This window comes from Malania oleifera, chromosome 11 (genome assembly GCF_029873635.1).
Source record: "Malania oleifera isolate guangnan ecotype guangnan chromosome 11, ASM2987363v1, whole genome shotgun sequence".
In the NCBI taxonomy this organism is placed as follows: Eukaryota; Viridiplantae; Streptophyta; class Magnoliopsida; order Santalales; family Ximeniaceae; genus Malania; species Malania oleifera.
The window spans coordinates 78,436,810-78,508,898 of record NC_080427.1 but is presented as its reverse complement, the minus strand read 5'-3'; the positions used below and the strand labels follow the sequence as shown (position 1 = coordinate 78,508,898).

Below are 72,089 nucleotides of genomic sequence, written 5' to 3'. Positions count from 1 at the left end.
GCCCAGTCTACTACCGCCTCAATTTTACTCGAATCAACAGAAATACCACCCCTGGATATAACGTGTCGAAGGAAGGTAACCTGTTCCAACTAGAGCTAACACTTCTTGAGCTTCCCATAAAGCTTCTTCTCTCATAATACCTGAAACACTATACTCAGATGCTCCTCATGCTCCTCTGGGCTCTTCGAATACACCAGTATATCATCAATAAACACTACCACAAACTCATTCAAATACTAGTGAAAAACCCTATTCATCAAATCCATAAACACTGCAGGGGCATTCGTCAAACCAAACGGCATAACCAGAAATTCATAATGACCATACCGTGTTCTAAATATCATCTTTGGAACATATTCCGCCCTGACTTTCATCTGATGGTACCTAGAGCGTAAGTGTATCTTCGAAAAGATCTGTGTTCCCTGTAACTGATCAGACAAATCATCGATATGTGGGAGCGGGTATTTATTCTTGATAGTTGCTTTGTTTATTTCTCGATAGTTGATGCACAACCTCATCGAGCCGTCCTTCTTCCTCACAAAAAAAAAATCGGTGCTCCCCAGGGTGACACACTGGGCCGAATAAACCCCTTATCTAATAGTTCCTACAATTGTTCTTTCAATTCTTTTAACTCTGCTGGTGCCATTCTATACGGTGCCTTCAAAATCGGCGCTGTCCTCCGAACCAGATCAATAACGAACTCTACCTCACGATCAGGAGGTAGTCCCAGCAAATCCTCAGGAAATACATCAAGAAAATCCCTCACCACTGGGATCTCCTCCACCCTCAACTCCCCTTCTGATACTGCCTTCACACAAGTTAAATGTCCCTGACAGCCTTCTAATAGCAATTTACGTGCCTGAATAGCAGATAGTAACTGAGGTGGGGTGCGCACACGTGATCCCATGAATTTGTACTCACAGCCCTCTAGAGGTCTGAATACTACCACTCTCTGATGGCAATCAATGCTAGCATAGTGGGCAGCTAGCCAATCCATACCCAAGATTATTTCAAACCCATGCATGTCTAGAACCACCAGATTAGCTAACGAAGACCTCCCCTAAATATCCACTAGACAGTCCCTGAGTACCTTTCTACATATCCCAACAGCCCCAGCCGGCGTAGCAACAGACAAACTAATATCTAACTGCTGAGGCTCAAACCCACACAACTTTACATAATCCCGGGTGATAAAAGAATAAGTCACCCCAGAATCAAATAAGACAATAACTTTAAATGATAGTATTGAAACCGTACCTATCACCACATCTCCAACTGCCTCAGCATCTCCTGGTATTAGTGTATAAACTTGTGCTAGAGCAGTATTCCTCTGTTGTCCACCTCGAGGTGCCTGATAGCCTCCTCTGTATGGTCGAGGAGTAGCTGCTACCGCTGGCGGTGCCTAACAGCTCCTCGTGATATGCCCAGGCTAGTGGCACTGATAGCAAACAACCTCCATCGTTCGACACTCTCCTAGGTGCCTCCTCAAACATCTAGGATAAGGAGGGGGCATCTGTCTGCCCTACACTACTCGCTTTCCTCCTTCCGGTCGTTGTCCCCCTTTGCTATCATATCTCTTCCATGGCCCTCGACTGGGCCCTGCCTAAAAATCAAAAGGAGCTGGCATCTTCCTCTGGCTTTGTGCTGTTGCGCCTCTCTGTATGCTACTTTCAATCACCGCAGCCCTGTCCACTATCTCTGAGAAGGTCTAAGCTCGGAAACTTACCACTTGCTCACACAAGTTTGTCTCATGCCCTCCTCAAACTTCCTCACTTTCCTCTCCTCGTCTGGCACCATATACATGGCAAATCGAAACAGCTCAACAAATCTCGCTGCATACTACTGCATCGTCACAAACCCTTGTGTCAAATACAGAAACTCTGATGCCTTTGCACTCCTGACCATAGCAGGAAAGTATTGCTTAAATAAAATCTCGCTGAAGCGACTCCACGTCATGGCTACAGAGTCCGACCTCTGCTCCTCAAGTAGTCTCACTGACCTCCACTAGCGCTTTGCTTCCCCAGTCAACTTAAATATAGCAAATAACACCCTCTGCTCGTCCGTACATGAGAGGACTGCCAGTATGTCCTCTATGTCATGAACTCAGTTCTCTGCTACCAGTGGGTCCACTCCTCCAGAAAAAAGACGAGGGACGCATACGTGTGAACTGCTCGGTCGTGCAACTTCGCTCCCTCGAGCTTTTAGCCATCTTAGCCATCACCTACTGAGTGACGCTACGCAAAACTACATCAGGGTCAGCACCACCTATACTAGAAGGTCCTACTCCATCACCTCCCACACTCATGTTAGTATTCCCTGGATCCATCCTGCAAAGGAAACAGCTAATCTCAGCATACAATCACTATCACATAATCCATACACTGTAATAACTCATAAATTACTCTTCTATCCACATCCTTAATCCCCATTTTAAGATTCAGTCCTACCACTCAAAAACAAGACCCAGCGATAGTATCCATAGTTTTCCTGAAATCGTCACCCCAAGAAAAACACAGAAACGACCCCAGTACTCCTTTCTCTAGGCCGAAAGATAGAATCTTAAATTCTCACCTCATCCTCTAACAATCACTAACTCACATTTCAATCTGCCCATCTCCTATTTCCCTTAAAATCCACTCCTATACTCTGGTATTGTATTCCGCTATCTGCTAAAGTCTACAGAACCTAGCAACCTAGGCTCTGATTCCAAACTATGACGCCCCGATTTTCATACAAATTTTTTTTATAAACAATAATAAATAATTTACACGTCACTGAAAACATCCATAAATTGGCCACATCAACCACCATATTATTCATATGACCCAACCTGCATTGGGTACCGAGTTAAAAATTATTTCATTATACAACCTAACAGCGGAAGACAGTATATACATGTCAGTTAGAATACAATACCTAGAGTATCAACATACGTCTATAAACATCACCATAATAGACTCAAAAACAACTCAACTCTAGGGGAATTACACCTCCCCTAGTCCAGAAACTCACCCTGTGTGTTAGGGTCCCAGCTCCCAATGATCATGGAGCTCTATTGCCTGACCTATCTCTGTACCCTGAAAAATTTAGATAATTTGGGTGAGACACATCTCAGTAAGAAGGAATAAATTATTTACAGTGTGTGGCCATAAGAGTTCAGTTATAACATGTTTTACTTTTCAAAATAACATTTCACCTGAGAAAATACATAGGCAAATATATTCTTAATCATATAGATGTAAGAACCCGAACCGTGATAATGGGTTTATATATATAAATAGAGGGACATTTTGGTAAAAGAGCAGGTTCTTCGACGAAGCTAGATTTCGTCGACGAACCCTTTGTTCTTCTCGTTGAAGAAATTTTGAGCCTCGACAACGAGGAGAAGCCGAGGAGTTTCAGAAATAGGGAAATATCAGGATTCGTCGACGAGGCCATAGATTCGTCAACGAATTTAGTGAAAGATTCGTCGATGAAGGTACCATTTCGTCAACGAAATTGGCCGGGTCAAAGGGCTATAAAAGGGAATTCTCGTTACTTCACCATTAAGAAATATCAATTATATCTCTCTCTCTCTCTAAACCTCTCCCTACTTCTTCTCTCTAGAATTCTTCGCTGATCGTTGCTAGAATCGGGAAACAGAAGTTACCACAAGGAGCGTGGAAGGATTTTCTACAACTTCTACGGATCAGAATCTCGTTTCGAGCGTTTTGGGGTTTCGGGCTAAAATCGAGGTAAGGCTCGGTTTTTGTTTCTGATTCAATATATGTGTAGAAGTACGGATTGTAAGTATGTATTGTACTGTGGTTTGTAGGTTTTGGAGTCTCGGTTCGTAGTTTTGAGGACCGTAGAGTTCGTAGTTGGATTTCGGGTTAAGGTAAGGGGATTCTGTTTATATTAGTCCATTTTTGAAATTAGGATCGGTAAGCCTATAGGCTACGATCATATGTACATTTTGGCTACTTATTTGGGAAAATTTATTGGGTAAAAATGCAGGATTTTCGGGTTACAGTTTTTGGGAAAATTTGGGATTTCAGGTATCATCTCTATTTTGTTTGAAAATCTGTTGGTTGTGTTAAAACTGTATTATTGAGGTGACCGTAATCCATATTTGCATAAACTGTATACTTGAATTAGTAAACGATATGATTTGCCGTAAACCAAATAAGTGTGGTATGTATGGATGTATGTATTTGTTCCAGGTATTTGTAAAACAGTTATGTGGCGGCTAATTACCGTACGCTGAAATGTATAGGGACGTGAGTTCCAAAATGATTCTAGGTTTTGTGAAATCGGCTAGTGACGGCTAATTACCGTACGCTGAAACAGTTATGTGGCGGCTAATTACCGTACGATGTGCCATGGATCGGTTAACTACTGTAGGCAAAAGTGTCCGGCTCTATATCCGAGGGTCTGAAATATCACCAGTCTAATTTTGGTTGGTCACCAAAGTGGCGTGAGCTATATGCTACATTGTATGAAGCAATGGATTCACTATTGGCATTGTAATCGTGGTGAGGTTAGGTGACCTTGTGTAGTTGCGAATATAGCAATGTAATCACTATTGGGCCTGAGTCGTAGATTTTCGTAGTTGCACGTGTGGTAATGTATCGCTGTGAGACTAGGTGACCTTTGTGTAGTTGCATATGGAGCAATGCAATCACTATTGGGCCTTGATCGTCGCAGCGTATTTACGTATGTAGCAATGTAATCGCTGTGAGACGAGGTGACCTAGTGTAGTTGCGAACTAGTGTGACGACACTGACCGTATGTATGTATGTATATATGTTGGGTATCGTATGAATTGGAATGGTTTTTGTGAAAATACTAGAACTGTATGAAACTGTACGAATTGTTTCAAACTGTATCGTATGTATAGTGTTATGAAGTATGTAAAATGACACTGGTATGCCACACACTGATATAAACTGTTTTCTTCCTTACTGAGAGGTGTCTCACCCCAAATGTACGTGCAATATTTTCAAGGCCTTCGGGTAGCGGTAAGTAGCATCCTAGGGTCCGAAAGCAAGGGGTGTTGTAGTTACTACTAGTACCTTTTAGGCACGAGTTTTGATGCCCAGGTTGTCTGGATAGTTTGTAGACACCTGGGGTATGTGTTGTAAATATGAGAATGTATGTCTTAGTTTGTATAGACTCTGGTATGATCTTGTTTATGTATAAAAGACCATATTCTGCTGTGTATCTGGTGAGTATGGATTGGTATGAGTATGTATATAGGGCAACCGTGTGCCCCACGGGGCCGGACCCTCTTATTTGAATTCTATCATGTATGTTTAAATTGATACAGAGACAAATTAGGTTATTTAAACTTACACCTGGGACCCACTTGCGGATTCGGGGTGTGACAATAGATATACAACACAAAATTTTATAAGTTTTAAAATCATTTATTAAAATCAATCATTCCAACACGTTTTTACTTGCGAAGTTCCTGAGAATAGGGAAGATTTTCCACCCTTACAGGTAGTTTCCCTCTGCCCTAACACGTCATGCAGCCAGGTATGGCCACATCTGATACCTATCAGGGCACTCACCTTACTCAGTAAGCCCTCAGGCGAAGAGTTTCACTTCGCCTCAATTATTTATATTATTAACTCACACAGTTCCATTTCTCAATTTCCATTCTTTCTTTCATTTCTTATTTTAGCCAATTTTATCATTCTTTCACTTTTCGTTTCCATTTTACTTTCCGGCTCATGAGTATCCTCGGTATCAAATACCAACATCGTGTCTGTAACTCATGGCCACCCTGAGGATCTTTCTATCCATGCCATGCTTCCCCCCATGGTCAAGGTTATGCAGCTCAAAAGCTGGATCTAACCGTAGTTGGCCGACCCGGTTGCGATTAGATCAAAGTATCATATCACATATCGCGTCTGTAGTACGACTAGCCGGCCTATAACCCTGATCCGGACTCAAGGGGCCTAACAACCCTACAAAATGGCTCAGTCAACTGTCATGCCACACGCTTCAAGAGTCCGTGTGGTTGCACTAACACCACTAGCAACGATGTCATGCTCAATATCATAACCATCCATCAGGGTTCACTACCACATACCTGCAATCATTATGCGGTATTGACATTTCATCAATCATATTTCAGTATATCACAATTCAGTTCAATATAAACATTCTCATCATTTTCTATGCACATTTCATCATCTCGTAATAATATATATCATATTTCATGTGTTTTCACATTTTCCCAAAATACTCATATCGGTAATTTGTACAAACTCATTTCTCATGCACATAATTTCCACTCACATATAAATACCATATTTCAGTATTTTCCACTAATCACATCAATCATTCTCATTTCAATATTTTCTCAAAAAATACCCATCGTTATATTTCACATTTTTCAGCACATGTCATGTGCCACATAGTTTTCATCTAATATTCATAATATATTCATTTCAGACTCCAAAGCATCACAAATTAATATTACTCAAATGCCACATAATTTATGTTATATTTATATCATAATAATTTTCAGGAAAAATACAATATGCTCATTTTCATATATTAACTCAAACGATAATTTTAAAAATACTGTTATAATTTATTCCACTTACCTGGCTTACTGAGAGTCTTGTTAGGACCTAAATCCTACGCCCCTGGCGCCCAAAATTCAAATCCTGCAATTTGCATTTTCCTCAGATTAATTAACCTATTTTCCCAAAATAATACCCATCTAACCTTCCTAGGCTCCATATACCTAAAATTAACATTTAAACTAATATTTAACACCCACACTTAATTTTCTGAATTTTACTTGCGGATCCCAAAATTACACCCGCGGCGCTCACCCGAGTCCTAAATTCTGAAAATTCTACTTCAACCCCAGATGCTCAACATTTTGGCATTTCCAAATTAATACTAATTAATTAAAAATAAGCCCCTTAATAACCCTCGTACCCCAAATTTGGGGTTTTTCCCACGATGACCTCACGAGAATTTTGTCCCGCTAGACTTGTAGAAAATCATCCACAAATTCTTGCAGTGGTGTCCGTTCATCAATTGGGCTTATAATATGTAAGAACCGAGGTAAAAAGGGAGATTTGGCTTACCCCAGGAGATACGTCTATGTCGCTCCTACCACTGATTCGCTCCGGTAGAAATGACAGTTGCGGAGAATGGAGCCCAGCAGTATCTTTCGATTTTCGATCGGACGAAAATTCGTCACGAAACTGAGTAGCGAGGGAGAGAGAATGAAGAGAGAGAGAGAGAGAGAGAGAGAGAGAGAGAGAGAGAGAGAGTGTGTGTGTGTGTGTGTGTGTGTGTGTGTCTGCACGCAACAGAAGAAAAGAAAAAAAAGGAGAAGAAAGAAGTAAAAACCTCGTGAAGCTTCAAAGAAGCTTCAAGAGAGTAATATAATAATAATAATAATAATAATAATAACAATAATAATAATATACTTAATTAATATTAATAATAATATATTTTATTAATAAAAATAAAAATAAATTTTAATTATTATTATTATTATTTTTAAATCCGATTAATTAATTAATTAATTTTTTTATTTTAATTTATTTTTTTATTTTTTTGGGAATCACCCCGCTAATCTTGTATAGCTCTTTTTGGGGTTATTACATGGATTCTTTTCGAAGATCTGATAGAAAATTCTTAGCAACACATAGATGCCACTTGTAGACTTTCTAATCCATCAAACTCTAAACCAAAAGGAGTTTATGAGTTAGTCATAAGCCATGACCTAAACCCTACTCTGCACACCATATCCCAGAAACTTGATTAGTGCTTGTCTCTACAAGAACAATCACAAACAATGGCGTGTGAAGAGGTACGTGCAATCTACTTCGACCCTTCCCACACTTGTTATAATTGCCCATATGCACCTTCCCAACTTGAGCCTATGCATGGCGAAGTAAGGGTCACCCACCATTGGTATGACCAACAGGTAAATAACTATGACTCGAGTGCCTATGGTTCCGAGTGGGAGCAACACCTTAACTTCCCCTAGATGCCACAAGCTCTAGGCCTTCAAGCTTAAAGACCTCCACAGAACCTGAGTCCTTCACTCCCTCGACCATATCCAACCGTCCATGATACCCTTATCGCAATGTAGAGTCCATCATTGTTTCAACAACCATCTACTCAACAAACTAACCATGAGTATTTTGAAGAGACAGTGTTGAAAACTTTGCGAAGCATTGAAGCAGATCGCCACGTGAAGCAGCAAATACTTTAGTCTCACTCGCAATCCATAGCTAAGCTAGAGACCACTATGGGACAACTAACCAGGGCAATTAGTAAAAGAAACGAAGGTGAGTCGCCAGGCCAGCCGCAAACAATGCCTCAGGGGCAATACAAAATAGAAAGTGAGACTACAATAGACCCTTTATTGCATAAAATACATGCCCAGGTGATAACCACACTTAGGAGTGGCAGGGAGATCAACAATCAGGTCAAGGAGCCAATAATCTAAGCAAAAGGTAAAGAAAATAAGAGGGTCTAACCCATAGAAATATGCACCCCCTTACCTCATGAGTCAGCAACAGACACCGAAGCATCCACCTTGTCACCATCCCACCATATTCCTGTAGCCCTTTACCCAGTAACTCTCCGTGCACCCTTTAAATCTAGAAAGGAGACCACTAATGAATTTATCATCGACATATTTAATCAAGTTAAGGTCAACATCCCTCTCTTAGACGCAATCAAACAAATACCTACATATGCTAAATTCCTCAAGGACCTATGCACGCAAAAGCGAAAATCAGTGGTGCATATAGACAAGCAAGTCAAGCTGATCAAGTAGGCAAGCTCAATCCTTTTGGGTCACCTCCCTTCTAAGCTCAAAGACCCCAGTGCTCCAACAATTTCATGTGTAATCAGTAATTACACAATTGATAGGGCTCTCTTGGACTTAGGAGCTAGCATGAATCTCCTATCGTACTCGGTTTTCAAACAATTTAATCTAGGAGAACTGAAACCCACCCCGGTGACAATGAGTTTTGCTTATTGGTTAGTAAAAAAACCTCGGGGGTGTAATAGAGGACGTCTTAGTTAAGGTTTATGAATTCTACTATCTGGTTGACTTCATAGTCTTGGATATGGAACCCTTTGACCCAAAAAAAGATCAGATCTTTGTCCTGTTAGGACGCCCTTTTTTGGCCACAACAAATGCTTGTATTCAATGTCGAACAGGGTTCATGGATGTATCTTTTGGAAATATGTAACTTTGGCTGAACGTATTCCATGCATCCCAATACCCACATGAAGACATCCATGAGATGGATGTCAATATAATCGATGAGTGCGTTGAGGACATTGCCCCTTCGATTTTATGGAGGGATCCTTTAAGGGAAATGATCCAACCTGAGAGCAACCCTCTATCTGACCCGGATGACCTTTACGAATAGATTCTTTCAAATACAGTCTCCAGGATAGAAGGGAACATCTGGGTAAATGATACATGGTTCAAACTAGGATGATTTCAAAGTGTACTATTGATACGTCTAGCTGAAGAGGAGAAACTTAGCGCTTTCGTGATGTAAGAACCTGACCTGAGAAATCCATATTAAATAAACGAGAAAAGGGAAGGGAAATTAAAAAGGAGAAAACAACAAGGCTCGTCGACAAGGCTTCTTCTCTCGTCGATGAAGTCTCTTCTGTGGCTTGTCGGCGAGATTCAGAGGATTGTCAATGAGAGGATACCAAGAGATTTTTGGAATTTTGGAATCTCAGGCTTGTCAACGAGGCCAACTCCGTCATCGACGAATGCCCTTCTTCTGCTCGTCGACAAGTGCTCCAATTCGTCGACGAGACTAACCGGGTCAAGGGGTCTATAAATATCATTTAGTTTGCTTCATTGCTAAGAAACTAAAAATCCTCTCTCTCTCTCTCTCTAGAACTCGAACCGGACTCTCTCACTCTCTCTAAGATCTCAAGCCGTTTGTTACCCGAATCAATGATCCAACGTTACTACGTGGATCAGGAGGAGAACCTCTATAATTATAGCAGATCGGATCTTCGTTTTGAGAATTTTTGGGTTTTATCTCGAAATTAAGGTAAGGGTCTAAGTTCATTTTCGCTTCAGTAGATCTGTAGCAAATAGGATTGTAGTGAAGAATTGTTCTTTGGTTTTTAGGTTTTGGGAACTCAGTTCGCACTTTTGGAGTCGTTTAGTTCATATTTTGGTTTCCAGGGAAAGGTAAGGGGATTTTGTTTATATCAATTATTTGTGAAATATGATTTGGTAAAACTATGGTTTACGATGATGCGGATGTTTTGAATACTTATTTGGAAAAATCTACTAGGTGAAATGACAAGATTTTTGAGCTACCATTTTTGGGAAAGTTTGGGGTTTCACGTATCATCTCAGTTTCTGTTGGAAAATTACATATTCATAGTATAGAGATGACCGTACCTTTATTTATGTTAAATTGTATTCTCGAAGTAAATATGAAGTGATTATTTTTTTACCCAAATAAGTGTGGCATGAGCTTGTGTATTTAAATGAGTTAAGTTGTGAAATGTTGAAAGGAGATATAGGAACTTGAGTTCCAAAAATGTTCCAGGTTTTGTGAAAACTCCGAGTCAGAATAATACCATAGGTTGAGATATTGATGTCGGGTCGGACTAATACCATAGGCTAAGATATTGATGTTGAGTCGAAATAATATCATAGGTTGGGATATTGAGCCGAGTCGGAATAATACCATAGGCTAAGAGGTCCGACTTTTGCCGAGGGTGTGAAATACCACCTATTATTCTAGTTTATCAACGAAGGGTGTGAGTCACCATATTCACGCTGGTTCAACGCTGTGGAGGCATATGCTATGCCAGGTTACCGGGGGCGTCGTATCATGCGGCCGACTTAGGCCAAAGAGTGTGATGACACTAGATAGATTGATTGATTTGTGTTGTGAATATATTGGAACTGTATTGTGAAAATACTGGAATTGTGAAATGTTATGTTTTGCTGTTGAAATGACACTCATATGCACTTATATGCCCACACACTATTATAACCTGATTCTCCCTTACTGAGAAGTGTCTCACCCTAATGATACAAATGCGTTTCAAGTCCTTTGATAGCTGAAATTAGCATTTTAGCGAGTTGGGAACGTGGTTGTTGGTTAGCATTGTATAAGTACTTGTGTAAGCACTGAACTATGGCTGGGGAGTCATTTTTGGTTATGTAGACACTTAAGGTTATGTTGTGGTTCATTCTAGTATTGTGTATACTCTGGTATAGTATGGATTGAATGTAATAGGTTGAATAATTTCGATGCATATACTGTGTATGTGATTGTGTATAGGGTATACGTGAACCCTATGGGGTTGGACCCTTATTTTGTATAGTATTATGGATGGTTGTATGATACCAGGATTGGTTAGGTTACTAAATCACACCCTAGGGCCCATTTTCGGGTTCGGGGCGTGACAACTTGGTATCGGAGCTAACCAGGTTGTTAGGTCTTGTAGACTTGGTTAGGTATGATTATGTGAACATACCAAAGTATAGGAATGTAGGGAATGGGTAGAGTAGGTCGAGGGTTGTCTTGTAGCTATACAGGGATTCATTGGCGATGTAGAGACCCAAAGAATTATAGTAATTAAATAATTAAAAGAAGGAGAAAAAAAGGGAATTTCAAAAAGAGTATTCAGCAGGGTCTCATCGACGAACGCAAAGTGTTCATCGATGAACAGGCTTCTTGGGCTTGTCGACGTGGACACGTGCCTCGTCGACAAGAATTTACCGAGAGGGTTGTTTCCAGGGCCTGTAATTCGTCGACGAGGGTTAAGTGTTCATCGACGAATCTCTTCTTGGACTTGTTGATGAGGTGACGTGTATAAATATGCTTAACTCAAGTTTTCAGCAAATTTTTCATGCAACATTTCTCTCTTTCTCTCTCTAAAATCGTCCTCCCTACCTTCTCTTTAGATTTTTGGCTTCGTTCTTCGCCAGTTCGACAATCGGAAGCTGCCACGTTACTCTTGGGAAGATTCTTTTCAAGTCTGCCAGAGTAGATCGTTGGTTAGGCCAACTTGGACACTATCCCAAAATTTGGGTAAGTTTGATATTTTAAGTTTTATAAAGTATTTGGTATTTTTGGACTGAGGAAAGTGTAGTAGATGGAATAATACTGAAATTTTATTGGGGAAAATATAAATTTCAGGGTGTCGAGCTGGGAACACCACGGGTGTAGATTTGGGTTTAATTGCGAGCTCTCAGTAAGTCAGGTAAGGGGATAGATTAAGTCAGCATTTTTCATGAAATTATTTATTATAATACAACATTTATTTTTAGAAAAATATGTATGTTATAGAATTATGTTTAGGAATACTGTTATTGAACAGGGTAATGGTTTGAACACATTTAATAAGAAAATATGATTTTAGAACAAATTATAAGTTTAGAAGGTTACTTACATTTGTGTGGCACGAGTATAATATTTTCATGAAAATTATGTTATATTAAAATATTATGATTTTTCTAGGATAAGCATGTTATAATAATGTTCAAGAAAACCATAAAAATAGTACAAAAACTATGGTTTTAGAATATTATGTTAAACAGTGCAAGAATTTCATGTTTATTATGTTATGAATTATGCCAACATAGATACTGTGATTTTTACAATATGAATTATGCCAATGTGAATGCCGTGATTTTTATGTTATGATTTATGCCAGCATAGACGTCGTGATTATGTATGATATCTAAGAAATCATGAGATATGATTATGTCAAATATTACTCTGAAATACGAAACAACTATGTTTTAATAATATGAAGTGTATTATATGTTATCAGAACTCGGATGACTTAGTTTAGTTTTATGAAGTACGGTACCATAGGTATATGTTCATGATTATGTTTATGTTAGTGCTACCACACATCTCAAATAGAGTGTGGGAGATGGCAGTCAATGTGGCTTTATGGGAGTGTTGTAGTTCCCTTGGTAGTTCGGTATAGGTGGAACAAGCCCATCGTGCTTACCCACCTATATTTGACTTAGCATGGTCGGTCATCCATTGCTAGGTCCCGCCTACAGGTCGCAAAACCCTGTCATGTGGGGGGGTAAGACATGATAACAACTAGCTATCTATCCCGGGTAATAGTTTAGTCTGGTATGGTTATATAAGATGATTTTTTGCATAGTAGTTCAATATGTTAAATTATGTTATGACGAAACATGTTTTATTCAAAAATGATACAAACAATTTTTACTAGATATGATTATGTACTGTTTATATGTATAACACGAAAATACTCATGTTGTCATACACTGATATTACTTTATCTCCTTTACTGATAGGTGTCTAACCCCAGCATTACAAACATTTCAAGAAATCCAGGTAGGAGGGCGGATAGAGCTTCGTAGCAGTAGAAGTTGACCGGGCTACCCTGTCAGTAGAATAAGTGATTGAGCTAGGGTTAGATGGGTTTTTGGATTGAGACCCTAGGATACTTTTTGGTATTTTTGTGCATGATTGTATATATATGACAGATTCAGTAGAACTCTGGTATTTTGTTTGGTGTTGGATGGTATGTATGTAATTTATGTTTTCCACTGCTTAGGTATCAGAGATGTACGACAGGTTTATCCTTGGCACTTGTGGGCCTAAGTTGATTATGATTAGTCCAATTTTAAGCAAGTTATCAAGGTTATTATGAATGTTGTATGTGGGAAAAAATAATAGGGAAAAATAGGTAGGTCGTTATAGACGATGTTTTGTGTTTTTCATGGAATGACGATTTCAGTAAAACCACGGCAAACCATTAATGGTTTCGTGTTTGTGCAGTGGGGTAGACCTAGAGCCAAGAGTTTAGAAGTTAACATGATTATTCTGCAATGATTGTGTCAATTGTGATATGATAGAGGAATGCTAATCTATTCCTATCCTATTTTCAGAATGAAGCCCAAGGATACCAACTTGTATAGTAGCTCATAGGGGACTTCAAGTGATGGGTCACCTCCTGTGCCTCGGTGTTTGACCAAGCAGGTTATGCGAGAGATTAGGCGAAGCATTGGGGGATGGGAGCGTCCACCTACGGCTGCGAGTTGCACCATTGAGAAGTTCACCCGTATGCATCCTCCGATGTTTACTAGAGAATTCAACCCAATTGTGGCGGAGAACTGGGTGCAGAAGATAGAAAAGATACTAAAAGTTCTATACTACACCGATGAGCGGAAAGTTCTCTATGCTACGTTTCAGCTGGCAGGAGAGGCTAAGAGATGGTGGACGGCGGTGAGTTTGCTGGAGGAGTAGAGGACCGACCCATCAGGGATGACGTAGGGCCGTTTTAAGGAGGTATTCTTTGAAAGGTACTTCCCGGCTTCCATCCGTGATGCAAAGGCAGAGGAATTCTCGAGTTTGACCTAGGGGACCCTGATGGTGCAGAGATACCCAGCTAGATATATTAAGCTATCTCGTTTTGCGTTATGTCTGATATTGAACGAGTACGAGAAGACTCGGAGGTTCAAGAAGGGTCTAAGCAAGGATATTCGTAGGCTGGTGGGAATGCTGCAAATTCGGGAGTTCCCTGTTCTAGTGGATAAAGCCGTAGTGGTTGAGGCTAGTCTCCAGAAGGATGAGGTGGTGCAGGAACAGAAGAAGAGGCCAGCGCCTTCTGGTTCTTAGACTGGTTCTCACCAGGGGCAGCGGAAGAAGAGGAACTATGGTACGAGAAATTACCCGGATGCGGAACCGCGGGATCCATGGGGGGATCCATCCCGCGTGCGATCGTTTGTGGGTGATTGTTACCTATGTGGCAAACCGGGCAACAAGACCCGAGACTGTCATACGCAGATGGATGATATGCTTACACCGAGTTAGAATTGGGGAAAGAATCAGGTGCCCTGGGGAAACTTTTAGGGAAACATAGTTCAGGCGAGAGTGTACTTGCTTACTCCAGTTGATGCAGAGCACGATGGCAACGTGGTGACAAGTACCATGTTATTGTTTTCAAATAATGATGTTATCTTATTTGATTAAGGAGCAACCCACTCCTTTATATCTGAAAACTTTGTGAAACTGTGTGGGGTTGAAACCCATGTGATGGATGAGGGGTTGTCTGTGGCTACACCGTCTGTGAGTGTGGTGATCTGTAGGAAGATGTTAGGGAACTGTCAAGTGGTAATTCAGGGAAGGTCACTATAGGTGAATTTGGTAGTATATAATACGTTCGGGTTTGATGTCATACTGGGGATGGATTGGTTATCCTCCAGTTTTGTTGTGATTGACTGTCGTAGGAAAGTGGCGGTGTTCAGACCTTTTGGGAAACAAGAGTACGAGTTCGTAGGATTATGTGTGCGTTCGACGCCACATATTTTGTCGGCAATACAGGCGAGAAGGTCACTCTTGGACAGGTGTCAAGGGTACCTAGCTTGTGTGAAGGAACCACCTCGGGATGATTTGAAGCTCAAAGATATCCGAGTGGTTAACGAATTTTCGGATGTATTCCCGGAAGACTTACCCGGTTTACCTCTTGATCGTGAGGTGGAGTTCGCTATTGAATTGTTGCCAAGTAAGGCACCGATTTCTAAAACTCCATACCGGATGGCTCCAGCAGAACTTAAAGAGTTGAAGGAGTAGTTGCAAGAAGTACTGGATAAAGGCTTTATTAGACCTAGTGTTTCGCCTTGGGGAACTCCAGTATTGTTCTTGAAGAAGAAGGACGGGTCAATAAGAATGTGCATTGATTACCGTGAGATTAACAAGGCAACAGTGAAGAATATATACTCATTATCTCGTATAGATGATATGTTTGACCAGTTGCAGGGAACGCAGGTCTTTTCGAAGATCGATCTACGGTCAGGGTATAATTAGGTGAAAGTTAAGACTGAGGATGTTGCGAAGACTGCTTTCCGAACCAGGTATGGTCACTACGAGTTTCTGGTTATGTCATTTGGGTTGACTAACGCTCCGGCGATATTTATGGACCTAATGAATAAGGTTTTACATGAATACCCGGACCAGTCCGTAGTGGTATTCATTGACGATATTCTGGTATACTCTAAGAGTTCGGAAGAGCATGAAAACCATATGAGGTTGGTGCTTTTGATACTGCGGGAAAGGAAGCCGTATGCTAAGTTGAAGAAATGCGAGTTCTGGTTGAACCGAGTTGCATTTCTAGTCCATATCGTGTCGGGAGGTGGTATTTCAGTTGATCCAGGTAAGATTGAAGCAGTGGTTGACTGGGTGAAACCGAAGAGCTTGCACAAAGTTCAGAGTTTCCTTGGACTGGCAGGGTATTGTCATCGATTCGTGGAGGGATTCTCTAAGTTGTCTGACCCTCTAAAATGGTTAATAAGGAAGGATGTGAAATTTATTTGGACCGATGATTGTGAGCAGAGTTTTCAAGAGTTGAAACATCAATTGGTCAATGCTCCAAAATATGATAGTTTTTGTATAACTCCGATATTGTGTTTGTTGGACTATTTGATATGTATATGTTATAACTTTCCGCTGTTAGGGTGTCATGTTCATATGACATGTTTATTTCCCTCAGTACCCACGAGTCTGGGTGGACTATGTTTATGGTTATCATGATTATTGACATTTTATTATGCAAATATATATATATATATATATATAATGATAAATTAGATAGATCGTTACAGCTATTGTATTTCTAGACTCATGATTTTGTTCTCGAAGATATTGTCCCTTTTCAAATATTTTTATTTGATTATGTTTTAAATTTGTATGGTCATTTTATTTCAATTTACATAAAAATCTTGTATGCAATAAATGCTTTAATCCATAAAAAATAATCATAGATAGGACCATTTGGTATTATAGTAAAACATTATGAAAGAGAAAATTTAAAACAAAAATTAAAAATTTAAAAATGAAAATTAAACATTGAAAACTAGTAACATTACTCTTTATAAATATGATACAAATCTAAAACTTAATTGAAAAAAATTTAAAAATGATTTAAAATACAAAAATAAATAAATAAAAAAATGATAATAAAAATAGAAATTATTATAGTTAGTTTACTTAATAAATATTTCAAAACTCATTCTTCAGTGCTAAAAGAGCAATATTATTATATATGGAAAGTAATAAAAAAAGTATCTTCTAAATGATTTTTTTTTTCAAAATTTTAGAAATTGATTTATTTTTCAATTTTTTAAGAAAATTTATTAGTATTTTTATTGTAATGTTATTTTAAATTGACATGTTCATTTAATTTTAATTTTAATTAAAAAGTATGTATAAATAAATAATTTAATTTATAATTTTAAATCATGTAAAGTTACTGAAAATCATATAATTTAATTTTTAATTATTTTAAAAATAATTAAAAATAACATGTTAAACAAATGAATTATTATAATTTATTTCCTTATGTGCAAAAATAAAAAATATAAATAATAACAAACAAATTATTTTTTTTTGATTCATAATTTTATACAAATTAACAAAAAATTTTAAAAAACTGACAATATAAATTAGCATAACCTTTTATTTTTTTTACTATACAGTAACAAAAAATGAAAACCAGGAATAATATTAAACAATCTGTTATTATAAACAAATTATTGATAAATGAGAAACTTTATGAAAAATTAATTATTAATTGACGACGAGAGAATGAACTTGTTCAATTCTATTATCCGCCTACTCCGCGGGTTATCGGGTCCACTTTGCGAGGTCTATAAATTCCGGACCCTCCCTCTTTGCTGTCCCTTTCTGGCTTCCTTGCTCGAACGAGGTAGCTCGCTCTTCCTCCCTCCCTCTCTAGACGCAGAACCACCTCTGGTCGTCTCCCTCTGGTGTCCCCTCTGCCGGAACTGTCAGGTGCAAACCGCTTTTGGGCTGTCTTTTTTCACGGCATTTCCGCCGGAATTCCCAGGTCTCGCTCCCTTCTTCTCTATTCAAAATCCACAAATATTCAGTCTATCGCTCCTTTCTCAAGTCAAAACCCAACGATGTTCAGAAATAATTTTATTGCGTTTCATTACAGCGGTAGTTCGTGGACACAAACAATTTCGTAACACATCCTTGCACTTTCTAGGCTTTCGATCGAAAGCCCATGAGCTTATCTATTGCTCCTTCTAAGGCTTCTAAGCTTGGTTTGATAAAAATGTCCGGGTTTCTGGGGAAGCCTACTCCTTTGTCTTTCTTTCTTGCTGGTGCTCACTTTCATATTATACAATGTTTGGTCTTATAATGCTCATTAGGTTTTAAATACTTATTGTATGCAACCAAGGCAATCGGTGAACTTTAACAAGTTAGGGATCTTCTTCTTCAGTAGGAATTTTGATTCCACAATTAGGAATTTCATGCAGGGTTTAGTCATCTTATGTCGTATTTTGTAATCCCCTAATATAAATTAGATCGCTTGTTTTAGGGCTTTTTTGGGGAGATTCAAATGAGGAGAAGAAAATTCATTGGGTGGAATGTTTAATTCTTCAATAAGCAAAATGGGGGTCGGGGAAAGCAAGCTTGGGGGAATCAGAATCCTCATCGTTAACTGCCAGTGGTTAAATCTATGTATTATGACACTCGATCCATCTTAGTTTTGGAAAGTCTAGTTTAGTCTAGAGGTAGTAATGGGAGCGGTCTGTGTTTGGTTGTGGGGATGGGAGACGAAGTTAATAATATGTTAATTGTTAATCTAAGGAGGCTTACTGTTATATTTAGAACTAGAATAGAGGTATGAAGAGCTAACCCTGAGAAGGCTAAGAAAGGCTGAAAGAATGAGTAAATCCAGAGTCCCAGACCACTGGAATAATTGGATGGCCGATTCCTAATTCTTGTATAGACAGAATATAGGAAAGAACAAGAGAAAGCTCTCTGATACACAATTTTGTTGCTTCTGTTGTAACCTTATTGTGTCTAAATTGGAGTGCCTACAACATATTTATTAGGGGCGCTGCTAAAAATTTTTAGATGCAAAACATTGTGTCATGTATGCTGAAAAAAAACATGGTTTAATAGCCTCTTCAAAAGAAAACTGAAAAAAAATGATAGTAACTAGTATTCATAGCAAAGCAAAGCAAATTATCACAACTTCCCAACATCACCTTATCTACTTTGCAATTGTTTGAAAAATATGGTAATTTGCATAGAAAAGTAATTCTGCGTGGGAAGGCCTGAGAGCGCTCCAAAATCCCCATACTAATTTTTTGGAATTTTGATTTTTTCATTTGAAAAATGTTGGGTCCTCCTGTGCTGCCTTATCTTAATTAACCCTAAACAAAAGTTTACCTCACAAATTTAGGCTAGTTGGCCCTCTCTCTGTCTCTCTCTCTGTTTGGTTGCTGCGAAAATTTGAGGAAATTAGGTGTTGCATGCAGTCTTCAATACTCTCTTAGCATCTCATAATTTGGTTTCTAACTTAGCCAAAAGATTGCCAACAATAGAGACTCCTTTGATAGATGCAGTCCTTACCAAGGGCATCTGCATCAATGGCATCTGCTTCAATGGAGAAGTCCTTAATTCAGTCCTTTAGATTAACAATGGAGACAAAGACAGATAATCCCAGTATTTTGTGGTCCTTTTACGGTCCTGTCAAGGGGGACTTGCCCCTTTGTGTTTTAAATAAAAATTATTCTTATTTTCCCTAAAATGTGTGGTTGGCCAAGGCTGTTTAATTTGATGTAATTCTGTAATAGGCTGTCAAAATGAACAACTTCTGGCCGAAAAAAAATGCAGAAATTTGAAGAATTTGTTGATTGCTGTATTCATACCCAGTGTTGACCTGCTCATTGCTCTTTGTTTGAATAGACTGAAATGTGATAGCTGTCTTTACATTGTAAAACATTGTGATATCTCAATCTGTAATTGGAAGGTGTAATATTTATACAATGTTCAGCAATAGCAGATGGTTGGAATCTGACATTTTAATTTATTATTAATTTGGGCTTAAGGAACTTTCATAAAATAATTTAAATTGTAAACAAAAAATCGTCAATTTCTTTTTCAGTTTGATGATGGAATACTTCACTATCAAAATAGCTGTCATTCCCATGAATGGAATAAATATTAATATTATAAATTTACTTGCTTTTAAGCCATATGACTAATGGTGTTATGTCGCATAACTTGTATTTCAAGTTGAGATTATTGTGATATAAGATATTTCTATTTGAAATGTTGGTATTTTCCTTCCAATATTGAAGTGTCGCCTTCTAATTAGGCAAGTTGATGCTGGTTTACTTGTGTTTTTTTGGGAAGGACCTGTTTCAATGATTTTAAATCCCTATTTTACTATTTCTTATTCTTTTCTTTTGGCGACAGAATTTTATACTTTGTTTTTTTATTTAAAATAAAGAATTAAGATTTTTTAGAGTAAGAATGTAGTTAAGAATTTATAAATATAAGCATCACATTGGAAAGTGTCGAATGGGGCCCGGGGGGGTGGCGCACTGACAGTGTGGCTGCACTCTCAGGGTTCAGATCTTAAAAAGCCTCATCCTATGGGGTTCAAATATTAAGTTTGTATTTTCTTGGTGAAAATGAAATTTTAATGTTTGTATAACAACAACAGCGACATGCTTTTTGATGTGAACTATTATATGTTGGACTTAATTGACTGCTTGATGGTGCCTTGACCTGTTTGGTATTTGAGGAGTATGAAATTGATACTATATTATCACTATACTAAGTATGTAGTACGGAGTGCTCAATAGTAATTTGTGGCACTATTCTAAGTATTCATTGCTGGTTTGTTGTTGGCTTTTGTGATAAAGTGTGCTAGGAAGAAGCTCTGAGAATTGAAGGATACCTTGTCTGATGAATAAAGGGAAATATTATGTTGCCAGTTTCTTGCAATATCTGTTTTACTTGCTGTCTCAATCAAGAAGGATTTATAAATCAATTATCTGATCATCCCTTTCAAGTGCATAGCATTATAGATGACTCATTAGTGGAGAAGTTGGTATATGTTTCGAGAGCAAAGCGCTACGTATCCACACCTTAAATATGTAGCATAGTGTGTATTGTAAAGATAGTGACTAAGGGCCCTCATCTTGATTGTTTCTCAATAATTTAATCCTCCAAGCACCAACATCACAAGCAGAGATTTTCCCCCTTTCTCTCAAAAGTGAACAAAGATAAATTACGAAAAATTTGTTTTTTCTTTTGCTGGATACTTGCTAGAAAAGCAACAACAAAATTCCTCCAAATCTCTCAAAGAGTATGAATGTTGCTTTAATTATACTCTGTTAATCTATTTGAATGTGGTATAAGGTTGCATTACTTTGTTGTGTATGCCATGAGGAGAGTCTCTCAAGTTGCAAGCTAAATACCTTTTCAGGTTGGAGAACAAAAAAAGTCTCAGAGGTATTGATTATAAATTTTTACGGTACATTGAAGATCGAAGGAACATATTGAAGATTGGGGAAAGGAGAAAATAGTATGGCTGATCAAGTGTTGGAAGGTAGTCAACCGGTGGATCTTTCCAAGCACCCCTCTGGAATTGTCCCTACCCTTCAGTAAGTCTGCCATTATCTCATATCCTTTTCTTGTTCCATTGTAATCTAAAGATGCTTGTATATAAATGTACGGAAAAAACCCTATGCCATGCATGAGATTAAACAAAATAGGTTTTTTTTTTTTTAATTAATTGAAATGTAAATTATATAATAATTCAGTATATGGTTTAGTAAATAGTAAAATTCTATTGATAATAAAAGTGCACGCACTGAATGTTGGGATGGGTAGAGAATACATTCCATCAATGATTCTTGAAATTTCAATTAAATTATTTTCCTTAAATTGGGATCTAATATGTTAATTCCATGTAATAATCTTTTAATTGCAAAAGATTGTCTTTATTATGTTTTTCAATTAATTAAGTTGTTAAGAAAAGAAAGAAAAGCATATATGTTTCACACAAATAGTTATTTCCTTCATTTAAGTTCTCAAAATCAAGCAATAGATATGTTTCTTAATTTTTTTGTAATTATTTAATTAGAATGTTTCTTAATTTGTTTTAAATTAATTGAAAATATTAAATAATTACTTAAAATTTCCTTAATATATTTTTGGAGGTAATACAACAACAACAACAAACCAAACCTTAAGTCCCTCTAGGTGGGGTCAGTTTTCCTTAGATGGATTTAAGGCTATTAAATTCATACTATCTCATTCCAAGTTATTTTAGATCTACCTCTACCCTTTCTACTACCTCTCATAGTAACTAATTCACTCTTCCCCATTGGCGCACTACTTGACCTATGTTGTAAGTGCTTAAACCACCTGAGCCATCCCTCCCTTTTCTTCTATAGGAGTTACGCCTAACTTATCGCGAATATGTTCATTCCTTAATTTATCTTTTAATGTTATACCACTCATTTATCTTAACATTCTCATCTCAGCAACTTTTTCCTTTTGGATGTGTTGTTTCTTAGTTGCTCAACATTCTGATCGATACAACATAGCTGGTCTTACAACCATCCTATAGAACTTCTTTTTTAATTTTAAGGGTATTTTACGATCACACAACACATTGGAAGCACTTATTTACCTAACATGTTTTTACTCTATGCAATACATCTTCTTCAATTTATTCTTCAACTTGCATTATTGATCCAAGGTATTGAAGTCTATCATGATCAAGTTTTTGCCTTTGATATTCCTCCTAAACAACAATAACAACAACAACAAAAAAAACTAAACCAAGCCTTAAGTCCCATTAAGTGGGGTCGGTTATATGAATCCTTTTTCATCAATTTATGCGATCATGGACCATTTCTTTTGACAGATTCAGGGATATTAAATCCTTACTCACTATCTCCTCCGAAGTTATTTTAGGTCTATCATTAGCCCTTCTACTGCCCCGTAGAGTAACTAACTCACTCTTCCTCACTGGTACACTATGCGGCTTACGTTGCAAGTGTCCATGCCATTTGAGTCGTCCCTCCCTTATCTTATCTTCTATAGGAGCTACACCTAACTTACCGCGAATATGTTTATTCCTTAATTTATCTTTCAATGTTATACCACTCATCCATCTAAGCATTCTCATTTCGGCCACTTTTACTTTTTGGATATTATGTTTCTTCGTCGCCCAACATTCTGATCCATATAGCATAGTTGGTCTTATAGCTGTCCTATAAAACTTCCCTTTCAATTTTAAGGATATTCTATGATCACAGAGCACATTTGAAGCACTTCTCCATTTAACCCAACCTGCTTTCGCTCTATGCATTGCATCATCTTCAATTTTTCCTTCAGCTTGCATAATAGATCCAAGGTATCGAAATCTACAAGTGCTATTTATTTCTTCATCATCAAGTTTAACTTTGTCTCCAATATTCCTCCTATCATTACTAAAATTACATTTCATATATTCTGTCTTATTTCTACTTATCCTAAAGCCTCTAGATTCCAAAGCTTCTCTCCATAATTCTAACTCAGCCTCAACTCTGTCCTTAATTTCATCAATTAATATAATATCATCTGCAAATAACGTACACCATAAATACTCTTAGTTAATTGTTCCATCACTAAAGCAAAAAAATAAAGACTCAAAGTAGATCCTTGATGTATACCTAAGGTGATTGGAAATTCTTTAGTTTCTCCATCTATAGTCCTTACGTTAGTTGTTATTCCATTATACATATCCTTAATGACATTAGTATACCTACTACATACACCTTTTTTTTTTTTTTTCTAAAACCCACTATAGAACTTCCCTAGGTATCCTATCATATGCTTTCTCAAGGTCAATAAATATCATATGCAAGTCTCTCTTCTTTTCCCTAAACTTTTCCATTAATCTTCTTAAAAGATATATAGCTTCTGTGGTAGATCTCCCATGTATAAAACCAAATTGATTTTTTGAGACGTTCGTTTCTAACCTTAATCTTTGTTCAACTACTTTTTCTCATAGTTTCATTGTATGACTCATAAGTTTAATTTCACGATAATTATTACAATTTTGAATATCTCCTTTATTTTTATATATAAGTATTAAAGTGCTTTTCCTTCATTCATTTGACATTTTCTTAGTTTTTATAATTGTATTAAATAAATTAGTTAACTATATAATTCCGTTATCACCTAAGCATTTCCAAACTTCAATTAGGATGTCATCTGGTCCTATAGCTTTCCCATTTTTCATCTTTTTTAGTGCAATCTTAACTTTGTTAACTCTAATTTTGCGAATAAATCTCATATTTTTAGTCTTTTTCTCATTTGACAATTCTAAGTTTAAGCCTTCTATTTGGTTTTCATTAAACAACTTACTAAAGTAACTTCGCCATCTTTCTTTAATGTCTTCGTCCTTAACCAAGACAGTATCATCCTCACTTTTTATGCATTTTACATTGCCCAAGTCCTTACTCTTTCTTTCTCTAGCTTTAGCAAGTTTAAATATATCTCTTTCCCCTTCTTTTGTATCTAATTTTTCATATAAACTATTAAATGATCTGAATTTAGCTTCACTAATGACATTTTTTTGCATATTTTCTTGCCTCCTTATACTTTTCAAAGTTATCCCTATTTCTACAATTTTGCCACGTTTTATACCAAATTCTTTTTGTCTTTATGACTTTTTGTACATCTTTATCCCGCCACCAACTTTCTTTGGTATTTGAGAATCTTCCTCTTGATTCACCTAAATCTCTTTTGCTATCTTTCTAATAGAGCTAGCTAATCTACTCTAAAGAGTATTTGTATCTATCCCATCCTCTATAGTCCAATCCCTATCTTTGATCATTTTATTTTTAAATTTTATTATATTTTCTCCTTTTAGGTTCCACCACCTAGTTCTCTTATACTGGTTTATTTTATCCTTTTTCTTCCATTTTTTTTTATCCTTTGATATTCCTCCTACTATGACTAAAATTTCATTTCATATCTTCTGTCTTATTTCTACTTATCATAAAGCTTTTAGATTCTATAGCATCCCTCCATAATTCTAATTTAGATTCTACTCCACTCCTAGTTTCATCAATTAAGACAATATCATCTGCAAACAACATATATCATGAAACCTCATTTTGGATACTTCTAGCAAGTTCATCTATCACTAAAGCAAAAAATAAGGGCTTATAGAAGATCATTGATGTACACCTATTGTGATTGAAAATTCCCTAGTCTCTCCATTTATAGTCCTAACACTATTCATTACTCCATTGCACATATCCTTAATGACATCAATATACCTACTACAAACACTATTTTTTCCTAAAACCCACCATATACCGTTCATCGATAGTTATTACAATTTTGAATATCTCCTTCATTTTTGTATATAGGTATTAAAGTGCTTTTCCTCCATCCGTTTTGATGTTTTCTTGGTTTTTATAATTGTGTTAAATAAATTAGTTAACCATATAATTCTGTTATCACATAGGCATTTCCAAACTCAATTAGGATGTTATCCGGTCCTATAGCTTTTCCTCTTATCATCTTTTTTAATGCAAACTTAACTTTGTTAACTCTAATTTTGCGAATAAATCTCATATTTTTAGCATTTTTCTCAGTTGTCAATTCTAAGTTTAAGCCTTCTACTTGGTTTTTATTAAATAGCTTACTAAAGTAACTTTGCCATCTTTCTTTTATGTCTTCTTCCTTAACCAAGACAATATTATCCTCTCTTTTTATACATTTTACATTACCTAAGTCCTTACACTTTCTTTCTCCAGCTCTAGCGAGTTCGAATATATCTTTTTCCCATTCTCTTGCATCTAATCTAGCATATAAATTATTAAATGATCTATATCTAGCTTCACTAACGACCTTTTTTGCATCTTTTCTCGCCTCTTTATACTTTTCGAAGTTTTCCATGTTTTTTCACAATTGCCATACTAATTTATTTTTGTCTTTACAACTTTTTAACATCTTGATCCCATCAACTTTCTTTATTTTTCGAAAATCTTCTTCTTAATTCACCTAAAATCTCTTTTGCTATCATTTTAATAGAGCTAGCTATCCTACTCCAAAGAGTGTTTGTTTCTACTCCTCCTTTATTGTCCAATCACTATCTTTGATCATTTTATCTTTAAATTTTATTATATTTTCTCCCTTTAGGTTCCAACTCCACCACCTAGTTCTCTTGCATTGATTTATTTTATCCTTTCTCTTCCATTTTTTAATACATATATTACACACTAAAACTCTATGTTGTTTAGTTTAGCTTTCACCTAGGATAACTTCACAATCCTTACATGATAAATGATCTACCATCCTAGTTAAGAAAAATTCTATTTGATTTTTATTTTGCCCACTTTTGAAGGTTATTAGGTGTTCTTCTCTCTTCTTAAAGCAAGTATTCATTGTAATAAAATAATGACATGGCGAAGTATAAGATTATATCCCCAGATGCATTTTTATCTCCATATCTATATCCTCAATGTCATATGATTTTCTTACAATGAATACTTGTAAATCCTCAGACTCATTTTTATCTCTATCTCCATATCCATATCTTCAATGTATCTTCTCATAAATTGTCCCTTCCAATGTGTCCATTCAAATCTGCTCTTAGTTTGGCCCCGTCTTGTGGCTTTTGAAAAGGAACTTTTTAAAAAGGAATTGATGAAAATTAGCTGATTAAGATCATTGTAAAAATTATTTGGCTCCTTTGAAAAAGGAATTATTAGAAAGAAAAAGCAAATTTTGAGTGTTCGATTAGAAAGTTGGAAAGTGCCTGAAAATATTTAAAATGACTAAAATGGATATATATTTTTTGGAAATTTAATTAATGCATTGATCATGTTGCACAACAATAGCAAAACCAAGCCTCAAGTCCCACTAGGTGGGGTCGGCTATATGAATCTTTTTCCGCCAATTTATGCGATCATGGACCATTTCTTTTGACATATTTGGTGATATTAAATCCTTACTCACTATCTCTTCCCAAGATTTTTTAGGTTTATCCCTACCCCTGCTACTGCCCCCCATAGTAACTAACTCACTCTTCCTCACTGGCGCACTATGTGACCTACGTTGCAAGTGTCCATACCATTTGAGTTGTCTCTCCCTTATCTTATCTTCTATAGGAGCTTCACCTAACTTACTGCGAATATGTTCATTCTTTAATTTATCTTTCAATGTTATACCACTTATCCATCTAAGCATTTTCATCTCAACAACTTTTACTTTTTGGATATTCAGTTTCTTCGTTGCCCAACATTTTTGATCCATATAGTATAGCTGGTCTTATAGCTGTCCTTTAAAACTTTCATTTTAATTTTAAGGGTATTCTACGATCACAGAGCACACTTGAAACATTTCTCCATTTTACCCAACTTGCTTTAACTCTATGCATTACATCATCTTCAATTTCTCCTTTAGCTTGCATGATAGATCCAAGGTATCGAAATCTACAAGTGCTATATATTTCTTCATCATCAAGTTTAACTTTGTTTCCAATATTCCTCCTATCATCACTAAAATTACATTTCATATATTCTGTCTTATTTCTACTTATACTAAAGCCTCTAGATTCCAAAACTACTCTCCATAATTCTAACTCAGTCTCTACTCCGTCCCTAGTTTCATCAATTAATACAATATCATTGGTAAACAATATACACCATGGAACCTCTTTTTGAATACTCTTAGTCTGTTGGTCCATCACTAAAGTAAAAGGATAAGGACTCAAAGCAGATCATTGATGTACACCTATGATGATTGGAAATTCTCTAGTTTCTCCGTCTATAGTTTTTACAGTAGTCATTATTCCATCGTACATATCCTTAATGACGTCAATATACCTATTGCATACACCCTTTTTTTTTTTTTCTAAAACCCACCATAGAACTTCCCTAGGTATCCTATTATGCTTTCTTAAGGTCAATAAATATCATATGCAAGTCCCTGTTCTTTTCCCTAAACTTTTCCATTAATCTTCTTAAAAGATATATAGCTTCTGTGGTAGATCTCCCTGGCATAAAACCAAATTGATTTTCTGAAACCTTTGTTTCTAACCTTAATCTTTGTTCAACTACCTTTTCCCATAATTTCATCGTATGACTCCCAAGTTTAATTCCACGATAGTTATTACAATTTTGAATATCTCCTTTATTTTTGTATATAGGTATTAAAGTGCTTTTCCTTCATTCATTTGGCATTTTCTTAGTTTTTATAATTGTATTAAATAAATTAGTTAACCATATAATTCCGTTATCACTTGAGCATTTTCAAACTTCAATTGGGATGTTATTTGGTCCCATAGCTTTCCCATTTTTCATCTTTTTTAGTGCAAACTTAACTTCGTTAACTCTAATTTTGTGAATAAATCTCATATTTTTAGTCTTTTCCTTATTTGACAATTCTAAGTTTAAGCCTTCTATTTGGTTTTCATTAAACAACTTGCTAAAGTAACTTTGCCATCTTTCTTTAATGTCTTCGTCCTTAACCAAGACCACCCTCACTTTTTATACATTTTACATTTCCCAAGTCCTTATACATGTTGTAATATTTGAAAAAAAAAAAAACTAAGGGCAACAATAGAATAGAAAATTGGGAAAAGGCTAGCTTTTAGCTTTTAAAAGCTTCAAACCCACCTTTTAAAAGTTCCCCAAAGAAGTTAAAAGTTGGCGTTTTAAAATCCAAAAAAGCTGTTTACCAAACATGTTATATCGAGCTTTTACTTTTAAAAAAGAGGAGTTGAGGCAAAAATGGGAGGCCAAACTCACCCTAACTCAACATTAAAAAAAAAGAAAAGGAAAAGATCAAATACTTTTGGCCCAAAGATCATATAAATTTGGCTCAAGCAAAATGCGAGAGTTTTCAAGGCTCAAGCAGCTTCTTTCCACTTGCTATGGGATGGAGTTGTCTGTCATTTGGCACTTTTTTTTGGGTGGGGGGGGGGGGTGTTTTTGGTGTTTGATCCTCAAAGGGCAACATTTGTAATTGCTTTTAGTTGATTTTTGGGAATGCCTTTCCCCCATATTGTTTTATTTTATTTAATGGAATTTTATTATCTGAAAAAACTTCCTTCTATTTGATTTGTAGATATCATTTTTTGAGCAACAAAGATTAATTATATTAAAAATAGGCATCAAGGGGTTGCCACTCAAGTACAAAGAAAACGACAAGAGAGAAACATCCGTTAGTGAAATGTATCAAGAAAATCAAGGATTACCAAGTGGTCCTTCCACCCAGCCCAAAATGCTAGCTAGAGATTATAGCAATCAAATTGTAACGACCCGGTCCTTTATACGGACCCAGGTGTCACTCTTTCATTACATAATATCTATATCTGTTCAAGATATGGAAACAACCCGCCCTAAACAGGGACATACGGGTGTAAATAATACATAATCATGATGTAAATGTCGTGGAAAAACATAAACATCTATTGGGATTACTACTAGCCTTATACCAGAGTTCACTAATACATCCATAATTTACATACATTCGGACTTAGAGTGATCGTCATATTACAACCCTCCAAAAAGGACTTTCATCAAGTTTAGTACAAAATTTAGATGCTTACGTAAGCTAACCAAAATAACCACCTCAGTCCCTTTATCTACTAGGACCGACGCACGGACGGACTTGAAAACAAAGGTTGTAAGATAGGGTGAGACACCTCTCAGTAAGGAAAAAGGGGTTACAACAGTGTGTGACTGCATACATGCATATTTTCATTCAACATCTGGAATATAAATCAAATATTTTCAATACAGTAATGCATAAGGTATATCATCATTCATATTACAAAATTCCCACATCTGTCTTTCGACCATTTAATGATTTATCAGATGACCAACAGCAAAATATCCCTATAACCAGTTTTACCCCGTGGCTCGGGTTGTGCACTGGTACTCGTCCAATGCCCTGTTCGTGCAGACACTGTCGAGTACCTACATACAATCCGACTGCCTCCATTGGCCCAATATCAGCCAATGTTTTCACCCTGCTAGCCGACCATCTTGGTACCCACATCGTTTAGTACGTGTGGTTGCATGTGTACATCTAGCTACGATATCGTGCCGTATCATATAACAGTGGTTTCATTTCACCCTGCAAAGAAAGTATTTTTCAACCCTCTTGGGACTCTCAAGCTGTGGTGTGTATCATAAATTCAATTTATACAAATATGATTTTATCTCCCATAATCTATATCAATAGTATAGAAACAATTCCAGTGGGTTCAAACCGGCGTCTTTCCACCTGGTTTACCCCTCTTTGTTTACTGATGCGGCTCGGTGTATCACCAGCCTCTGTTTATCACATTGTCAGTATAACAAATTGGAATTTCATTCCCATATTCTATATCAGTAGTATAGAAAATACATTCATTTCCATTTCAACATATATCACACAAGTTTAATACAAAAACCCGCTAAATGATAGAAATTCAATATACATAGTTTAACTAAATAAATAAAGGAATCGAGTTTCTCCTACTATAGTATAAACACAAATAAAGATGTTTGTAAAATTTGGAGATCATATGTCGAAATCCTCGTTTTTACCAAAAATCGTAAAATCGTCAAACCGGCATTTCTACTCGGTAGAATTTCACAAATAAGTAGTTAAATCATAGATAATAACATAAACTAGCTTTTTAGCGGTTTAGTTTTCCAAAAATGCTGTTGTAATCAAATTCCCCTTACCTTATATTCGAAATGAAACTTCGTACGAAAACGGTCCAAAACGACAACCCGAGATCCTGAAAACCTAAAACCACAGAACATAACCTTACTATGTTTTCCACTGCTATCCAAATATCCAATCAAAATTAGGATCAGATTCCTACCTCGATTCTTGGGAAAACCCGAAACTCTCCGAAACGACGATCCGATCCACTAAAAGTGTAGAGTTTCCTCTTCTGATCCACGCAGTACCCTCCGTTTTTGGAAAAGGATGACGAACGACGAAGGATCTTAGAGAGAGAGAGAGAGAAAATGAGAGAGAGAGAGAGAGACAGAATGAGAGAATGAGAGAGGATAAGAGAATTTATAGAATAAATCCTTACTTAGCCCTGAAGTAATCTAAATAAATATCTCCTCCAAGATATTTATATATAAATATCTAAAAATATATCTTTTCAAAATATCTTCTTCAAAATATCTTTTTTTTCTTTTTCTTTTTCTTTTTTTTTTCTTTTTCTTTTTTTTCTTTTTCAGGGTCAGGTTACTACACAAATGGTCCATGACAACTTGAATAGGAGAAATAGTTCCTTTGAGGACTCTTTTGTTCATCTCTCTCCACTTGCCCAAAAAATAGCAAGGGGAATGAGGGAGAGAGATTTCTTCCTTCCTAATTTGATCTAATCCTTTCAAACCTATAATTCACCCTCTACTATTGGTACAAGGACCCACTTTTGCTTTGCAATGAAGATGGTTAAATTCCACAATTTTTTGGTCCATGAATAATGGAGAAGGTCGTGATCAACCAGTTTGTCTAGCTCTAGGCGTAAAAAGTATCTATTGACAAGTGATAAACTTTTTTTCTGAAAACTGTCCATGGTAAAGATTCTTCCAAGAGTAGCTTCCCATGTGAAAAAGGCAACCTTTGAAGGGGCTGCTGTTTTCCTAATCAGCTTCCAAGTGAAGTTAGTGCTGCTCTTAGCCGGGGAGTTAAGGTGTTTGTAGAAATAGCTGACCAAGAAGATTCCGTCCTTGCCCAAAACCCATTTGGCTCATCAAAATTGGCTTGACATTGAATCTTATAGAGACTGTTAAAAATCTGCAAAAGTATCAAGTTCGCAATCAAAAGCATTCCTATTCATAGGAATATCCATAGTTGTCAAATGGAGATTCGAATCATGAATCGAAATTCCACTTTTGGGAATTTAGAAACGAGAATCAAATCGAATCATAAGATTCGGTAAATTTTCCAAAACCAATTCTAAATGATATATTGATCTACAAACAAGCAGCAAAATAATAAAATACATTTAAATTATGATAATAAACGAATCATATTTAATGTGTATGCTTTCCCTAAACAAATGAAAGGTAAGAGAATGACTAAGAAAATATTACAAAAATAATGAACTTTCTGCTGTTAAGAGAAAGAATCAGGAAAAAATAATAAATAAATGAACTTTTGGAGTTTATCAACAATTTTAAAAAAATATTTCATGCATATATTTCTCGAATTAAAAATGAAAAATAATTAACCTAAAAAATGTTAATAATTAAACAAACTACTAAAAGACCCAACTTTTGGAACTTAACAACACAACGAAGCATGGATACCACCTTTTAGCTGGTGAGTGTTCCACTCCTCAATGGCAAAACACTATACTCCTAGAGCGAAGAATGGTTTTGTTAAGGCAAGATAAGAGCTAAAGTTCTATTTTCTCCTCTTTTTAAGCATAAAACTGACAAGAAATGGTAAAAAATAAAGGAATGATGTTTTTGGGGTTTTAAAACTAGTCGGGTTTGTCAGGATACGATAGGTCTAGAATCATGTGAATCGATAGATTCGGATCGATTCGATAGTTCATGAGGTGAATCGATAGATTCGGTAGTTGATTTTTGATTTTCTAGTAAGATTCAAATCGATTTGGTGTAGAATTGATATGAATCGTATGAATCAAATTGTGAATCGTAAGATTCTAACAACTATAGGAATATCCCCTACAATCCCCTGACTGATGAACTCCCATGTGTTAGCTAATAGGGGCATCTTTGTCACAAGCTAGTTTGAAGATGGAATGAACATATGAGCTGAGCTGGGAATTGCCACACCAGATATCATGTTAGAAGAACACAACCTCTCCATTTTTCAAATGAAATTAGATGAGAGAGAAGAAACTCTCCCATTCTCTTTTGATATATCTCCAAACACCTTTACCATGAGCTTCCTTTGAATCCTTTTGAGGTCCAACCATTATGATGGAGACCATACTTGGCAATAATTACATCCCCCTGAATGATTTTTCTCTATCATGAATTTCCAAAGCCATTTCCTTAAGAGGGCCTTACTAAAGATAGTAAGGGATCTGAGGCCAAGGCTGCCCTTTTGTAAAGATTGTTTAACACCACCCCCTTTTAACAAGATGATATTTGAAAACCTCACCCATGTTCCTCCAAGGGCATCTTCTTTGAATACCCTTCGATCTTTGGGAATTGTATTGGGGAAAGGGAAAAGAGATGTGAAGTAAATCAGGAGATTGGATAGAATATTTCTAATGAGAGTGAGTCTTACCACCTTTTGACAAAAAATTCATTTTCTAACGGGCGAGTTTCTTTTCAAACTTGCCAACAATGGCAATCCAAAAACTATTATCCTTAAACTTGCTCCTAAGGGGAGGCTGAGATAGGTAACATGGAAGGCTTCGAGCTTACAGCCAAGGAGACTTGCAAGCAAAGGACCACGATCACAAGTCCCCATTGAAGTGATTTCACTTTTGCCTAGATTCACTTTTAAGCTTGGAATCACCTCTAAACTAAGGAGGATGCATCTAAGATTAAGAATTTGATGTGGATCATCGTCACAAAAGATGATGGTGCCATTTACAAAAAGAAAGGGGTTGATTTCCATAGTCATTATTCCTTCCAATGCTGTGTCCCTTGAGAAAGCCGCCTTCATTTGCATTAATTGTCATAAGACTTAGAACTTCCAGGACCTGTGATAAACAAAAGGGGGGAAAGGGGGTAACCTTGTCTTAAACCATGAGATGATATGAAGAAATCAAAAGGGCAGCCATTTACCAGTATCAAGAAGGATGGGGTAGAGATACACTGACGGGTCCATCTGCACCAAAATTCCTTAAAACCCTTTCTTTTGAGAGTGTACAACTGAAAATTTCAGTTAACATGGTCAAAAGCTTTCTCGATATCTAGCTTGCACCCCACTCCTCTTATCCCACCCTTAATGTAGGTACCTATCTACAACTTCATTGGCAATCAGGGCAATGTCCATGATTTGCCTACTTGCAATGAAGGTGGGCGGGTGCTCCCTGACAACTTCCGAAATTGCATGTTTTAGCCTAGCTGCTAGGACTTTGGGTAGGATTTTGTACAAACTACCAAACAAGATGATCGGGCAAAAGTCTCTGATGTTGCTAGCCCTCGCTTTTTTAGGAATCAAGAAGGTAGTTGAGTTGATACTAGACACAAAATTGGCTGTTCTATGGAAATCTTCAAACCCCCAGTGATATTTTGCTTGAGGAGGCCCTAGTTCGTTATTAAAACCATTAGGATTGGGGGCTTTATTCCCATTGCAACTCTTGAGAGCTTGAACAATTTTTTCTTCCTCAAAAGGCCTCTCAAGGTTCAAGCCACAGAGCTTTGGAGAGGGTCAGGTTTCTAAACATAACACCGTCAACTATTGGTCTCCATAACTCTAGTTCAGTGGTACAAAGCTTTGAAAAAGTTGCGAATGTCTCTCTCTATTTCCCCCTCATCCCCCTATATCTCTCAATTCCACTTGTACGCTGGTTGTCATATTAAATTAAATATATTTGTTTTTTTAAAAGAAGAGATTTTATTGGTAAGAGGAAAATTGACAAAAAGGAGAAAAAGACTCCCTCCGTCAAAATTGTGGGAAAATCCAGAAAAAATAAACTAGTAAAACAAAAACTGGAAAAACCTTAATATTCAGAGTAAAAGATTCCTCCATTCTCGTTGAACCTTCGAAAACCATAATATTCAGAGTAAAAAATTCCTCCATTCTCGTTGAACCTTCGAAAAACTAACTCCCTTAAAGCAATTGAACCCAACACACCATAAAGGAGCTAGGTAGTGAACCTTCTTCCAAACCAGCTTCCAAATGAATTTTCTCCTTAAAAAAATCCGTGCATTTCGCTCTAACCATAATCCCCACAACACTGCAAAAATATCGCATATCCGAAGTGCAACCCTCTTCTTCCTTCTACCAAACCCCTCGTAAGAAATAGACAACAATTCCTCCATTGATTCCGGGCAGACCGAAGATTATTCCATCGCACCAAATAAATGAAATAGGTGAGCTGCCATTTCGGAATTCAAATAGCATTGCACTTAAACATCTAGAAATAAGGCCTTCAAATGTCTCCTAATCTGCAACAGGTTATTGTTGATTTTGTCAGGCACAATCAGCCATATAAAACCTTTAATTTTTAGTGGAGCTTTTGCCTTCCAAATAAATGAATATATGGGAAAACAATATTTGCAATGGGTCAAAAACTCAAAAAAAAAAAAAAAAAACAAAAAGATTACAAGAATACACCCCCAAATGGTCCGAAACCCAAGACCAAGTATCCCTAGCTAAAGAAAGATGACAGTTGTTCAGTAACGACAACAAGGAGGAAAGTTCCAACAATTCTCTATCTCTAAGAGATCTTTTGAAATGAAAGTTCCATGAAATCAAAGGGCTACTTGAGTCAACCACAAAGAAAGAAATCATACTATCTTGCCCTGAGATCAAACGAAAGAAATGAGGAAAATATGTGGCTAGAATATCTTTCCTTAACCATGGATCTTTCCAAAATCGAATCCGAGAACCCATCCCCACTGCAAATTTAATGTGAGGTGTAAACAAGGTATAAATTTGAGAAATAGATCTCCATGGGTTCTCCAATGAACATCACAAACCAACATTGGTACCCCACCTCTTCTCACCCACCCCATACTTGCTTCTAATCACATTATGCCAAAGGGAGTGATCTTCTAGGGGAAAACACTATAACCATTTTTAGCTAAAATGACGATGTTTTTAGACATCAAATTTCCAAGACCCAGTCCACCCTCCAATTTAGACCTCCAAATTAATTTTACGGTGCACATTAGCTGCATGGTGGAAGAAACTAGGATTTCTATTCCCCTCCTTCAACCAAAGAGCCCTAGATTTTTGCCTCGAAATCATTTCCTTTGAGGTGATGATATGGGCAATATATTTTTTGAGAGCAAAAACGTTTTTGTTCCACCATTTCAATTTTTCTATGTGCAATTGCAGCTTTGAGGCAACCGAAAAGCTGTCCTTCCCTTCGATTTGTAGCTTTAGATAACAATTCTTGACCTGTTCATCAAATCCTTCATGTTTGAATATATATTCTTAAAGCGGAAAGGGGTTGGCCCCCACTTAATTCCCCCTGTGCCAATGAGTATTGGACAGTGTTCGAGATAGCGTGGGGAAGCAAGGATTGGATAATCTTCGAGAAGTGTTCCTCCTAGTCGAAGGAAATTAAGAATCTATCAATCCTTGAGTGTGACCTTGTGTTTGATCGTGTGAAGGGACAACAAATAAGATGGAGGTCAATAAGAGCGTTAAGCGTTGACAAAATGACAAAACTCCTGCATGCAAATTGATTCAGAAGAAGTCCCATTCCTTTCATGAGGATAAAGGATCATATTGAAATCACCCCCAATAAACCATGGATTATCCCATTTGTCTTTATTTTCCATTAGTTCTTTCCACAAGGATGTCTGAAAGGCCCTTCACATGGGCTGTAGACCCACCCCCAGCAAAGTTCCAAATGAAATTATCTTCAGGACTCTTGAACAAACAGGTGACTGACAAAGCATCGATGGAATGCTCCAACAATTCCTGAACCAGGTCATTCCATATGATGAGAATACTTCCTGCATTATCTGTCACATTCAATGAAATCCATTTACAATACTTAATTTCCTATAAACTGTTTACCTACTCACTATCCATGGAATTCACCTTTGTTTCTTGAAAACAAATAACATCCCCTTTCCAGTCATTGAGAAATGATCTGATTACGGATTTTTTGTTTTGTCAATAAGTCCCTTCACATTCCATGAGATTAACATCCTCAACATATGATAAATCCCCAACCCAGTTGCTTCCAGCCTCTCCCAAATCAGAGTACTCTCCCGACTTGTCATAGTTCACTGAGCAATCCAGTCTCTTTAATTCCATACGCATGCCTTTCAAGCAGCTGCTGCCTTGCTGTTTTTTCCTAGAAGTCTTGCCTTCTTCTCTCCTCAAATAATCGCCTTGCTTTTTCTTCAAATCCTTCGAAAGTACCCAGATAATTTTCTCTTACCAAGTTCATTTTACGGAGCACCCAATTAGCATTCAACAGATCTAGTTTGAGAGTCTTGCAAAAAGAATGGTAACTGGCTTGAATAGGGCAAGCCTGCTCAATTGGGTCTTGCTGGACCTGCTGAAAGTTAGAATTCCCAAAGAGGACCTGCGGCGAGTCCAAAGAACCAAAAGGACCATAGCTGGAGAGGAAAGGGGTGAAAGCAGCAGGCTTATCAGGTGGTGGGCGGAGGCTGACTCAAAAAGTGGTGGCCGTAAGTGAAACCACCTAGGTGTGAACAAGGGGCTTGAAGAAAAACTAGCTCCCAACTCCTTGAAGCTTGTGCAAGGTATAAGGCAAAGAGAGCTGAGCCCAGAAGATTTGAAGGGAGGAATCGTGGCAGCCTCATGGACGACATGTGTGAAGGATCATGTTGCTCACGCACCTTCTCCACCAACTTTGACTATGACTTGGAGATGGAAAGCCTGATGCAGCCCTGGAAGTGAGGACACACACACTATACCTCTGGGAGGGGGAATAATGTAGCTATTTTGGGATCAGCAGGGAGGCTCGATTGGTAAGTCTTGAACAATGACCCTGATCACACCTTTAGAATGACTTGGAAGGCTAGGGGTCACTCTACGACCTAGCTCCGTTGTTGAGCAGAACTTAGACTAGCCTTTCAAGTCAAGACCCTCAGGTTTGCAATGACCCTCTGGCCTCCTTCATTGATTTCAACTAGGGCAAGGAACTTGCCAAAATTGATTTCTTTAAGTTGGAGCAGCAACATCTTCTCCTTTGACCTCTAGCGTCGGAGCCAAGAGAAAAGGGCCTGACGCTGAAGGGGCTCCAGAAATCATTTAGGGCAGCCAAGAGCCATTCAGTTTCACCCACATCAAAAAAGATGGAGACCCTCCTGCCTTTGTGATTTTCAGTGACTCTGAGGAGGTCGACCTTCTGGCTATAAAGTGCTAAGTTGAAGGACTTCCTTTTGATGAATATGGCCAACCTGCTCTGTGTCACATGGTGGAGGGGAGGGTGTGCACTGGAAAGACAGCTGCTGAACAAAGAAGAGGCTTCAACCTTCGAGAGAGTAAGAGGTTTTGAGGCTGGGAGAGAGGAGAGGCTTCAAGCCTTCAAGAGAGAAGAGGCTTCAAGTCTGGGAAAGAGGTTCAAGGTTGGGAGAGAGTTGCGAAGTCGGGGAAGGGGTTGTGAGTCACTCTAGGGCTTTGATGAAACTAAAGCTGCCAGGCTTCCGTGGCCTTTGAGAGGAGAGAGCTACAAAAGGGGGAGGGGGAGGAAGGGGTCATAGGCCAGTCAAGGGCTCCATGAAGCTACTACTCAAAGCTGAGAAGTAGGGCTCTGACAAAGCTAAGGCTGGGCGCTTCCATGGTCTTCGATGAGAGATAGCTTCAAAGCTGCACTAAATAATGTCTATGTTGTTGATGCAGTTGCAAAATAAAGCAAGTGTTGTTAGATACAAGGTACACAATAGTTGTCTTTTGATTTGTAGAAAATCAAATCTTCCATAGTTTGTGTGATCCTTAATCAAAACGTAAATAAATTTTCAAATAAATTATTTTAAAAAATGTTAGGATCCAATGTGCTAAGGCATGTGTGAATTATTATGTTTCTTTAATCAATTAATTTATTAAGAAGAGAAAAAAAGGCAAATACTTTTACAAAAAAAAAATATTTTCCTTCTATTTGATTTTCCAAAATTTGCAATCAATATGTTTCCCTAAAATTTTATCTATTTTTTTAATAATATTTTTGTTAATTCACACCAAATTAATTGTGGTGTTGAAGAATTACTTAAACTTACAGTGTTGCTCTATTTTCTTAATTAAGTTTGTTTTATGAAAATAAAAAAAAGTAAATTTATTCATCCAAAAAATATTAGTTTTTGGAAATCAAGGGACGTAATCTTTCCTTACTTCTATGTGATACTTAATTGATACTTTAACCGATATCAAATTAAATTATTTTAATTAATAAGTTAAGATCTTAACCTCACGTGATCTTTTAATTATTAAAAAAATTGTCTTTATTATGTTTCTTTAGTTAATTACATATTAAGGGAATAAAGAAAAAGCAAGTATGTTTCGCACAGGAAAAAAATTCCTTCTATTTCTTTTCCAAAATCAAGCAACAAATATCTCCACAATCTGCTGAACCTGCACAAAAAATAGGAAATTGCATGCCCACTTAGTTCTGTAGAATTGCAAGTTGTGAACTTCCACAAAACAATAATAATAGACATCAAAATCTCAAAATCTATAACTAAACATATTAGATACATATGTATCAGTTCTCTAGCCGTTATTTTCCTCATTTTCCATGGCAATAAAACAGGGAACATGAATAGGAAAAGTAAAGAAAAAAAATCATAAAATCATTTGTGCTCAAACACTAGTAAAAATATATGACTCTTGAGTTCATCATCTAAAATTGGATTGATTGAGCCTCCGAAGATTGAAATTGCTAGAGCATGTTCTTGAGTGTGAGCTTCTAAGAGTGTATTGTTTAGATTTATCTTGAGAAGCTTTAAGCCTTGTTTGGAGCTTGGAGACATTAGGGAAAGGAATGGAATTCACTTGTCTTGTTTAGTTATCAAAGGAAGTAACAAGGGAAATAAAATGGATAAAAAAAAAAAAATGAATAAAGTTTTGATACATGTCATTAACATTTGATTTTTCTTAATTTCTAATCGTATAGAACAAATTTCATTCTTAATAGCATTTAATATCGAGAGACAATACAATGAAAAGTAGATTTTTTTTTTCTTTTCCCAAACAAAATCCTTGATCCAATAGGGCCTTACTAACATATGCCACCTCCTTGTTGCAAATGAAAATTACAAAAATAATAGAATGTTGATGAATTGATGCTTGCTCTAACAACATGGTTAGGATAGAATATTCATGGGTTATGATTATAGGCAAGGAGATTGAGGGGCTTGGAGGTTTGAATCCCATTAAGGCAACTTAGTTTGGCAATGATGATAATGGAGGTTGGGACCAAATCACCATCATATAGAGAGAAAATATGATGTTAGTGGGAAGCTATAATTGTGGCATTGCCATTGGTGAGGAGGAAGAGAAAAGACATGATCTTAGATCAATAATTGTGTAGTTAGTTAATTTTATTAATTTAAAAAATTGGGATGAATTGTGTGCAGGGCAGTGGAGTTTTAAGGGGGTGAGCTTTTCTGATGTTCAACGCGATTGGCAGTACGCGTTTGATTGTTAGTTTGTGCTGGTTTTATTTGTATTTTTAGTTTTCCAGTTGTTTTCCTTAGTTTTTTTATCTGGAATTTTCCATACTTTGTTAAGGACTTTGTCAAGGAGAAGTCTTATTCTCCCGGCTGTATATTCTTAAATTATAAATGAAATTCTTCTTTAACTAAAAAAAAAAAAAAAAAAAGAAATACTGAAGCTCAATAAAGCGTTCTAATCATGTTGGCAGCGTCAAAGGAATGCTCTTGAAATGACCAGCACTAGATGCCCAAAGAGATGCCAAATACCTAACAAAATGGTTCGAATTGTCCTCTCTTTTGAGAAGGTATTTCATTATATAGGCAAGACTGCCAGTTATACAAGGAAACTTAAATCTGTACGTGTTAATTACACAGAGTGATCTTAAGAAGCTATATATGGTAAGCCAACTAATTTACATAGAGTGATTTTAGGAAGCTATACATGGTAAGCTAAATCTCCTCCTATTTATGAAAGTATATACAACTTAGATTAATAGCTATTAACAAGGCATAATTTATGGCCTTCTATTGACATCCCCCCTCAAATTGATGCTGGTTATCCATAAGCATCAATTTGTTTGTAAGAAAATTATGCGGTTGCCGTGTGAGAGCCTTGGTGAAAATATTTGCCACTTGAAGATTGCTAGACACATGAGGAAGAGAGATAGTCTGAGCTTCAAACACCTCACGGATGAAGTGGTAATCAACCTTGATATGTTTAGTGCGTTCATGGAAGATGGGATTGGCTGAAATGTGAATGGCACTAGTATTATCCGCATGAAGAGAAGTAGGACCACTTGGAGAGAAGCCAAGTTCAGCCAATAGCCCTCGGCGCCAATGTATCTCAGCGCAAGCCTGGGACATGGCCCTATATTTGGACTCAGTAGAGGATTTAGAAACACGGTCAGTTTTTTTGCCTTTCCAAGAAATAAGAGCCGGACCAAGAAACATACACCAACCCAAAGTAGAACGTCGAGTGTCAGTACACCCGGCATAATCAGCATCACTATATGCTACAAGATCAAGTGAAGTACAGGAAGGATAGAAAAGTTCCTGCAAAGCTGTGCCATGGACATAGTGAATGATTTGTCGAACTGCAGCCATATGAAGGTGCCAAGGAGAAGCCATGAACTGACTAACCTGTTGGACTACATAAGAAATATCAGATCTAGTAATTGTAAGATAGAATAAGCTGCCAACCAGTGTACGATAGGCTACAGGGTCTGATAACAAGTCACCCTCTTCTTTGCGCAGCTTGAGATTAAGTTCCATGGGAGTCTCAAGAGGGGTAGAGTCCTGGAGACCAGCAGTAGCCACCAAATCCTGGGCATACTTGTGCTGTGACAGAAAAATACCATGGAAACCAGTAGTGATTTCTAGAACAAGAAAATACGCAATAGATCCCAGATCCTTCATGTGAAAAGAGTCCTGTAAGTACTGATTTAATTGGGAGATCAGAACCAAATCAGTACCAGTGATGATTATGTTGTCAACGTACACCAAGAGAATGACAACACCAATCTCAGTTTTGCAAAGAAACAACGATGCATCATACTTGTTTTTGAGAACGGCAAACTTGAGTATAGTAGAAGTATATTTCTCATTCCATGCATGACGGGCCTGTTTGAGACCATACAAAGAGCGACACAACTTGCACACTGCCGAAGTAGGGGTGGAAAGTAAACCTGCAGGAGGACGCATATAAACATCTTCCTTGAGATCCCTGTGAAGAAAGGTGTTCTTCACATCCATTTGGTGCAAACCCCAATTTTGAGAAGCGAAAAATAGCCAAAATTGTGCGGATGGTGGTCATTTTGGCCACCGGAGCAAAAGTTTCCTTATGATTTACTCCATATTCTTGATTATTTCCAAGAGCTATTAAGCAGGCTTTATACTTGTCCAAACTGCCATCAGACTTAACCTTAATAGAATAGACCCACTTACATCCAAGTGGAGTCACACCTGCAGGACAATCCACCACTTCCCAAGTCTTATTAGTCTCAAGAGCACATAGTTCCTTCTGCATGGCCTGTTGCCAGCATTTCTCTTTGACTGCTTGTGAGTAACCAGTAGGAATATCAATAGAAGATAGAGTGGTGGACAGTGCAGAAGTAGTAGTACCTGTTGTACGTGACGGGAATCCATAATGGTCAGGAGGACCCGATACTCTAGAAGAGCAGCGCAAAGGAGCAGATGGCAAGACAGGAGCAGAAGGGTGCAGCACTGGAGGTCTCCACTGGTATACCATGCCTGGCTAGAACCTTTCAACATGAGTACTAGGAGCACTAAAAGTGTCATCAAAAGAAGGTAAGAAAGCAACAGAAGACTCTGGTGAGGAAGACATAGGAAAGAACCATTGATTTTAAAAAAAAGCACATTCCTTGAAACACGAACTTGATTAGAGTTTGGATCATGGCATAAATAACCCTTTTGTGTGACACTATATCCCAAGAAGGCACAACAGATGGATTTTCGTTCAGCTACTCCATTTTGTTGTGGACTATATGGGCAGGAACATTGAGAGATAATACCTTTAGATTGCAAGAAAAGTTGGAACTCATGAGACATATATTCCCCACCTGAGTTGGACCGAAAAAATTTAACAGCAGCTGAAAATTGAGTGTCAGCAAGAGCTAAGAACAGTTTGAAAATATGAAAAACTTCTGATTTGTGCTGCAAGAAATACACCCATGTATATCTGTTGTAGTCATTGATAAATGTCACAAAATATTTGTATTGGGCGTGAGAAATAATAGGACTAATATTCCAGACATCACTATGAATGATCTCAAACTGTGGGTGGCTCTACTTCCTTCAGAAGGAAAGGGCAAAGTCTTACTTTTGCTAAGTTTACAAGTTGCACAATCAGGAAACATAGTGGTAGAAGAATGCTCTTTATTATTCAATAAACCAGATTTCAACAAATAAGATAGAACCCTAGAATTAGGATGACGAAGGCGCTTATGCCAGACTTCATTTGACACTCTAGACTAATTACAAAGTAAAGACACTACAGAGAAAGAAGGTAAGCTTCGTGGAACAGATAGTTGTAGAGAAAAGAGACATCCATACTTAGGTCCCTTCGCTATCAACTGCCCTGACATCTGATCCTGCACAGCACAACCACCGTGAGTAAATTGTGCATCATAAATTTGATCCACAAGCTGGCCAATAGAAACTAAATTCACAGAGAGATTAGGTGATACCAAGAACATCCTTAAAGGAAGAAGATACATCACCAACTGTCACAATGGGTAGAGCACTACCATTGGCTGTTTGAATATGTGGAGAGCCACAATATTCTCTGACATTACTTAAACCATGGAGAGAATTAGTCATATGATTAGAAGCACTCGAGTCTAAGATCCAAGAGGGAGATGAAGAACCAGTACCTTGAAGACCCAATGCTGAAAATGCACTCACAATTATTTCTTGCACTGTTTCTCGAGTTAGAAAAGGTGCTGGAGGCTGTAAAGCAACAACAGAAGTTGCTGCAGTAGCAGCAGGCTTAGCTGGCTGTAAGTCACCAGTAACAACAGCATGATAGACCTTATTGGAGCGTGAAGGACGAATAGTACAGTCCTCAACAATGTGCCCTGGCTGCTTGCAGTAATTACAAAATTTCTGAGGACATTTAGGGGAAATATGGCCATATTTCTTGCAACTATAGCTCTGTGTGGTGCTTATGTCACGACCCTTCCCCTTGCCATGATTAGCATTGGCAACTGAGACAGTATTAGAAGCAACACGAGACTGCTCCATAATATTCTGAGTATTGAGGCGTTGTTCCTCATCCAAGAGTTCTCCAAAACAGGCCTCCAAAGTCGGAACAGGATCTCTATTTACTAGAGAGGCATGAATAGATTCAGAGTCAGGCCTCAATTTCATTAGAAATTGGTCTCTTGGCTGGTTTTGTGTACGTGTTGTACTGTTGCCAATCCTGCTTCCAATCCTTCTGCAGAGACTGTGGCTGTAACAAGGTTGGAATAATCATTCCACAAAATGAGAAAACCAGAGTAGTAGTCTTGAACTGATAGATCCCCTTGAGTATAGTTAGCAATGGCCAACTCAAGCTGGAAGCACCTAGCATTCTTGTCTTGGTTATAGACTTGCTTGAGATAATTCCGCATAGCCTTTGCAGACCTATGAGGACGCAGAGAAAGAATCAGATGTGGCTCCATTGAACTAAGAATCCAGGACATGATTTGATTATCTTTGGCATCCCAAGCTACCTTGTCGGCCACAGACCTTTCTGCAGTAGATCCCCCTTTGCTGCTGCCATCTATATGTCCCCACAGCTCTTTACACTTGAGAAAGGTCTCCAATTGAAACTCCCAAGAAGCATATTTTTTGCTAGTGAATTTGACACAAACATTATCTGACTTCTCTCTAAGTACTGAGGCTATGACTGAGAAAACTAGGACTGAGATTTCTTAGAGTCTAGCTCTGATACCATAACGGAATGGTTAATTGTCCTTTCTTTTGAGAAGGTCTTTCATTATATAGGCAAGACTGCCAGTTATACAAGGAAACTTAAATTTGTACATGTTAATTTCATAGAGTGATCTTAGGAAACTATATATGGTAAGCCAGCTAATTTACATAGAGTGATTTTAGGAAGCTATACATGGTAAGTTAAATCTCCTCTCCTATTTGTAAAAGTATATACAGCCTAGATTAATAGCTAACAAGGCATAATTTATATGGTAAGCCAGCTAATTTACATAGAGTGATTTTAGGGAGCTATGCATGGTAAGCTAAATCTCCTCTCCTATTTATGAAAGTATATACAGCTTAGATTAATAGCTATTAACAAGGCATAATTTATGGCCTTCTATTGACAATACCTACCTCTATCTCAAGTAAAGATAAAGACATTCTGCATTCCGTTCCAACCAAATTCCCCCTCAAAAAGAGCACACCTTCACAGCCTTCCAGCATCCTTCCCTGTCCCAAAACTTGCAAAAGAGAATCAACAGCTCCTCCACTGATTTTGGGCACACCCAAATGTCGCCAAATGCTTCAAATAATATATTCCACAACCCTTGAGCAAACGACTGTGACAGACCGTTTGATGTGAATGTGGGACGGCAATGGTGGTTGTAAGATGGGATAATGGCGACAATTATGGGATTGATGGAGTGTGATAGTTTGAATATTTTTGGGGTTTGCATGTTTTAGAGAGCTAGTCAGTGCACGTGCGATTCACGTGGACAAATCAATTTATGAGTTGTTTATATTTTGTTATATTTGTATGTTATTATTATATTAAATTATGTCACATAATTCATTTTAATACCCTGTAAATTTTTGATACATTATAAATCAGTAGCACAATCTTAAAATATTCAATTAAATGTCTTCATATGTTATGATCATTTGGCTCCTCTTAAAATATAAACGTACTCGGGTTAAGATGTGCATTTGTAACTGCAGTTAGGCCTTTAAATGCTCATTCTAGATATGCACTTTGTAATTTTTAAGCATACTTTACTGTTATTCATCATCATTTGATTGGTGATATATCGGAAGAAAAAAAGAGAAACCCATAAAAACCAAAATGAGGCAACAATTCAACTTATTTTCTGTGGATTTAAGAAGCTGTGCAAAGTTTAAGCCATCACTAAAATTATAATATCTTTTTTGATATGTGAAGTATTTGACAGTGAATTTTTGAGCACAATAAAAAAAAAAAGTTTAGATTATGATCTTTGGCACAAATTTTGGCCCCAAGACACCTTCCACACCTTGTTAACTCCCTAAGCAAACAAAATAATGGTGGTTTGAAACTATATGAAGACATCTGTAAGATTTGTAGATGCACTTTTAACTGCCTGGAAATTATCCTGTAAAATAACATAATAGTTAACATTAATTAGACGAATATTAAGATTTATATAAACTAATGTAGGAGTATTATGATTTCAGTGATTTGTATAGGAGAAAAAACTGTAAGCAAATATTTTGACTAAATATCAAGTTCACTTGAAACCCATATCATTGCATGACAATTATGACAAAGATATAAGATTGACCCATGTTCAAACAGAGTCTATTTAAACTGTAGCACAAAACAATAAGTGTTTAATGCCCAGACATGTTATAATAAAGAAATCATGTCCTCGTCTCGAGTAACACTAGTTTTACTGCATTATTTTTATTGTACACTGCTATGGAAAATTCATTGTCATAAATCAGGCAGCTCATACACAACAGCCATCAACATTAAATGAGATCTAGACTGACATACCTCTTATTTAAGTTGGGCAGCTATACAGCATAGTCAAAAGCACAATAAATGGACACTTGGCCTTTTAGCAGCATCACTCATAACGCATAATATTGTTGCCCAGCCACGTGGTCCATGTCCTAATAGCTCAGAGTTTAATTTTAAATCACGACACCTTGAACAAGTTGACAATACTATGATAATTGGGAGAAAAAAAAACACAAAAAACTCCACCAAACAAAAAAAAATACTAGCTTGTAGCCACCTATGTTGTTTTTCACCAGTCTGGCCAAAGAATGCAACAGAGAACATATTAATTAGATAGAAAATAACAGGACAGGAAGCAAAACAAGCAATTCCTTGCAAACCATCCAACCTATCTCCCAATACTCTGCATTAGTCTAAACAAGTTAGTTTCTTAAGAAGTCTTATATGATAGACTTTCAACGCTTTTGGATGATGTTACAAGAATATAATCTGTGGACCATTTTGCATTTACGCATGCAGATAGATATTATACTTCAACATTCAATGACACTTTTGAAGCAATACTCTAATTACACTGATAACCATACTCTTACCAACCATTATCTTCTGTACTAATTTCTCAGTGCTTGCAATTTGAGCTAGGGCATTGTCATTAACTATCCATAATTCTTAGATTGTTTGTGACAGTTACAGAACTAAAACTTTTGAACTTTTCCTAGTGTGTACATTATTGTTAAATTTAACTGTCCAATTTTTGCATAACGAAAAGCACGCACACAGAAAATCCTTAACACCAAGACCTCCATAAGAGTGAATTACATAATGCTTTAAATAAAATAAGGGGATCAAGTATTCACACTTCTAGTTATCCTTTAAATTAATCTTATCTATTTTAGTGTCTAATCATCAGGGCCACAAAACTTTTAAGAGGCCAAATGGTTGCAAATGCATAGGTAGAGTATCAATTATCCTGAACAAGATCATGTCTTCATTTGGAAATCATCTCCGTTTGTTGGAATCATAAGCTCTGTAAGTGTACCATCTGCAATAATATAGTAACATCAGCATCAATTTAGACGTGAATATCTCAAAGAATATTATTAAATAAATAAAACAGTAGATTATCAAGGCGCTTCTGAACGCAATATTATCATCCACAATTTGATTGACCTTATTATCATGTAGTTTTATTTTGAATTTTGATGCGATAATCATTCAACTACTCACTGCACAACCTTAAGGCTCTCAGTATCTTCGGACTTTAGATATTTCTTTGTCTTTCCCTTTTCTATTTTCTGCGCACAGACATGCAACATTACCATAAAAGGGTTAATGATACACCTCTAAATAAATTTGGAATATAATACAAACCTTCTGCTTGGAGGGTGAGAATGAAAGCAAGTGAAAATATAGAAAACACTGATCCTGCACCATACCTATTTTTGTTTCAGAATATGGAAATAATACAAAACTATGATCTTAGAGAATGAACAACCAATTGGCAAACAAGAAGCTCTATAATTTCCACAACACTGTCAAGCATCAAAATAACTAAATAAATAATACTTTAAACTTTTCTGCTTATCTACAGCCACAAACATAACAAATTTTTGTTCAAAATTTTCAAAAATATTTCTTGTAGTATCGCTGCAGGCACAGTTGTAATAGCATGAAATGTATTCATCCCCAACCTGGAAAAATTGATATGTGATGGCATATATTATATAAATAATTTATTTTAAATAAGTTTGCTTCTAACAATAAGGAAAAGAATGTCTTTAAAGTTCTTAAAAGCAGCAGTATCATCTAGCTCCCTCCTCATATCCAAAGGATACAATTTTCCATCAACTAATGTAAACGATTCATCTGTATGAAAGTGAAGTTCAGATCTGGTAACTGAAAGCATGAAGTTTTTTAATAAAATCTGACAGTGAACAATCTAATGCTTGTTTTTTCTTGACAAAATCAAGTAGTTATTGCCATTCTAGAATAATAATTTGTGAAGATCTTTAAGGGATTTTTGGTTAAGGTTTCAGAAACAATTTTTCTGTATCCATAAGTGCAGGATACAAGTAATAAAATAAAAAATTCATGTTTGATTAGGTGATTTCAAAACCCGTTTTTAGAAATGTATCTAAAAGCACCCTTAAAAAATATAGGTTTTCAGGAAACGATTTAAAGATGTTTTCTTGTGTTTGCAGATACTATTTTCTGGATGCAATGAAGACACAGGGTATGGAGTATAGCCTATTTTTTAGTGATAATAATAATAATACTACTAATAATGATTATTATTATTTTATTAACAATTGCCCCTTGGATCAAGCTTAACCAAATGCAGTTTCACTGTTTTCATTTCCAGGAACAATTTCAAAAAAAGCAAACCAAACAGGTTTTTGAGTATAAAAAATACATTATAAGATCTCTTGCTTTATTTGTAAAAACAGCATGCATAAACTTTTTTCTGAATCCTTAACTAAACGGACATACTGACCTAAAAATAGACTGAAATTTACTCTTGGTTGTCGAGAAGAAGTATAATGCATTTAAACTAAAATTAGCATGTAATTAATGAAAATTTACCTACAAAAAGCTGCTGTCTGCATGAATTCATAAACAAGGAGCAGTGCTGCGTCTTCCAAACAACATCCCAACAATTTAACAAGATCAGGATGAGAGAGCCTTGCTAGAAATTTAAGAATTAATATGTATGTATATATAACATCCACATATTCTGCACCTTTTTAAAAGAATCAAATAATATTTTAGCTTATAAAGTTCTGTAATATTTTGCTGCTCTAATGATAATATTTTCAACAAAACCTCCTTTAAAGTAGACCTCTATCTTTTATTAGAATATATATATATATATATATATATATAGTTTTTCTATAAAAAAATACATGTAGTTTTGGATGAGGAAAATGTATTAACAGCTATCCAAAAGGATACAATAGGAGGAGAACAAGATGTCCTCAAGAGATCAAAAGGAAGCAAAAGAAAGCAATCAGAGAATTTCATTAACGTGGCCGTCTAATCTCCAACCCGATTGGGCAGCAGCACACCTCACCCAAAGGAATGGCCCAAAATGAGACCAAGTACATGGTTCTATACCATAACAAACTTGGAGAGGTAGTGCAGCAGCAGCAACAACAACAACAAACCAGTCCTTTAGACCCACTAGGTGGGGTTGGCTTCCTGAATCAATTTCGCTAATTACATGATTATGGACAATTTCTTCTGACAAATTTAGGGTTATTAAATCTTTACTATCTCATTCTAAGTTATTTTAGACCCCTACCTCTTCTACTGCCCCTCACAGTGAAAAACAAGTGAGTTAGTGCAATTCTTGAAAATTCTTACGTTCTCTCAATCCATTGGGTCCATAAAATACCAAAAACTGCATTGCACCATAGAACTCCTTCCCAACTCTTGTTGAAACCACAATACCTCACCTGTATGAAATTGCCCACCGTTCAAGGAGATGCCTAAGCTACACCAAAACAAGAAAAGAGGGCACTCTAGAGATGGGATGCCACCTTGCAATGAAGGAAGAGTTGAGCATTGGTTTCATTGGATTCGCAACACAACACACACATGGCATGGTTGAGGGCTTTGAAGATCTGTAACAAATTGTGTGTTAATCCTGTTCAGACTCACTGTCCATGGAAGTCTAAATCTTGAAAGGAACCTTAGGTTTTCAAATGATATGGATACAAGGAAAAAAATTGAGGGAAGGAGGTTTAAAGGGGTGAAGGAAGAAAAATTTAGTGGAAAAGAGGGTTAACGAATCGCCCTCCAAAACCCTCTCCTGTCCCATATTGAGTGGAACAAATAGATTCAAAAAGATAAGCATAATGGAAAGCTCATTGATTTTCTTTCATTGCGATCCTGAAAAAATAGGAGGCCCAACGAAAGAGAGCCCAAGAGACGAAAAGGTGATAGGTGCATTGTGAAGGTTAGATAGTCTAAATAGGTGAGGCACCGTCAGCTCTAAAGAATCCTCACCCGCTCAAACATCCTCCCAAAACTGAACCCTGTTGTCATGCCCAACTTTGAATTGGGTGAGGGTAAAGCAAAAGACAAGCAACTTAGGACACAAATTTCCATGGGATGAGAAACATTAGCACTTTCTTTAGAATCCCACCCATTCTGATGAACCCTATACTTTTATCACCGTAAAGAGTTAACCTCTATTGGAACTTCCACAATCATTTTTCAAGTATAGATATTAACAGGTTGTAATTGATCATCTTGATGGTGCAGTTCCGAGTACAGACCATTTTCTGCCTCTGAAGATCCCACAGCGTTAATAATTCAATGCCTGCGATGTTCAAACTTACAAGAACTCCCTTGTATCTAATGTTGCAGTGTATTAAACTCAACTGCATTTGAACAAGACATTAAGAACACCTTATGATTGAGGTCACAAAATGTTACCTAACATTATAAGGCATTAGAAAATAGAAACTACTCATCTTATAATCTCATCTGATTGTTGTATGGAGATGACATAGAAGGTGAGTCTATATCTACTTTGATTGGGAATGCTATTGGCCAATGCATTGTTGGAATCTGTAGTCACAAATCTTGAAAAAACTAGGCCAAAAATCTAACCCAGCTAGAATAGCCAATTTCAAATCTGCAGTAGCATAGATTTAGGACACACATGTACCCAATGTGTCCTAATTACATGGTAGCGTTTCTTTAATTTTCGCACCCAACTAACTTGACAAATAGAAAATGCAAGAATGACATAGAAATGCAAGTAATGATAATGAATATTGAATTCAAACACAAACTGAGTTCTTAGTTCAAAGAGAATGAAAATACCTAATCAGAGAGAGATTATACCAGTGGCAATGATGGTGTCTGAGCTTGTGAAAATCGAGCAATATCTTCTTCTTCCTCTTCATCATCATCATCTTCTTTGTAGAATTTTGAAAAATCACCCTCCTACCCACCATCAAAACCCTACACCATTCACAAATCGGCTGCCCAACCCTCAAATTGGAACTCAGATCACCTTGGCGACTCATTGGAAAGCATGCAACAATTTTGATGGAGAACATAAGCTTCTTGGAAGACGATCTTCAAATATCTTCAACAGATCTTGAATGATTATTGGGGCGAGGTACAATGAAGAGATAGCGATAGAGAGACAATGAGGTAGTGGGGCCGATCCAGGTAAAGTAGAGAAGGATTAATGGTGCAGTGCCAACACTGAGGACCAGAAATGATCTAGTTCAATGGTTTAGAGAGAGTGAGAGAGAGGAATGAGATGAGGAAAGTAGCACAGAGATGAGAACCAAAATGTCGTACCAAATTTGTTGTGCATGGTCATTCCATCTGTTGAACGGACTGTGGGAATCAAAACATAAGCAAATGTGTTTAAGGATATTATCATTATTCTGAAACTTGTTACAAGAAAACTATTATAAAATTTGGTTTTGGATTTTAGGTAAAATTTGGTTTTGGATTTTAGGAATGGTTTAAATGGAGGATATGTGGGGCATGATTTTATGCATGATATGGGAGAGTGGAGATCACCCAATGCTTCATCCGTGCCACCACTTGGTGTAAATTTTATATAAATGGGGGACACCAAATGAGTGTTTTTTATACCTATAATGTTGCATTACCCAATGAAAGTTGTGAATCTGTGATAAATACTTATTTAATCAATAACAAATAAGTTAACTGAAAAATTAGGATTCAGGGTTTGGAGTGCTCTGAGGTCACAAAGTCCTGTTTTAATATATATTCGTGTACATCATCCACACATGTAAGCACTTATGTATGTATTATCTTGAAAGAGTTACAGTTGGTTTCCTGTCATTGAGCTCACTGCTGACTGATATGATTCCAATATCACTGAAGATGTATGGCAGCTTGCAGAACCCACATTTCAATTGTTGTAACATATGCCTTCCGGTGTACGGTGATTGCGTGGCTGATTACAGAAATTATAGACACACCTATTTTGAGGATTTTTTTTATGTTTTTTCTTTTGTTTTGTTCTTTATTATTATATTTTTTTATGTGTGGGGCTGGGGGGGGGGGGGTATAAGTGGTACGATGAGTTTCAGATAATATGCCCCAAAGCATATTTTCATTATGATTATTTGGTGTTGTTATGCTGATAATTTTCAACAAATGTTCCTGTCGTTGTTAGACTGCATAAAGCTAGCTCACACTTGCAAGTTTGTTCAGTCGTGCAACTCTGCTTTAATATACTAATTAAATTTTAATTAATTAATTTTCCTGTCTAAGTAATTGAATGGTTTAACTTTAATCAAGAGATAGGAGTTTTCAGTATTTTTTTCTGTGATGGTTTGCATGCGGGTATTTGTGGCTCTGCTCAAATCTGCGAATTCAAATTGAGGTGTATTTTTGGCCAATAACTTTATCCTCCAAGCTTGGAGAGTTGCTGTGCATCTAACTTGTTTTGGTTATTTTAAAATATTTTGAACATCAAAGCTCCATTTCCTTTTCTTCTGCCACCTAAGTTCACATTGACGAAGAAGTTAAAAATAACCTTTAATGAACCTCATGCAGAAGCAATTGATCCATTTATAATTTGAAAAGTTATATAGTAATCACGTATGCTAGAGTCATGTATGTCAGAACTTAAAGACTGTTGCTAATGGTAATAGACTCTAAATGTAAGATTTATAGGTGGAGAACTGGAATTTGTTTCTCAACGAGCTCTGCTTTAGGTGGCAGAAGAAATGGAAATGGAGCTTTGATGTTCAAAATATTTAAAAATAACCAAAACAAGTTAGATGCACAGCAACTCTCCATGGTTGCTTTTTCAAATGGTAATAGACTCTAAACAAATGTTAAGAATTTGTTTCTTTCTTTTTCAATTTTTTTTGAGTGCTTCATACAAATTCTTAACATTTGCTTTTTCAAATTCTTAGAGTCTATTACCATTAGCAACAATTTGTTTCTTTTTTCAATTTTTTTTTGAGTGCTTCATACTAATGTTAAGAAGTTGCTTTTTTGGTCATCAATGCTGTTTCTTTAAATGGTTGTAACCAAACTGTTCGTTATAAATTTATAATGACTGTATAGAGTTGGGGCACCTCTATTCTGTGACATCATTCTTGTCAGAAGAGATTGAGTTATTTTTCATTTTGAAATTGATATATGCATGTCCTTGTTGCATGGGTTTGTATCTACATTTGAGCTAAACCCATATGCAATGGAGACCTGTGATCTTCATTATGTTTTCAATACAACTTTTAGTATCTTGGCCATATTATACCTTTTATCCACTGGGGATGCATATCTTTTCCAGAGTCTTGGACATCTAGAATAGTTCTTGGCGAGAAATCGTAAAATATAACCAAGTGAGAATTCAGATTGTGTTTCTGGTTTGATAAATCATGTTATTCCAAATTTCTAGGAACATTGTCTCAACAGTTAATTTGGACTGCAAGTTGGATCTTAAGACCATTGCATTGCAAGCCCGTAATGCAGAATACAATCCAAAGGTAAGATATGTTTTTCATCACATTCATCTGTGGGCATTGCTGGGTATTTTTCAATTTTATATATATATATATATATATATATATATATATTATATTTAGAGTTGTTATTATATATTATCAACTCAATATTTCTTTCATGTATAATGTATATGGATTCAATTTTTTTTTCTACATATTCTTATCAGATTTTATTGATAAGTTTTAAAATTTTACTTTTTTTTTTTAAATACTTATCTCAGTTTGTCTCTTATATGGATTGGAAGAACCCTGCTCTTGTGAAAATGGCTTGATTGAATCATTCAAATTTTTAAAAATTTATGATTGATAAAGTTCCATGTAGGGCTCTAATTATTGGGGGCTTGGAATCTGATATGACTTGACAAAAGACGTTTTAACTTATTCCTCTAAGATAATTGTATTTCCTATTTCATTGAAATCTTCAATGTTGTCTCTCAACTCATATTCTGCATTATTCTTTCAGCGTTTTGCAGCTGTAATCATGAGGATAAGGGAACCAAAAACTACGGCATTAATCTTTGCTTCTGGAAAGATGGTCAGTTCCCAGATAGGATCGGCATATTTTTGATTGATGACTGTTGGAACTCTCTAAAATGATTATTTGTATTATTGGTATTAGTGTTTAATTTTTTTATTTTATTTTTGTGTTCTCTTTCTTTTTTTAATACTATTTGTTTAATGAATTGGTCTTACTCCAATATTTTCAACAAATTGTATTCTAAGCTATATTTTTATTTCCAATTGTTTATAAGTTTACACAAGGCAGGGGAGTTATGGTTGTTCAGGGAGGTTTTGCTGGCTCCTTGTAGTTAACTGCTTGCTACCCTGAACCATAGATTGTTTAGAACTGTACATGTGGGCAGTAGAATTTCCCTGAATTTGAGCACCTACACTCTGCTTCAACGATTTTTCTAATCAAGAATTCTTTGATACGAATCAAGTTGGCTCCCATCCCTCAAATGTTCAAAACTTATCTTTAATTTCAATTTAATTGTTGTTTACATAATCTATCCACCTTTCTGTTTAGAGCTTGTATTTGGCATCTTCTTTCATTGCTGTTATGATGTGTTTTTATGCAGTATATGGTCCATTGAGGACAATGAATCATTTTTCTTTGTGACAAGATATTCGTTGGCAGTCGTTTGATAACATTTTTGTACGTTTTCTGAGGGCCTTCTTAATTCGGATACGCTTTTTAACTATATTTTTTCCAGGTTTGTACTGGAGCCAAGAGTGAACAACAGTCAAAATTGGCCGCACGGAAGGTATATGATGCCGTCCAATTTGCACAGAAACTTTATGATTATCTTGATTTTTTATGGAAAAAGTATGAGAAAAAACGTTGTGGATTTTCGTCATGAGCTGACAATTATTTTGAGAAATAGAAAGCAAAATTGTCTTTGTAAGATCCTTTTTAATTTTAAATGCTATGTACATATATATATTTTTTTCCAGTATGCTCGAATAATCCAAAAGCTTGGATTTCCAGCAAAGTTTAAGGTACTAATTGCTGTTTTGTGTTTAGCTTCTTTTCAAAATTATATAGTGTTATTGTTATGTGTTAATGCTGATGGCTTGTGGGCTTCAGGATTTCAAGATTCAGAATATAGTTGGCTCCTGTGATGTTAAATTTCCCATTAGGCTTGAAGGTCTTGCATATTCCCATGGTGCTTTCTCAAGTGTAAGTGATTGTCTCTATTGTATTATATGTTGTTTGTCTCCTTGTTAAATACCAGACATGCAGTAAATCCACCCAAAAGGACAAATTACATTGCCCTCTCCTGAGGTTTGGTGGTATTGCAGTGATGGCAATTAAGTGATGCTAACTGCTTTAAATTTAGACATTTATACCCTTAACAGAATGATGACATTATATAACTTTTCATCTCATTCTTCTGTTCTGTTCTCTCACTTCTGCTGCTGCTTCTTCTTACTAGTTGGTCTTGGCCTTTAACCATGGTCTTAAATTTCCAAGAAATTGTTGAAATTTATCTCAAAATTTCCGCTTTCCACAGGCATCACCCTCAAAATTAAAATGGCCATTAATTTTCCATTTTTCAAAATTTCCATGAACCATCCCAAAATTTACTAAAGTCTTGACTGAAATTTGTCGATATTTTAGCTATAAAATAATGTTTTCTTGAAATTAAAATTTTAGAATTTAAATCCAAATAGAATTTTATCTTAATTAATCTTTTTTTATTAAAGCTAAAAATTCTTACAAGAAGGATATAACTGATAGCTTTCTTTGAAATTGTATTAAAAATTAAAATTAGATATAAGTAACTGTTGGATTACCACTTTACTTAAAAGCTTGAGCTGTTATGTTGTGGACCAACAATGCATATCAAGCCTTAACACTCCCCTGCATGTGCAGCCGGATAGCACATGGAGAGATAAACAAACGATAATCAACACCATTATAGGGAATAATATTATTCTTAACAAACAAACAATAAAGGTGGTCAGCAAGACTAGAACCTAGGACCTCTTGGCAACTTACTCTGATACTATGTTTAGATTACCACTTTACCTAAAAGCTGAAGTTGTTAGGTTGTGGGCCAACAGTGTATATAAAAGTCTTAACAGGAACAGCATTTTATTTGATAATTTATATCTAATTATACTTGTATAATATTTAATAAAGGGCAGCCTGCTGCCCTGCGTTTTTGCAAGAGGCTGTTTTCTTGCCTCACATGGCGGCAACTTTGCCATTGCGTCTCGGCCCCCTTCTTTGTATAATATTTAATATTTAACTGATTTATGATTTTCATTTCTTTTAATTGGATATGTTCAATCTTATTATTATATTACAGTTATTGCACCTTCTACACCAGGTATGCGTTATTGCTGTATTTTATTTATGATATTGTAGTCCAGAATCTTGCATTATTATGTTCATAAACTATTTCTATAGTTTCATAAAAGAATTCCATGCTATACTATTACTAATAATTTCTATCATTTTTAAAAATTGAAATCAAAAGTGACATTGATATCAAAATTTCTTTTTAAATTTCTGTATCTTTGTAGTCTCACAATTTCTTAGCTGAAATGGAAATTTAAGACCTTGTTTTTGTAACAAGCTAGGAGCATACTAGATGATGCTCTAGCTTGAGGGGGAGTGTTATGGCGTTACCAAGGTCTTAAATTTTGATTTCGACTCAAATTTTGAAGCTCCAAAAGTACGGAAATTTCGACGAAAATTTCGATTTCAATGTCAATTTCGATTTTAATTTGAAAAAATAATGGAAATAAGTAGTAAGCATGGAATTATTTTATAAAGCTTTAGAAATGATTAATAGACAACAATTTAAGTTTTAGGACTAATACATTACAAGTAAATACATCTATGCTGTCTATGAGGTGGAGAAGTTGTAATATAATATGTGCATCAAACATATTTGTAAGCTAGTGTCCATTAAACATATTTAGTGATTAGTTAATACAAATGAAATTCATAAACCATTTAAATATTATTTATTATACAAATAATGATAATTTAGACATGAATGGTTAAATAAAATGTTGTTGTAAATTTACTTTTTCATAAATTTCAAAAGTACTTGTAATAATATTTTGTTTCGATAAAAATAAATAGAATAAATTAAGAGGGAAATTTCACTTATCTCCAAAATCTCTCATTTGCATTTCAGGGAAATTTCATTGCATAGTTCAAATTTCGACAAGTTTCGCTAAAATTTCGAGATTTCGATAAATTTCGGATGATTCGTTGAAATTTCGATGGATATTATACAAGACGGAAATCGACTGCCATTTCGATTTCGAGGGTACCAGAAATTTCGACGGAAATTTTGATAATTTCGTGGAAATTTAAGACCATGGGCGTTACTATGCAAAGGAGCATTATTATCCTTTTATGCATGTGATATATATTAAAAATAGAGTGGGAGATCTAATCATTCAGTTTCCAGTTATCAAAAATTTCTTTTTCCCTGATTCTAATTTCTATTCAACAAGGCTGATCAGATAAGGAAAGACAATGTTCAGAAGCAATTTCAGATACAGAAATGGGAGAAAGATTGACTCTGACGTAGATTTTGTACGACAACCATATAAGTGAGAATAGGATTATCTGGGTTTGCTTGAAAAATGAAAGTTTCTCAGTGAAGTCTTATTGCTCTTTGATAAGAAAAGCAGGGGAGGGGAGGTAAGTGCAGCAAGCTTCCCTAGGGAAGGCAGTTTGGAAAACAAAAGTTCTGACCAAAGTTGCCTTTTTGCATATTTTGGAAAGAATCCTTTCAACCATCTGATGAAAAAGGGGTCTGCACTATCAGATGCTCTTTTTCAGAAATGATTGTGGAGCTGTAAATCATCTATATTTTTTTTTGACATTGTAAATGGGTGAGAACATTGTGGAACTTGCTAGATTAGGAATCTGTTTGGTAGTGGTAGATAAGGCTGGATTAGAGCCGCACTGGTGGAGGGCTTGGAGGGGCATCAGATACAGAATGAGGGATAAAGACTTGTAGGATGCCATTTCAATGCTCATATACTGATCATATGTAGGGGAATGAATAGGGGTGGGAAAATAGAATAGAAAGGGTAAGTGGTTAACTATGTTTTTAGGCTCAGTAGTTCCACTAGAGCAATTTTGGATACTTTCTGAATTTAAGTGTTTTTGGGTGGTATCTGACAGTTTTATTGCTTTCTGTGCTTGAAGATTCTTGGAGTCCTTTTAGTAATGTACGCACAATTACTTTTCACAAAAGTTATTTGAATCAATGCTTGGACAAGGATTTTGTTCTTTTAGTGCCAGAACAAACCTAGCCCCAAATTTCTAATAGCTCCTACAGCAGTCAAATGTGCAAGGCAGGCTGCATTTTAAAATTTAAAAATATTCAACAGAGAACATTAATGACTAGTATATTACATATTTTCAATAGCATGCGATGTTCATGCCATAAATTCCAAAAAATAAAAGCAGAAATAAGCAGCAGGAAACAGAAAAACAGAAAAAGCAGCAGCCAAGAAGCTCTGATTGATAAATTGTAGAAAACATAATAAAAAATGTCAAGAAAAAGAAATGCAATACAGCAAAGCAGAAATTTCATGAAAAAGTTGCAGAAATTCCCCTAAAAAGAAACAGCAAAATAAAAAAGGCTGTAGATCAGGCCAGAAGAAAGAGGATTGAAAACACCAGAGTAGAACCAGAAAAAAGTGGCAGAAACTCTCAAAAAACAAAAGAAGAAGAATCAGAAAGATAAAAATGGGTTCTGCAGCAGTTGTGACTGAGAGGCAGAAGAAAGAAAAAATGGGGGTCACAGCGGCTGTGACGGAGAGGCAGCAGAATCACTAATTTTAGTTGATCAAGAAGAACAAGAAAAAAAAGAAGAAAGAGGGGAGAAAGACTTGGTTGATCAAGAAGAAGAATAAGAAGAAGAAGAAGATGGAGAAGAAAAGAATTAAAGAATAACCTGATTTTTTGGTTGATTGCAGCTTGATGGATTCTGGATGTGTGGGCCACAGTGTTTATGATTGAGAGGCAGAAGAAAATAAAAATGGTGGTCACAGCGGCTATGACTGAGAGGCAGCAGAATCACTAATTTTGTCGATCAAGAACATGAAAAAGAAGAATAAAGAGAGACTTGGTTGATCAAGAAGAAGAAGAAGAAAAGAATTGAGACTAACCTGATTTTTTGGTTGATCACAGCTTGATGGATTCTGGATGTGTGGTTGATGACTGCTTGAGAGTTGGCCTTGGGAATCTAAGGTTGTCCTTCAATCGCAACTCTGCCTGTCTCATCAGATGCTGCTTTTTTTTTTTTTTGGGTTGCCTCAAGAGAATGCTGGCTTGCTGAGAGTTGAGAGATGTTAGATGCAATATAGAATGAGATATTTCATTGCTTTTGACCTTTTTAAAATAATATTACACACAGAGATGGGTGCAATTTTCTATCCAAAAAAAAAATAAAAATAAAATCAGATGGATGTGATCGAAAGAGGAATTAAACTATGTTAATAATGAGGCTGTGCCCTCCTGCACCTCAGCTCACCTCTTGCACGTTGCTTGCATCAAACCCTATGAGGTGCAAGCCTCATTGCTCAGTGCACGTCCTGCCTAATGGAGTGCCTTTGACTGCTATTGGCTCCACAATTTTATCAAGCTGCTCCATTATAACACTTGGGGTGTCTAGAAAATGAACTTGAATTCTTTATTGTAACTAAGAGAGAAGCATCAGCTGGACCTTTGGGCCAGAGATTGGATTCCACTAGAAAAGCTTGGGGAAGGGGGTTAGGAGAAAACAATGTTATTTTATTCTTTAATTATTTTATTGTTCATTTTCATTTCTAATCTTCAGATTTGTTTTGGGTTTTGCTAGAGTTAATAATAATTATTTATTATTTATTTTCAATAAAATGTTTACAGAGGGGGAAAAAAAGGAAGGGAGGTGCCTATTTTTTTCTCCATCAAACCATTTTTAATGTGATAATTGATAGACCACTTAATGAGGCATAGTAACTAATATGCCAATAGCAGTTAACTTCAAGGGATGTAACTGTAATTTTTCAAAACTTAGTGATGGTTCCTGTAATATTACTAAATCTCAGGAAGTTAATGTAATAGAAAAAAGACAGAAAACCAGAGCTGTAGCTTGGGGGATTGATTCAGGACTTTGCTTTGGACAAATGACTTCTGTTGATAAGCTCATATATTATTCTTGGATCCTTGGATGCCACTTGTCACTTTTTTTGGATTCCTGAAAATTTATCTTTTAAGGCTTAGAAATTGTAAATAGTTGGACCGATTTTAAATTGGGAATTATGTCAAACTATATTAGGTGGAAGTCTAGAAGCCAGTCTAATATTTAGATTTGGGCTGCAATTCTGGGAACAAGTCACAGAGAATGATTTGACTGGGTGGAAGAGGGCAGGATGCGTCTGCCATCAGATTTCTGGGAATAATTCTGAAAGCTTTCTTCTTATTTTAGAATTATTTACAACATCTGTGATATTCTTGAATTAGTTTGGAGCTTGCTGAATTTGTAGACATACCTTCTTTGTAATATGGTTTGTGTTTTGTTGGTCAGTATGAACCAGAACTCTTTCCAGGTTTGATCTATCGAATGAAACAACCAAAGATCGTGTTACTAATCTTTGTGTCAGGAAAAATTGTTCTTACTGGAGCTAAGGTGATATGATTTCCCATTGCTGTTGTTCTACCTCTTTTGGTTTCTGTGACATTCTCTTAATTGGCGCTGTATTGTTGATTCTTTAGGTTCGAGATGAGACCTATACGGCGTTTGAGAACATATACCCAGTTCTTACTGAGTTCAGGAAAAACCAGCAATGGTATGCTCTTAATTGAATGCTTTTCATTTGAGTTTTTGGGAGGATTGGGTAGAGTTGAGTTTGGGTGCATGGATACAATTGAGGTTGTTTACTTAATCATTTGAAATTCGGTACATTGATCAGTTGGTTCTTTGTACAGTCGTACATTCCCTGCAAGGAATTGGCAATGTAGTTGGTGTGTTTCTGTTCTTTATTTGTTATGTTAGCAGGGTTTCATTTTCTTCACTTAATTCTATGTTTTATCGGTGAGGCTGCATTATAAGTGCCAAGCAGGGGCTTTTAAAAATCTAACGAAACTTTCCAATTTCATGAAAAAAAGGTTGTACTTTTTTTCTTTTTCTTCATCATCATCTTCTTTTTCTTCTTTTCTTTTCCCCCCATTTTTTCCCCGGGAGCGGGTGGACATTGGTTCCTTTTCCTCTTGTCTAAAATATTCAAAATTTAATTTCCTTGTGCTGTGTTCGATTGTTAGAAGATGATTATAGGAAGTGAAATGAAAGATTGGAATAGGGTTTGGTGTGGCTGTGGTATAAGAGTCGGAAGTCTTCTGTTTTTCCCTTGTTTGTGCCTTTGTCATTGTATATATATTGAAGAGGATTTTGATTTCTCTCTCTCAATGTATAAAATTTTTAAAATTTTTTCTTTTCAATGGATACACCTAGTACCACTTCTGAATTTTATACCCCATTTTTATTGAAGAAAAAAAAAAATGCAAGCTCACCTTGTTTGTAACCATCTGTTGCAGATTTTTACGGGAAAGGCAAGCATGAAACTGTGTTCATGGAAAATTTTGCGACGGGACACCATGTTGGGAGCGTTGAACCTGGATTAATCTGTAAATAGGTGAAAGATATTGTGAATCCTGTCGTTGGTGTTTTCAAGATTAATTAAAAACGAGGACGTGGGTTCCCTTTTCTGTCACCTTCTCTTCCCTTTCACCATGAGAGTTCCTAGTGTTTGCTTGACGCTCTTGTTGACGGGACTGAAATTATAATGAAAAAAACGGCTGAAAGTGAGCTTTGTGCTTCCTGACATTTGACATCCTGTGGATATTTTGAATGAACTTAGCTGAGCTGGTTTTTGTTTTTGTTTTTGTTTTTGTTTTTGTTTTTATGTTTACTTTTATTTTAGGTTTTTTGGGTGGAATGGTTCTAATATGACGTTCTTGAAGTCGGATACAGCTGAAGTGTGGAGGTTGAGGTTGCTCGTCCCTCATTTCTTTTGGATTCAAGGCTTCATAGATAGAAGCCTCAAGCGTTCGTTTAGCAATGGTACCAGAAACATTCACACAAAATTCATAATGAAAAAAGTTTGAAAAACAACCTTCCTTGTTTCCCATTTGTCTGCATATAAAAAGGTTCAAAAGCAGAAGAGGGGTTTTGTGTTGGGGCATCATGGAGAGAGTGTGCCGCATTGCCTACTCTGCATGCACAGTAGGCATGTAAATTCAACAAATTTGGAATGGGTGGCGCATAACATGAATCTCTCTTGCTAACAATGATCAACCTTGCTTATCCCATCAAATTTTTTATAAGATAAATTTATATATTCCTATCCCCATCTCATTAGAGATTCCTTTCCTATTGGATACTCAAATCATCTCTCGTGCTGCCGATGTTACTAGAACATAATACCGTATCTTTCGTATAATTGTATTGTTGATAAATCCTAGCCTCGTTAGTAGATTAACATGAAATATAATGGAAGTATTACATTAGTAAATTCTTGTAAAATAAAAATAATACATTAGGAGGATTAGTACACAAGCATTCATATATTTTATTTATTTATTTATATTCGGGGCAGGTTTGGCTTAAACAAGGCAGGATGGAGCGGAGCAAATTTGGGGTATGAGAATATATTTTTGTTACTTTGAACCCACCTAAAAGGGCAACCTAGTGCACATAACTCCTGCGTATGTGGGGTACGAAGAAGGGACGGATCACGACAAATCTATAGTATGCAGTTTTGTATTTTTGCAAGAGATTCTTTTCACACCCTAAACTCATAATCTCCAAGTAACGTGGCGACAACTTCACCATTGTGCCTAGCCCTCCCCATTTCATTCCAACTACTATCCCTAATTTGTTTGGAGAACTAGCCTATATATCCTTAAAGAAACAAATTAGGATGATATATTTGCCAACTTGAAACGAAAGCATTTTGCCCATTCATTTTATCCTCCTTGAAAATCTTACTTTCAAGATTCCAGTAAAGGGGCCCAATAGGCATCGAGGAAATCAACAATATTTTGGTGACGATAATGGTGGCTAAGCAAAGGAAGACTATGAAGTTGAAAAGGATGGCTTTGATGCAAGTTTTGGTGGTGACGATGATGATGGTGGTTAAGCACAGGAAGCCTATGATAGTTGGTTCTAGTGATAATGAAGAATATGAAGTTAAAGAATGTTCGATTTGAAGGCAAGGGCACCGACAAAATAGAGGTGGATTCCAATGAAGATGATAATAGATGAACAAAGAAAGGCTATGAAGTTTTCAAATGGATTTTGGCAAAAATGATGGCCAATAAGAAGATAACGACTATGAAATTCATAAATAGATCCGAATAGGCTTCCAAGTTGGGGAAGTGACCTCTTTGCTACTTATAATAATGATTCTGAATCTAGAGATCATTTGTTTTCTTCAATTGCATGGGTCTATGATAAGTCTTCTTCGGAGCTAAAGCTTTGCAAGCTTATCTCTTAATGGGATGATGAAACTATGAGGTTAGCTAGTTTGTGGTCCGTCTTTATTGTATATCTTTCAAATTTTGTCTTTAATGTCCATTTTTATTACATCCAAATAGCAAGAAATAAAGTGTTGTTTTAGAATTGCTTCCTTCTATAAAGGAGATTTTTTCAAGGGGAGATATTAGAGATTACGTCTAGGCAAAAGGAGATTCGAAATTAGCTTAGTGTAATTTAGTTGTTTTGTTGCTTATGGTTATGTATTATGTCCTTTGTAAGCTAATATTATTCTCTTACCTCTCTTGGTAATAATCGACCCCCCATTTTGTATAGCGCTTTATCTAACTAAACGTTGAATTTTCTTTTTGTATGTTTTAATTTTGATACCTCTAGGGTCTTTTCCTAGGCATGGACTCTCATTTTGCTCATTCTCACCACCTGATTCAATCATGTATATAGATTATTTTACAAATTTTTTTAGTACATAATAATAATAATAATAATAATAATAATAATAATAATAATAATAATAATAATAATAATTAATGGGCCCAAGATTTCGATAGATTTGCACACAAAAAAAAGGGAGTTTTCAATGGGTTGATAAATGTAAATAAATTAAATAAAAAAAACATTAAATCAATTATTAATCACTCTCGTTTGTTTTAAAATATATTGATCAATCAAAATTGATTGACAATTGCCCCCCTCCCCCTTGCCTAAAAATAGATACTTCTCCAAGAAAGAAAGTTGGGGGCGGGGGATTTCCTATATTAAAAAAAGAGAGACAAAAAAGTAAGATGGAAAATTGCCAAGGAGAGAGAAATGAAGAGGAGGATTTCCTATATTGAGAAAAGAGAGACAAAAAAGTAAGATGGAAAATTGCCAAGGAGAGAGAAATGAAGAAAGGGAATAAAACATAAGAGATTGGAGAGATTGAAGTAAACTAGTGGCTGCTCACAGAAGATTGAAAGATAGAAAATTAGGAATGACTTTGACAGGATAATATTAGCAAAGGAAAGTGTAAAAGCTGTAGAAAGGAATTTAGACAGAACCAAACAAGAGCCTAAGAGTAAAGTACCCAAAAGCTCTCTCTCTCTCTCTCTCTCTCTCTCTCTCTCTCTCTCTCTCTCTCTCTCTCTCTCTCTCTCTCTCTCATTTTAACTAAAGCATGAGTCGATTTGGATATGATTGGGATGAATGTTTGAATGATTTAGCAAAATTTAAGACTAAATTAAATGGCAGTGCTTTTGGAAAACGACATTTTGAAATTTGAAATTGGGCTTGATAAAAAGGATTTTGTAATTCTAAAATATCTTTGGTTTGCCTTAGCATGCGCCTAATTGTTTAAATCAAAACCTCGAAACAGAATAAGAAAATTTTTTGTAAGCCCAATTTTATACAATTTAAACATAAGTCTATCCTCCAACTAAGCCTCCCACGCCAATCGTCATCTGCCACGTGGTGGGTGACGTGATACTAACGTCACCCTGCCACATGTCACCCTTATGGATTTAAAAACATAAAATAAAATTTGAGTCACCCATTAGCTGCCACGTGTTTTCACGAATCACTATCAGGTGGTGGCTATAGATGTCACCTGCCATGTGTCACCCTTATGGATTTAAAAATAAAAATAAAAATTGAATGACCCATTGGTTGACATGTGGTGGCTATAGGTGTTTTCCTGCCTTTGCTTCTATTCCTTAAATCGTGCCAACTTAGTTTGACCTAGGTCAACACAAGGCTGACTATTGACTCGGTTCAAGCCGGTTGAACTAGTTTGACTTCTTGAACCACTCTAGTGTTATTTAATGTTTTTAAATTTATTTTTAATTCAAAAAAGGAAAATAAAAAAATAGAAACAAAATTAGATAAAAATAAGTAAAAAATCATTGTGTCATTTTTTGACTTAGTGGAACCAAAAAATTAAAAATATAAAAAAGGATAAAAGTTCCTAAAAATCTTAGAAAATTGCAGAAAAATTTTGGATGTATCCAGAAAATTATAGAAAATTTTTGGAAATTTGGGAATGTTTTGAAGATCCTTTCTACTTGAATTTAGTGCATTTGCATGAGTATTTTGCATGTTTAATATATATATATATATATATATATATATATATATATATATATATATCATATTTTGTGTGCGTGTGCATGTGTGCGTTCAGATGATAAAACAAAGGGTAAAGAAGTGTTTCAGTGTGACGTTCCGATTTCCATAAAAATTTTTTTATTTAATTTCTTATCCACACCAATCGGCCACGTCATCAATTCTGATACCATGCATATAACACGACCCACATTGGGTACTGGGTATACCAGGTCATAACATAAATAAATCACCTACCAGCGGAAGTCATCATATATAAACAAACCACAACAAATACACATACTAGAGTATATTTCACCCAAATCCATACACATATCCAAAGTACATTCCCAAACATAAAAACCCTAAAAAGTTATCCAACTCCATCTAACACACTCACCTTGTATATCAGGGTCCCTGCTCCACTCTATCTAGGAGCTTTATCACCAGCTCGATCCCGGTCTCCTGAAAAGTTTAATACTTGGGTGAGACACATCTCAGTAAGACGGAATAAATTATTAACAGTGTGTGGCAATATGAGTGTAGTTGTAATAATAAATAAAGCTTTCGCAAACTGTTAATCATCTGAGCAAATAATGGTATATACATATAATCACATAGATATTCAACATAGCTTTTATAAGCTTTATCCATTGATAGCTTTGTTGTATTCCCAAGAGGGGGGAGGGGTGAATTGGAATTTTAAAATTTATCTCCTAGGTTAAACGAGATAGCCGTATAACACAACCTAGGGTCTTTCTAATCATTCACCAATTGTGCAGATAATGATATGTGGAAATTAAATCATGCGCAACATTCACAATATAACATACACGTGCGGTAAATATAAAGTGCAGAAATATAAATAGACACATGATATGTTATCAGGGTTTGACCTATACTGCCTATGTCCCCGCCTTGGCACACCCGCACAAGGATTACACTATAAGCTCACTTAACGGGTGGAGTGGCACCGTTTACAATCAGGTCAATTAATGGGGTTGGCCTCAACCTACACCTTACTAGGATGGTGCACCTAACTTTCCTAACCAGGTCTAAGCCAATCTGGGACTATTCAACATGGCTAGCCTCCCTCTTTAGGCCCATGCCTGGAATACAACGAATATGTATAAAATTTTGTGTACACGGAAATGCTTCTTACACAAGCTAAAATGTACCACTAAGCACAATCACAAATCAATGCACCTCAAGAATGTATAAACTATAAGTTCGGTGCTCTACGTGTGCAATCAACACTCAAGGTTATGTCTATAGTCTATCAAGCACAATAGTGTTTTACAAGCTAATCTTTGAAAGCAAAGTATATCAAATCTCAATATCATATTAGTGTTTCAAATATACTAGCAATTATATTCAAACGAACTCAAAAAATATTTTCTCAAATTGTATCAAGCACTAGAGTTGTTTGAAATCAAGCTTTGTAAAATATTTTACACACAAAAATATGGGCTAAGGTACCTTGCAATATCTATGCAAGAACTACAAGCCACAAAAGTCTTCCCACACAAGATTTATCAAATAAAATCAGTGGGAGAACTTTAAGCTTTACTCTCAATAATAAAATCAAACAATAAGCACAACAAATGAGAGTATGAGTAAATGAGGATTAAGCATAAGCACTTTAAATATACTCACAATACTTGAAAGATCAAGGAAAATGAAGTTCTGGAGTGTTTGGGAGTAGTATAGGCTAAAATAATATTTTTGATTTTGAGTGAATTTGGCCTAAATTATTTTTGCTAATCCTTACTAATTATTACAAATGAACATGTATATATAGGCAAGGTGGAATTTTTGACCGCTGGGAACTCAATGGAGATAATTAGAAAAGTTTAAAACAAGTTTAGAAAAATTAACCTAGTTTACCCTTTTTAATTTTTAGTAAAAATTAATTAATTATCAAATCAATCATATCATTTTGCATATATACGTATATCACGAAAATCATCAACCTGTACGTCGGTATTTCACATTTTACCATTGCTCGGCCTGTACGCCGGCAAATCATATCCATAACTCAGCTCGTACGCTGGCAAATCACATCCATAACTCGGCCCGTACGCCGGCAAATCATATACATAGCTCAGCTCGTACGCTGGCAAATCATTTCTATAGCTCGACCTGTACGCCGAAAAATCATATATATAGCTCAGCGCATATGTTGGCAAATCATACACATAGCTCGGCCCATACACAGAAAAATATATCAAAATCTTGGCCCATACTTCGGTTTTCCTTTATAAAAATACGTATCATTAACACATTCCCAGAAAACAAATTTTCATTATAATTTCCACTCATGCCACACGAAATAGGTTTTTCATATATCTAACATACCATCATTTTCAGCAGTATTCCAAATATAAATCATATATAAATATATTTATTTCCTTGAAATAAAATGCTATATATTATACATACTTTTCATAAAATATTAGCTTAGTTTATCCACTTACCTGATTCTTGAAAAGCCCTTAAAACAAATAGCCCTACACTCGCAGGGTTCTCTACTCAACACCCTGAAAACAACATTCCCCAGAACTAAAGTTCAGTACTTCTATGCGTACTATGCTTTCTACAACTGTCAAATAACCAAATACTGAATAGAAAGCCTTACCCTGGATTTGAGATGGTTTCCAACTTAGCCCCACCGACGATTCGCTCTGGCAGACTTGCAGAGAACTTTCCTAAGGACGTCGTGGTGGCTTCAGATCATCGAACCAACAGAAAATCAATCCGAGATCTCAGAGAGAAGGATAGAGAATCGAAGGTTGAGAGAGAGAGAGGTTCTATGCAGAAAATGAACTGAAAAATCACGTTTAACCCTATTTATACTACGGGATTTGTTGACGAGCCACGTCACCTCGTCAACGAGTCCTATAGAAAGTTCATCGACGAACTTTACCCTTGTCGATGAATTTCAGACTTCAAAAAAATTCTCTCTTGGTATCATCTCGTTGACAAGACGATACCGTGGTTACAATCCGAGTCTTGGGAGATTACATATACAAAAGAAAAATTCTCCCAAAACTAAAATGCTACACTAATTAAACCTTTACATGTACCTGCAAAAGAAAAATTACCTAACTACTTAAGTTTCTTGAAATAGTTATGGGTACTTTTGCTTCATCTGCTCCTCGGACTCTCAAGAAGCCTCTTCAACTGTATGATTCCTCCACAGAACGTTTACCTGGGGAATCTCCTTGTTACGTAACTTTTGCACTTTCCTATCCAGAATCTATACTGACACCTCCTCATACACTAGTGAATCATTGAGTTCTAATTCACCATAACTGATGATATGAGAAGGATCTGGGACGTATTTCCTTAATATAAAAACATGGAATACATTGTGGATCCTGGACAACATAGGTGGCAAAGCTAGCCTGTAGGCTACTGGCCCCACTTTCTTTAGAATCTCAAATGGATCGATAAACCCAGGACTGAGTTTACCCTTCTTCCCAAATTGCATAACCCCTTTCAACATAGCTATCTTAAAAAACACATGATTGCCCACATCAAATTCCAGATTCTTTCGGCGATTATCAGCATAACTCTTATGTCGACTCTGAGTTGCACTGATTCTGTCTTTGATAAGTCGAACCTTGTCACGTGCTTGCTGAACAAGCTCTGGTCCCACTACTCACCGCTCACCTACTTCATCCCAAAATAAAGGAGAACGACATCTCCTACCGTATAAAGCCTCAAACGGTGTCATGCCAATACTGGTCTGATAACTATTATTATACACAAATTCCACTAGTGGCATGAACTGAGTCCAACTACCCCCAAAATCCAATACACACGCTCAGAGCATATTCTCTAATGTCTATATCATCCTCTTAGTCTGCCCATATAATTGAGGATGGAATGCCATGTTAAACGATAACTGAGACCCTAGTGCTTCCTCGAAGCTCCTTTAAAAACGTGACATAAAATGCGAGTCTCGATCTGATACAATCGATACTAGCACCCCATGAGAACGAATTATCTCCTGAATGTAAATTTCCACCAAATGGTTAAGGGAGTAGCTAATCCTGATAGGTAAAAAGTGGGCGGTCTTAGTCAAACGGTCAACAATCACCCAGATGGCATTCTGACCATGTAACGCCATCGGCAGTCCTGACACGAAATCCATAGATATATGATCCCACTTCCATTCTAGGATAAATAATGGCTGCAACTGCCCTGCCGGCCTCTAGTGCTCGGCTTATACCTACTCGCATGTCAAACACTGCTCCACATACTCAGCAATATCTTTCTTCATACCACTCCACCAGTACGACTCAGCAATCGACTCTCGCCAATACTGATTTCCTGGACCTCTTGCTCAACGCATCAGCTACCACGTTTTCTTTCCTTGAGTGATAACTTATGGTACAATCAAAATCCTTAATTAGCTCCAACCACCTTCTTTGCCTCATATTCAGTTCTCTTTGAGTGAAAAAGTACTTCAAACTTTTATGGTCGGAGAAGATCTCACACCACTCGCCGTACCGATAATGCCTCCAAATCTTCAAGGCGTGTACTACTGCAGCCAATTCAAGATCATGTGTAGGGTAGTTCTTTTCATATTCTTTCAACTGTATGGATGCATACACCACTACCCTGCCATGCTGCATCAATACACAGCCAAGTACTTTCAAGGACGCATCACTATAAATGACATAACCCTCACCCCCTGACGGGATGAACGATACTGGTGCTGTGACAAGCGTCTGCTTCAATTCTTAAAAACTTTGCTCACAACTGTCATCCCCTTCATATCTGACATTCTTCTTAGTCAGTCATGTCAAAGGCCCCAATAATGCCGAGAATCCCTCTACAAAACGACGATAATACCTAGCTAGCCCCAAGAAACTCCTGATCTCCTTGACATTCCTTGGTCTAGCCCAATTCACTATGGCCTCAACCTTACTAGGATCCATAAAAATACCGTCTCCAGACACAACATGCCCCAAGAACACGACCTTCTCAAGCCATAATTCACATTTACTGAACTTGGCGTACAACTTCTTTTCTCGAAGCGTCCGTAAAACTTGCCTCAAGTGCGTCTCATGCTCCTCATAGCTCCTCGAATAGACCAGCACATCATCAATAAAAACAATAACAAACTAATCTAGGTATTGTTGGAAGACTCTGTTCATCAAATCCATAAATACCGCAGGAGCATTCGTCAAACCAAACGGTATAACAAGAAATTTGTAGTGCCTATACTTGGTCCTAAATGCCGTCTTCGAGACGTCTTCTTCTTTCACTTTCACCTGATGATTGCTGGATCTAAGGTTAATCTTCGAATATACCCATGTACCTTGGAGCTGGTCAAACAAATCATTGATACGAGGTAGAGGATATTTGTTCTTGATTGTCACTTTATTGATTTCCCTGTTATCTATACACATCCTTATGGACCCGTCCTTCCTTTTCACAAATAGAACTGGAGCTCCCCATGGAGATACACTAGGTCGTACGAAGCCTTTCTCAAGAAAATCTTGTAACTGATCCTTTAATTCTGCCAATACTACTGGCACCATCTGGTAAGGTACTTTAGAAATCGGCGCTATACCTGGAAGTAGATCAATAGGGAAATCTACCTCACGATCGGGTGGCAAGCCTGGTAACTTATCTGGGAAAACATCTATAAATTCCTTTACTACAGGTGTGCTAGCAAGTTTCAATTCATTCTCTAACATCTCCTTCACAATAGCCACAAACCCCTGACAACCACTCAGCAGTAGTTTTCTGGTCTAAATAACTGAAACTAGCTGAGACAGGGATTGCACCTACGATCCTACAAACCTGAATTCCACTTTCCCCGGAGGTCTAAATAACACTTCTTGTGCTCGGCAATCTATGCTAGCAAAATTAGCTACTAGCCAATCCATGCCAAATATAACATCAAACCCGTGCATGTCCAGTACTATCAGATTAGCAGACAGAATTTCCCCTTGAATATCAACTGATCAACCCTGGAGTACTTTACTACATCTTACTATAGATCCAGTCGGTGTAAACACTAACAATTCAACGTCTAATGGTTGTGTTTTAGCCCCACATAATTTAACACACCCCGAAGACACGAACAAGTGTGTAGCTCTTGAATCAAACAATGCAATAACTTTAAA

The 72,089-nt window shown here is 36.4% G+C and overlaps 2 protein-coding genes across 3 annotated transcripts; both read left to right on the top strand.

Moving 5' to 3' along the window:
* Positions 1–14,006: 14,006 nt before the first annotated feature.
* Positions 14,007–14,642, top strand: LOC131167595 (uncharacterized). Its single transcript, XM_058126391.1, has 2 exons — positions 14,007–14,249; positions 14,403–14,642. Exons 1-2 carry the CDS (start codon positions 14,007–14,009, stop codon positions 14,640–14,642), a joined length of 483 nt encoding a protein of 160 aa, XP_057982374.1.
* Positions 14,643–17,655: 3,013 nt separating this feature from the next.
* Positions 17,656–62,249, top strand: LOC131168215 (TATA-box-binding protein). 2 transcript variants are annotated; one of them, XM_058127499.1, is made up of 10 exons: positions 17,656–17,868; positions 21,277–21,454; positions 53,743–53,830; positions 54,312–54,383; positions 55,063–55,113; positions 55,304–55,348; positions 55,437–55,529; positions 60,901–61,002; positions 61,089–61,162; positions 61,908–62,249. In XM_058127499.1, coding segments are annotated over exons 2-10 (603 nt in total). In that variant the 5' UTR covers positions 17,656–17,868; positions 21,277–21,377; the 3' UTR covers positions 61,909–62,249. The 2 variants fall into 2 exon arrangements, with proteins under 2 accessions (XP_057983482.1, XP_057983483.1); XM_058127500.1 differs by having other exon boundaries at positions 17,693–17,813.
* The last annotated feature ends 9,840 nt before the right edge of the window (positions 62,250–72,089 follow it).

Excerpts from the sequence above, each read along its gene's own strand:
- LOC131168215 (XM_058127499.1), top strand. The coding sequence starts at position 21,378 with ATGGCTGATCAAGTGTTGGAAGGTAGTCAACCGGTGGATCTTTCCAAG. Across the intron at positions 54,384-55,062 it reads TCTTTGCTTCTGGAAAGATG|GTTTGTACTGGAGCCAAGAG; the intron begins GTCAGTTCCCAG and ends TATTTTTTCCAG. Across the intron at positions 55,530-60,900 it reads CCCATGGTGCTTTCTCAAGT|TATGAACCAGAACTCTTTCC; the intron begins GTAAGTGATTGT and ends TTTGTTGGTCAG.
- LOC131167595 (XM_058126391.1), top strand. The coding sequence starts at position 14,007 with ATGCGAGAGATTAGGCGAAGCATTGGGGGATGGGAGCGTCCACCTACG. Across the intron at positions 14,250-14,402 it reads CTAAGAGATGGTGGACGGCG|AGATACCCAGCTAGATATAT; the intron begins GTGAGTTTGCTG and ends CTGATGGTGCAG.